General features: G+C 50.8%; 2 protein-coding genes and 1 long non-coding RNA gene across 5 annotated transcripts; 2 read left to right on the top strand and 1 right to left on the bottom strand.

The window, feature by feature from the left end:
- The first annotated feature begins 22,692 nt into the window (after window positions 1–22,692).
- PDZK1IP1 (PDZK1 interacting protein 1) lies at window positions 22,693–28,471 on the top strand. Its single transcript, XM_032614218.1, has 5 exons — window positions 22,693–22,790; window positions 22,983–23,158; window positions 25,577–25,685; window positions 27,411–27,506; window positions 28,134–28,471. The coding sequence occupies exons 2-5, from the start codon at window positions 23,092–23,094 to the stop codon at window positions 28,210–28,212; spliced, it is 351 nt and encodes a 116-aa protein (XP_032470109.1). The 5' UTR covers window positions 22,693–22,790; window positions 22,983–23,091; the 3' UTR covers window positions 28,213–28,471.
- A 2,850-nt stretch (window positions 28,472–31,321) lies between these two features.
- LOC116752376 lies at window positions 31,322–45,693 on the top strand. Its single transcript, XR_004349463.1, has 3 exons — window positions 31,322–31,377; window positions 36,915–37,106; window positions 45,222–45,693. It is a non-coding gene; the product is annotated as an uncharacterized LOC116752376 (long non-coding RNA).
- A 10,472-nt stretch (window positions 45,694–56,165) lies between these two features.
- LOC116752331 (cytochrome P450 4A11-like) lies at window positions 56,166–68,402 on the bottom strand. 3 transcript variants are annotated; one of them, XM_032629218.1, is made up of 12 exons: window positions 68,189–68,402; window positions 64,717–64,858; window positions 64,033–64,077; window positions 63,426–63,553; window positions 62,325–62,449; window positions 61,792–61,946; window positions 61,247–61,353; window positions 60,974–61,164; window positions 60,755–60,888; window positions 59,792–59,856; window positions 59,579–59,655; window positions 56,166–57,189 (listed from the first exon to the last, which is right to left on the bottom strand). In XM_032629218.1, exons 1-12 carry the CDS (start codon window positions 68,381–68,383, stop codon window positions 57,021–57,023), a joined length of 1,533 nt encoding a protein of 510 aa, XP_032485109.1. In that variant the 5' UTR covers window positions 68,384–68,402; the 3' UTR covers window positions 56,166–57,020. The 3 variants fall into 3 exon arrangements, with proteins under 3 accessions (XP_032485109.1, XP_032485116.1, XP_032485126.1); XM_032629225.1 differs by having other exon boundaries at window positions 64,717–64,862; window positions 68,189–68,294; XM_032629235.1 differs by lacking the exon at window positions 68,189–68,402 and having other exon boundaries at window positions 64,033–64,052; window positions 64,717–64,785.
- Window positions 68,403–69,403: the final 1,001 nt, after the last annotated feature.

Below are 69,403 nucleotides of genomic sequence, written 5' to 3'. Positions count from 1 at the left end.
GGGGCGGCCACGGGCCTCACCCACATGGTCTCTCCAGCCTCATTTCTCACCACTCCACCCTTCGTTCTCTCTGCTCCTATTTCACTAGCCTTTCTGCTCCTGCTACTATTTTTTTTAACTGTCCAGTTTTTGCACTTTTGGTTTCTATCCATCGTCTGTTCCCACCCTCCTTTCATCTAGGTAAGTTGCCTTCAGCATCAGGAGACTGTCCTGACTCACTGGGGTCAGCTGCCTCCTTTGTGTCCCCACAGGCCTTCCTTCACTCTCTGTCTCCTCGTCCACTTATCTGCTTTCCCACTAAAACACGAGCTCCTTGAAGGTGAGGCCGTACCTGATTTGTCTGTTCGCCTCCAGCGCCCTGTGTCAGACCCGGTATGGGGCCCTTTCAACATTTGCTGAATGAAGAGGTTCCCCTGCATGGAATCTCTCAGCTCGGTGTTGAGGCCAGCGTGGAATGAAAGGGTAGAGGGGTGGATGGGTGGGAGGCTGGGTCATTACTGCAAAGATGCCCTCCGCCTAAAACCGTGGTCCTGGGCTGGTCAGGGGCAGACGGACAGCTCCGCCCCTTTGGGCTGGTAGAGGACCTTGGGCTGCTTTGGTTGGTGGATAGGAAGGTGGGGTATGTATTTTCTCGGGTTGGGCCCCCCTAGCCTGGTTCTCGTACTGGATCCGGGTTGGGGTGAGGTGGGTATAATGAAGATCGGGAGGCTGGTGATCTGGTCTATAGCAGCCTTACCTCCCCATGCTGCCCACTCCCCTTTCCCCAGCTTGCAAAACAACTTAGTGTTCCCCAGCAACCAGCTCTCCCCCTCTGGCTGTGTGACCAGACTGCTGGGGACGGGCCCTGGTGCTGGGCACAGTGTCCAGCAGTAGAGGCTCAGCCATCATGACTGTAAGGACAGGAGTCAGTCAAGATCACCCAGGCACCCTCTCTATCGTCCAGAGGAGGAAATGAGGCCCAGAGAGGGTATGGGCTTCACCAAGGTTACACAGGATTTGAATTCAGGTCTGATCCAGAGCCAGTGCTCAGGGCCCCTCAGGAGAGGAAGAAGAAATGGCCAACAGGTAGTGCTCTTAGAGCAGGTGGGCCTATGCTAGGCTGGGGGCAGATAGCAGCTCGGTGTGTCCAGCAATCTGCCCAGGACCATGAGCAATCAGTGTGGGCGCTGGAGAGCTTGCCGATAGCTACAGGCTCGCGGGCAGTGAGGACAGCTGATGTGGTGTCAGCTTAGGGAGGGGGAGAGGCCAGGACAGGAATGGGACTGAGCAGGAAAGGCAGCAGGGCCACAGAAAGAGCCTGGCCTTTGGGGTTAAGTTCCAGGGCTGCCGCTTCTTGTGCCTGCTGTGTGACTTTAGGTAAATCACTTAATCTCTCTTAGTCTCAGTTTCCTCATCTGTTAAATGAAGTTATTAACATGTATCTTACAGGACTGTCATGGGACTTCAATAATATATGTAAGTGCTTGTGTCTTGTAGAAAGAACCATTACTGTCGCTGGAAATGGGTTTGGGATAGGGCTGTATTTGGAATGGCAGAAGAGAGAAAGAGCACAGAGAGAAAGAGGACAGAGAGAAAGAGGGGAAGTGGGGGCATTAGTCATTCACAGCAGCAGGAATTCCTCTGGACCTGCCCCATGCTGGGCAAGGCTGGGGAGCCAGCAAGGGATCTTCCTTGTCCCTGTCCTCAGGGGGCTTGCAGGCGGGTGGAAGTGAGATGTAGGGGAAGAGATCCAGAGCATGACAACCCTGGCGGCAAGTGCTGTGAGAGAGAGGCCCAGTGGGTGTGGGAGACCTGGCTCTGGCAGTGGAGGCCCAGAGTAAATGTTTGCTGAATTGGAGGAGCCTGGGAGGAGGCTGGGGAAGGCTTCCTAGAGACAGTGTCATTTCCATTCTTCTAGGTGCCTCTGCAGGTTCGCACAGCCTGTCCCGAGCCCCAGCATCTTCTCTCAATGGCAGAGGCAAGCTGCTCCAGGGATGCTGGTCCTCCGTCCTGGAGGCCCTACTCTTGTCCAAGCCACCTGAGGCAGGGCTGGGCTGCTGGAGCTATCCATGCCCACCAGGACATTCCCTCTGGCTCCTTCTTTCTCTCCCCACTCACTTGGTCCGAGCCCTGCCTCCCTCCCCAGCTCCTGGCCTTCTCTGTCCACACAATAACAGGATGTGATCCGTTCGAAGAGAGGAAGTGGGGAGGACGGGCAGTGCTGATAGCGAGGTTCTGACTCTCTGCTCTCCGTGCCTCCCCTCCCCTCCCCTTTGGACCAGCCCCTGAGGCCGCCTCCCGTCCAAGGCCCTGCCTGCCTGGGCCTCTCTCCGCGTTGGGAGGGATGAGTTTGGGGTCTTGAGGCTTGACTCAGGCCTGTGTAAGCCCACGGAGACATACACACTGGCCCTCTGCACGGCCTGCCTCCTGGCTCTGGCTTTGCTGGCCTGTCTGAGATGCTGAGACTCAGGGAGCCTGGCCTGACAAGCTCGGGACTCCAGGGTGTTTTCTGGAGTTGCCAGAGCCTGTGGGTGGGCAGGTGGTTCCCTCAGCATCCATGAGCAGGGCTTCACCCACCGCCTGTTTCCACGTGGGCCTGATCCAAGGCAGCAAGGCGATAGGGTCAACCAAGAGGTCCTCATCAAGCACTGACTCTGCTCTGCCTTGCACAGAGTGTGGGATAGGCTGCCATACGGGGAAACTGAGGCTCCGAGAGGCAAGCGGAATGTCTAAACTCAGCATGAACTAGGAGCTAAGCTGGAGCTAGAACCCAGCTGTCCTGACCCGCAACCTGGAGCTGCCTCAGCCCCTTAGGCCAGTGCGGTCCAACAGAACTCCGTGGTGATGAGCACGTTCTATCTGCCCTGTCCAGTATGGAGGCCTCTCGATCAGAGCGTGCAGCTCTCCGGCACTTGAAATGTGGCTTGTGCGTAACTGAATTTTTAATTTTGTTTAATTTGAATTAACCTTGATGTAGACCTGTTAAACTACCATCCCCTCAGGGAAGAGCCGGTTTTGGTAGAGCGAGGCCAAGGGTCCTGGCCCCAGACCTGGGGAGCTTGGGAAGAAGATGTTGGTCACCAAGGTTAGCCTCACCTGTGCTCAGCTCAGCAGTTCATACCGAAGGGCTGTGCTTTCAGCTCTGCCATCTCACTGACTCCTCCCAAGAACCCGGTGTGAGGGGACAGTCACTCCCATTTCCCAGATGAGGAAATTCCGAGGTCAGAGAGGTTAAGCTACTTGGCCAAGGTCGAGTGGCTGAGAGAGAAGCCCAGCTGGGATTCTGATCCGGGCTGTTTGGGGAACCTGTTCCCTCACCCCAATGCAGATGAGCCCCTGAATACTGCCGGGATTACTGAGAGGGGCACCACCCAGTCCCTGGCTGTTAGTGTAAGCCTACTCAGAGGAGCCATCAGAGGAGGGCTGCCCCCCATACGTTGTTGGGGGGAGGTTTTGTTATATGTTATTTTGTGAGTCCCTGTTATGGGGGAGACACAATCTCTCCTGACTCAGTCTCAGTTCTGCAGATGGTGATCTGAAGATAACACCCCCTCCCCCAATTGCCCCCCACCCCCTTCTTATCCCATAACTGCCACCACCCCCTGCCCCCTGCAAGACCCTTGAGTTTCTGAGACCCAGTGGAGTTACGGGACCAGGGTAGAAAACCCTTTCCCACCCCATGTCTGGTGACAGCCCAGCCAGCTGAGACCCGGGAGCCCAGGGTCCTTAGCCCTCCCCAGCTCACCCCCAGCAGCCTGGGACCTGTGGTGCTCCCGGGTCCCAGGCTCTGTGGGATCTTGGCAGGGGGCGGGGGGCGGGGGCCAGGCCTTCTGCCCTCTGGCCGTTCCCACACCGGCAGCCCCAGTTCCTTCTCTCAGCGCTCCGCCCCTTCTCCATCAGTCCCCCGCGAGCTGCCGCCTTCAATGGGCTATCAGGCTTCCTCATCACTCTCACGCCCCTTCCCCACTACCCCTGAATAGGTGGGATCCAGACAGACACTGGCACTCCCAGCCCCAAGCCCCCAGGCAATCTCTCCCAGGACCTCCTGGGACCTCGCAGCTACGATGCCTGCTACCTGCCTTCCATGCTCAAGACTCTAGGTCCTGAGGCTGCAATTCTGTTGTGGAGCAATGACGCATTCTAGAGCAGCGGTCCAAACAAGGGGCAACATGCTGTGATGACCCTGAACTGAGCTAAGATTCGACTCCATGAGTCTAATGACAGGTAGACGTTGATGTCTCTACGATCCTCAGGTTCCATCGCCCTAGGAGTTGTCATTCAGGGATCATACGCTTACTGGACTCCCTTTGGCTTTTTGGCGGCCGCAGCAGGTTCCGTGGGGCAATGCAAGGAGAGGCTTATGGGGTGGGCAGAGCCGGGTGGGGATCGCCTGGCTTGGTTATATTTTGAGGAGGGGGGCCAGGGTTGGCCACAGGCCCCTTCAGGGTTCACATCTGCTCGGTTGGGGCTCGGCCAAAGCTGGGCTGCCGGTCCAGTTGCCTGGCTGCGGCTAAGCGGGGAGCCTGGCTGGCAGGCTTTCTGTCTGATGCTAATGAAGGCAGTGGCAGGCGAGGAGGGGGAGGCACCGCTTTTGTCTTGCACTTGTCCCTGCTGGGGTCCTCAGAGAGAGACAAGGGACCCTCCTCACACCCAAGTGGCCGTGATTAGCCTGCCGTCACTCACTTTGATGGCTCCCCATGCTCTGGGGGTGTGGACAGAGTTTCGGGGAGGGAAGTGGGAGCAGGTATGGTCCTGTGCCCACCCCCTGCTGTGTTTTCCAGGGAGTATCCTAAAAAATAGGCTAGTTTAAGAGCTGAGCGAAAAATGTGGCCCCATTCTCTCTCCTCCAAACTCTCTTAAGGGCCTGTTGAGCTCCCCAAGTGTTCCACATCCATCCTTACTTTCCCTCCTCTAAGCCTTTGTATAAACCCAAGATGCCTTCTCTGTAGACTCCCACCACCAGTAACACTTCTGTGTGTTAAACTTTATCTGAGGCTGCATCTGCTTGTCCACCCCCCGCCCCGCCCCGGACCGGGGTCTCTCCTATTTCTGAACTCACAGAGACCCTTGAACCAGATCTGGGTGCTGCTTGCCATCTGCCCATGTTTGAATCCTGGCCTCATCTCCCTATTTGTCTGTGAGCTGGTCATTGCTGGGACAGTGTGTCACTGGTGCCTCCGTCAGGCCCAGTGTGTGTGGGGGGTACACAGGTGCTCAGTAAATGTTTACTGAGTTATTTCATCAGATCCTTGGGGTGAGTGGGCACAAATGGATCATTACCGTCATTTTATTGTGGGCATTTTCAAATATACATGAAAATAGAGAGGATCATATAGTAAATGACAGGAATCCATCACCAACTTCAACAATTGTCCACATGGGTAATCTTCTCTCATTTATACCTTCATCCCTCCCCACACTCCCTGTCCTTGAAAAGGATTATGATGAATCAAATCCCAGACATCATGTTATTTCATCTGTAAATTCAGTTAAAATCTCTATTAGTTGATTCAATTAATATCTACTGAACATCCATTCTGTCTGGTTGTGTGCTACGCCATTCTGGTAAATTCCTATTCATCTTTCAAAGCCCAAGTCAAATGTCACCTCTTCTTGGAAGTCTTCCCTGATTCTTCCTTTTCCCAGGGGTGTTTAATGGCTCCTTCTTTGGGGTTCTAATTGTATACCTTCTTCACAGAACTCATTGCTTTTTAGTATTGTTTGGTTTTGTTTTGTTTATGTGAGGAGACATTGTAATGTATACTTAAGAGCTTTAGAATCAAATAGATGTGGATTCAAGTTCTGGATCCATTTACTTAACGAGTTTAACTTCTCTGAACCTCAGTGTTCTTGTCAGTAAAATGGAGATATAGCACTCCCCTCATACTGTTGTGAGGATTAGATGAGCAACGGATCTGAGGCGCCTGGTACAGAGCCTGGCCCACAGTAAGCATTCCTTCCAGAAGTGGCAGCATCACTGATGGGACATGCCTCTCTGTCACCACGGACTGAGCTGGATGGCAGGACCCAGGCGCTTCCTGTGTGTGTCCTGGCACCTGAGCGGCCCCTGTAGAAGAGTATGGTGGGGGAAACCTCCAGTTAGCCATACGGACTGGGCTCTCCCACAGAACTCTAGTGGCCCTGCCTGGCCAGGGATGGCAAAGAAAGACTCTGGGTTAACTTTTGGGCTATTTAAGGGCATCAGTAAAAATTTGGAAAAGTAACTTGATTTTGCCTTTTTAATGCACATTTTATTTTATTTTTAAACTACAAGACCTCTCGCCACTGCCCCCTACCCTCCACCCCAAACAAACATTCCTTGTTATAGAAAATCTGGAAGGAACAAGAAGACAGGGACTTCCCTGGTGGTGCAGTGGTTAAACTGCAAGCTCCCAATGCAGGGGGCCTGGGTTTGATCCCTGGTCAGGGAACTAGATCCCACATGCATGCCGCAACTAAGAGTTTTCATGCCACAACTAAGGAGCCCACCTGCCACAAACAAGACCCGGTGCAACCAAATTAAATAAATAAAAAAAAATTAAAAAAAAAAACCAAACCAACACAAACTCAGCCCAGGTCACCAATGAATGTTTTCATGTATTTCCTCCCTTAAACCACATCCACCCCCCCAAAAAAACCCCATGTTTTTCTTTTCCCAACTGTGAAATTGCAATTGCATTTTGTTTAACTTTTGCGTGCAACCTTTGAAAGTTATTTTCATATTGAAGGTCAAAGTCTGACCTTTCAGATAAAAGCTCCAAGCGTGAAGTGGCCCGATGGTTTGGGTGTGGTTCCTTCTAGACCAAGTTAGAGGTGGTGAATATGTGGCCAGCAGAATGTACCCCTCTCCACCCTGCTGGTGCTTCCGTTCTGAAAAAGGAGCGGTTTGGGACAGAGCAGTACAGCTCAAACACTTGACACCTTGTTCAAATCTGGGGGCTCCTAACATTGATCAAGTATCTAAAGCTACAGGGTATTCAGATGCATTGCCCTCCAACCAATCTGGGCAGCACTGCTGGGAGACGAAGGCTCAGAGAAATGAAGAGCCTCGTTCAGATCACACAACTACTGGTGGGTGATAGCCTTGACCCTCAGCTCACACTTCCTGGTCCCCAGGGACTAGGCATTGAGTCTATTCATCCCTCCCCTGCCCCTTGCTGTGCTCTACCTCCCCCCTGCAAGCTCACAGCTCCTGCTTGCACACCTCTAGTGACGGGGAGCTGAGCACCTTTCAGAGTCATCTCTGCTATCACTAGACAGCTCTGTTAGACAAGCCTTCCTCTCACTGAACCAAACCCAGCCTCTGTGTGACTCCTCTCACCATCCCCAGCTTGGCGCTCAGAGGGCACAGAGCACAATTTCGCTCTCTGATCTGGAGACACAGCCCTCTGAGGCTGCTCCTTTTCAGGCTGGGAGCTCGGCTTCTCCAAATATTTAATAGACCAATGGCAAAATTAGTAACAAGGGAAGAAAACGGTTTTAGCTAGGATGAAATAAAATCAGTTACATGACTCCAAAGGCCCTGAAATGTGAGGCATGCCTGATGCTTGTAGATCGTACGGGCATAAAGGCCGTATGTGCGGCTTACCTTCCCTTCAGTTCAGATGGAGACCCACGGTCCATCCATTTAAGTAGGGCATTTCTTTCCTTTTTTAAAAATTAATTAATTAGTTAGTTAGTTTGTTTAATCGGTCTTGATTGGAGTATAATTGCTTCACGATATCGTGTTAGTTTCTGTTGCATAACAAAGCGAATCAGCCCCACGCACACGCGTGTCCCCATATTAATTAGGGCATTTCTTAAGGCTGGGTCCCAGCCTGATGGCTCATCCTTCCCTATCGTGGCCATATCATCTCTGCCTAAGGCCTCAGCCACCACTCATGAGCTGCTAAATTCTAAACCTCTAATTCCAGCTCAGATCTCTCTCAGGAACGCCAGACCGACACCCCTAGCTGCATCCTGAGATGTCCCCCAGGCCCTGCGAACTCAGCCTGTCTGCACTAGAAGCCCGGATATGCTTCATTGCTCATTGCTTGTCTTATCCACTAACGTGTGGGTTCCCCCGGGGCAGGGCTGCGTAGCTGTAGTGCCTAGAACAGTGCTTGGCACAGAACAGACACTTTGAGTGTTTTGTTAAATGAAGGGATACATGCTCTCTCCTCACTCCTAAACTGCTGCTCTTCCAGTATTCTCTGGTTAAAAAACCAGCACCAACATCCAAGCATTGTCCAAGGTGGGGACACGGGTGCCGCCTTGACTCTTCTCTTTGGAGGCCCTTCCTCCCTGCATCCATGCGGTCACCGCAGCCTGCCAGTTGTACCCCTTCAACTGATCTTTGATCCTCCCACTTTTCTCCACGCACTGCTCTAAGCCTTGCCACACCACCTCTCTCCTGGATTCCCGCCCCCCTTCTCCCCTACCCCCATACACAGCCTGCTTACAGCTTCCTGCCTTATCTAACCCATTCTTCAAGCTGTGGTTGGAGAGATCTTGCTGAAATGCAAGACTGCCTATGGCACTTCCTCGCCTAAAACCCCATAATGGCTCAGTATCCTCTGTAAGGTAGAGACCAAACCTCTTAACAGGTCCTGCAAGGCCCTCAAGACCCCTTTCCCAACCACCCTCTGCTCTCCGGCCAAGCCCATCCCCCATCAGTTCCTCCTGCTGGGGCTCCTTTCCATAGGCTTTTACCCAGCCTGGAAGGGCTCCTCCCTACCACTGCCCAAGCCCAGCACTTCAGATCTTCTCTCGCTGGGACCCAGGGGAGCCTGACATCGCTGCCCCACATCTCCCAAGTGTACATGTCCAGCCTGGACCTTGCCTCTTAACTCCAGATGCACGTACCCGTCTCCAAACCAAACTCGCAAATCCTGCCCCTTCTGAGCAAGAATGGCCGGTGTTCCTGAACCTTCCGCATCGCAACCCAGCGCACTGAGCAGACTCAAAACCTTGATGCCATCCTCTTTCCCTCACATTCCAAGTCATGTCGCTTTATCCTCAAAAGACGCCTAGATTCAGATCGCGTTATCCCCAGCTCGTGGCTGCCCTTGACCTAAGCCACTGGCACCTCTTGCCTGGAGTGTTCAGTAGCCTCCTAACTGGCCTCCCTGCTTCTGGTCCTCTTGCTCCCGTGGCCTTTTCTCAACACAGCAGCCAGATCACGTCTTCTGTGCTCAGAGTCCTCAAAGAGCTTCTCGTCTCAGTCTGACTAAAAGCTGAAGTCCTTCTGGCGCCCACAGGCCCCAGAGGAGTGGCCTCTTGCAGCCTTTCAACCCTCCTCTCCTGCCCTGTCCCTGCGCTCACTTCCCTCAGCCACAAGGACACCTCCCTCCGTGCTCCTTCCCAGGGCCTTTGTACGTGCTATTTGCTCTCCTTGCCTGCAATCCTCTCCCCTCTGACAGCTGAATACCTTGTTTCCCCACTTTCAGCTCTCCTCAAATGTCACCTCTAGAGGAGCCTTCCCTCAAGTGTCTGTGTAAAGCAGCACACCCCTCCCTGCCAGGACCCCATCTTCCTGATCCCATCTGGCCTTTCCCCTACTGCCATGTGACCTATTTTATCTGTTTATTTGTGTGCTTCCTGGCTAACCTCTCTAGAATATAAGCTCTGTGACGGCAGGGACTTTGTTTTGTTCACTGCTGTATCCCTGGCATCTCGAAGAGTGCCTGGTCCACAGAAGGCATTCAGTAAACATTTGCGGAATGAAGAAGTGAATTTTAGACTTAATACTACCTTCTCTTGATTTCGTAAACTAGAGGGCATACCCATCTATATACTCTTCGTGCCCTTCCATCTCCTTTGAAATATTAGGTGCGACGGTCGTTAGATAATAGTATAATGGAAGCTCTACCTTGTTCACTACTGTGTCTCCAGTCCCGTGGGAGACAGTACATGTGTGCTGAGTGAATGAATGAAAGCAAGCCGATTGCTGTTTGGGAAACTGACCAACAAGTAGGTGCTTCACAGTGGGACTGGGCTAGACATAGGGATGCTTGGGGTTTAGCCCTATCTTGCCTACTATTGATAACTTACAGTGTGACCTCCAGTTAGTGACTATGTGTTTCTGGGTCACGATTTCCCCAGCTGAAAAATGAGGGGCAAGATCACGCTACTCAGGAGGAGACTTTAAGCCAGGAGAGACCGTGATTCTAGAAACTACACCCACCATGTGGTTCCACTGCTGACCTACAGCCTGGGGCAGGGGAGCAGGGCCGTGCTGGAACCACTGGGCAAAAATTTGGTCTTGGGACCTCTGCTGGCAGGCTGGGCTCTTGGCCCAGGGCCAGCCCTTTAGTTTCTTGGCACAGTGAGTGGGCAGCAGGAGGTGATTGATTTTCCCCGATTGGGGGGTCCTGGCCCTAAATCTCACCAGCCCAGTGGGGTCGCCTAGGACCCAGGAGTCCAGCCAGTACATTCCTTTCTGCTTTCTGCTCCTTCCAACCCCCCCGGGGCACTGGGGCCCTCTATGGGCAATCTGACTGTAGCCCCCAGCTCTGAGCCCCAGAAAGCCTCCGTCCAGAAAGTGCCAATTTTTCTTCAGGTCTGACCTTGAGATCGTGTGGCTTTGCTTTGAGCAGACCTGCCCCAGACTCCCTGTGTCAGGACTTCCTAACTCTTCGTGCCGTGGAAACCTTGGGCAGTCTATGGACCCCTTCTCAGAGTAATGCTTTTATTTAGCTAGTTTTGAATAGATTTTATTTATTTAGTTTTGAGATTTTATTTAATTAATTAATTAATTAATTAATTTATTTTTGTCTGCGTTGGGTCTTCGTTGCTGTGCACGGGCTTTCTCTAGTTGCGGTGAGCGGGGGCTACACTTCGTTGTGGTGCACGGGCTTCTCATTGCAATGGCTTCTCTTGTGGAGCATGGGCTCTAGGTGCACGGGCTTCGGTAGTTGTGGCATGTGGGCTTCAGTAGTTGTGGCTCGCAGACTCTAGAGCGCAGGCTCAGTAGTTGTGATGCACGGGCTTAGTTGCTCCGCGGCATGTGGGATCTTCCTGGATCAGGGCTCGAACCCGTGTCCCCTGCATTGGCAGGCGGATTCTTTTTTTTTAAATAAATTTATTTATTTAATTTTGGTTGCGTTGGGTCTTTGTTGCTGTACGTGGGCTTTCACTAGCTGTGGCGAGCAGGGGCCACTCCTCGTTGCGGTGCGTGGGCCTCTCACTACGGTGGCCTCTCCTGTTGTGCAGCACGGGCTCCAAGCATGTGGGCTCAGTAGTTGTGGCACTCAGGCTCAGTAGTTGTGGTGCACGAGCCTAGTTGCTCCGTGGCATGTGGGATCCTCCCGGACCAGGGCTTGAACCTGTATCCCCAGCATTGGCAGGCGGAGTCTTAACCACTGTGCCACCATGGAAGTCCCTGGCAGGTGGATTCTTAACCACTGAGCCACCAGGGAAGCCCAGTAACGTTCTAAAATGCATAAAATAAAATGCGTGGCATTGCAAGGAAACCAATTACATTGAAATACAGTTATTAAAATATTAAAAATACAAGTTTGCAATATAGTAACTATATGTACTTTATGATAAGACCTAGTGGAAGTCTAGTCCCAATGACTGTTATATTTCCATACTGATGAGCAGAAATAATCCATCCAGATATCTGCAACAATTGTATGGTGACAGGAAAAGGTCGCAGAGGGACTGTGGTTTGATGCCTTCATTCCCAATGGCAGAATATGGTGAATTTCAGTTAGAGGTTAGTGAGATACAGATGTAATGTTTTTCCCATGCAAGTTCGTGAACCGAGTACTGCCCATGGGCTCTTGTGGAGGGAGTGCTAAGTGAAGTGAGTTGGGGGAACCAAATGCTGAGTCTGAGAGGAGAGAGACTCACCCCTAACCAGCCCACTTCCTCAGAACCTGACTAAAATACAAAAATCTACCATAGTCTTTTAACAGAGTCACAGAATCACAGGCTTCCAGAGATGGAAGGGCCAGAACCCCTTCTGTAGTTGCCCCCACTGGGGGACCTGGTTCCCAGCCTTGGCTTGTGCACCTCTAGGGATGGGAACTCATGCTCATCCCGGGCTGGCCAGGTCCAGCTTCTCTGAACAGCCGTGACCCTGTCTCCTCTCACCCAGAGATGAAGCAGATCCATGCTCTGTGCCCACAGCTAGAGGACAGAGAAAGATGAGGTCCTGACTAGAGCTAAAATACCTTACTCATTCAACAATCATTCTCTGAGCTGCTCTCTGCTGGGCCAGAGGTAGGCGCTGGATATACTGAGACTTACATGTGTTGCGTGTGTGTGCTCAGTGCTAGTGTGCTGGGGCTGAAATGGACACGATGCCTTCTCTCCAGGGAGACAGAGACTAAATGAGTAAACACACATATCAACATGTCATTGCAATTTGTGATAACGGCTGTGAAGAGATGAGCAGGGGACTCACAGAAGGAGTGACTTCAGATGGGGGAGAAGGGAGATCAAAGAAAGCCCTTTGGAGAAAGTGACACCTAATGCAAGACTTGGAGGAATGGTTAGAATCCGCCAGGCAAACACAGGGGAAGAGCGATTGTGGAGGAGGCCCTGATGCAGGAGAGAGCTTGGCTGTTGCTAGGAAGTGACAAAGGCTCTGGGGCCAGATGAAGCTGGAGAGAAGGATAAGGGCAGGTGGTGGGGTCTTCAAGCCGATGCTAAGAAGACTGCGTATCATCTGAAGAGTAGCTGGCAGCCCTGAAGGGGTTTAAGTAGGATCTGTTTGAATAAATAAAACAAGGTCTCCAGGAGCTCTCGGGCTTGCAGCAAAGACATTAGCAAGATGAATTATAAGAATGAATTAAAAAACATTTTACTTCTGTGCTCTAAGCCCCAACGAGAACGTGCCTCCGTGCTTTTCCTCAGGCTGAGCTCTCTGCCTGGATGCCTTCCCCCAAGCTGTCTCTCTGCTAGTTCCAACAATTCAGCTAAACTTTTCCTAGCATCAGCCCCGCCAGGACGCCATCCCTAACGATTTAGCTGTAGTGCTTCCCTAGAGCATAGCCCTGAGCATGCCAGGTGCGCTGTTCACAGCATCACTGACTGTTTAGTTGTCAGCGCCCACCCTCCCTTCCTTCAAACTACCCCTGGAAGGGGTCGGAAGTGGGGCGCTGGAGAGAGGAAGTTGCAGAACCTTCCGCTGCAAACTGGCTCCCCTCTATCCCCTCCCCAACTAGTCTGGGATCGGGGCTAGACTCTGCCACCTGCTGGCAACAAGTGGAATGGCAGGCTGGATGGGGTGCGGAGAAAGGGGACCCCTACCTAGAAGCAGTGAGGCCCACTTTGGCTTTTCTGAAGGGTAATCACACAAGACCTAGCTCTGTGGAGGGCATAAGGGGGCCTGATGACACGGGGTGGCAGAGCTGGGCTGGGAACAGGAGGGAGGAACTGAGCGTTGATGGAACAGTGACTCAGAGATGAGGACACGGGGTCCAGCCCTGTGGGGCTGCTGAGGCCTGAGTCCAGATCTTGGACCCAAGCCAGACCAGCAGGGGCTCCAACTTGTTACCATGGGGACCCAGGGCTGTGTCCATATAGCTGGGGAGATGACCCCCCCTCCCCTCAGCTGGATGAGGACACCTAGAGAGAAGGGATCAGCCTCAAAGCCAAGTGTCCACCCACACCCCCCTTTTCCGGAACAACTTGTTTTCCTCTAAAGCTTGGGACTTTGACCTGGGAGGTGTGTTTTCCTCCTCTTGGTCACCTGATGTCCTTCCTGCTCACCCCCCTCCCGCAGGGTCCCCAAGCATGGCCCAGGGAGTTCTTGTCCTTCCCTGGGTTCTATAGGGAAGGGGGGTGCTTGGATGAGAGAGGCAGGCGCTGGGACTTGGGGACTGATGGGAGAGGCTGGGCTGCTCTGGGGGGGCACTGGCTGGATGGGGGTCCCTGCCTGTCATCTCTTCTTGGATCTCACCTTCCACACTTTCTGGGACATCCACTCTCTTGGAGTTTCCCCTCCTGCTACACCCTGACTCCTCTTCCTCTGAAAGACCCTATGCATTCGACTGCGTCTGGGTCTCTCACTGCTTCCCTCCTTGCCCTGGCTCTCTCCTTGCTGCATGTGCGTGCACACACCCACACAGACACACCTGGGAGACTACGTGCTCCCGTGCCTCAGCTACGAACGCCATGCCGAAGGCGGCTCCCAAAATGCGCCTCTCTACTCCAGACCCAGGGATCCCACTGCCTTCTTGGTGCTTCCCTCTGGAGCATCCACAAGCACAGTACATCTAAACCTGTAGATCATCATCCCGCCCTACCTCCTGAAACTTGGTCTGGCCCCTTCGGAGGCACCACCAAGCCTGAAACTGGGAATGACCCTCAGCTCCCTCCGTCCCTCACTCCCCACACCCAGCTCGTCAGTGTTCTAGTGACCATGTCCCGTCCATTTAATCCTCCTAAATATGGCTCAAGCCCATCCCCTCTGCCCTGCCCTGCTGCAGCCCGCGTCTCCAGCTGTTATAGCAGCTTCCCCATGACCTCCCTTTCTCCAGTCTTTGTGCTCCCCTTTCATTCTCCACGCTGTCCAGAGGTGTTTTCTTGAATGCAAATCTGACCCTGTGACTCCCCTGCTTAGAAGAAGGCGTCAGTGGTTGTTTGTTACATTCAACCCAGTTCCCTGCATTCTAATCAGTGATTCCCTGGCTGTTCATTAACACACAGGGTGCCTACTCTAGCCAAACGTTGTGCCGTAACACTCTGAAGACACCAAGTTGGGGTAGGACAGACAACAACTGTCTAGGTATAGGAGGCATCACTCACCTCTAAGCCACGTTCCCTTACGTCACCTTGAGACCCCGTTATTGCATGGCTGTGTGTACCACCCATGGTAGTGGGCACACACATACACACACAGGAAGCAGGGACGAGGCATGATGTCTGGGTGCTACCACTGGCAGTAGAAAGGGCTGCCCAGGAGGTCTTGTGAGCAGCCGTCTGGTGGCTTCTGGGCAGGGACGCTGTGGAGGGGCTTCCAGCTCACGCCCTGGCTTCTGGGGACCCTCCATCTCTGAGACTTTGCCCCAGTCTTCTGCCTCCTTCTTTCTTGACATCTGTGAAGCCAAACTCCAGCATCCCTGGCTTCCTGTACTCCTGGGGGAGGGGAGGGGGTGGGGAGAAAGGAAACCCAGTATGGCCCTTGGGCCCAGGGCCTCGACAGGTACTTGGGTCATTCTCAGTTCCTGAGCTGGAGGGTCTCATGGGCTCCATGGGATCTTAGGAGTTGAGGGCCCAGGGGTTCAGGGCCCCAGACTTGGACCTTCCACCTGGGGTGTCCTTCTTTTGTCCTCTAGAGCAGGGCTGTGTTCACTTACTTCTCTCCCTGTGATGGGTGGAGAGGGATCAGAAGGTGTGTGCAGAGGCCTCTGACCAAGCCCAGATCCTGTCCCAGCTTCCAGGGACCACCTCTGGGGCCAGGAGGAGGAGCTGAACTGGGTCAGGTCAGCTGGGCTGGGTGGGGAAGGCTGGGACTGGGACCCTCAGGCCCTCTGTTGTGATCCCCATGGGAGAGGCTGCATTTAGAGAGTTGTTGAGCTGGGCAGGGAGTGCAGGTGTTAGACCCAAACGGTCTACGAGGGATTCCAACTCGCCCAAGAACCGCCAAGAGTCGAGAGCCGCTGCAACACGCAAGAGGTTTATTAGGAGCCGATGCACCGGGGTGCCCTGAACCTCACGCAGGAGGCCGATGGGGAACCCCTAAAAGCGGAATCACATACTTTTTATAGGTTTATTTATTCATAGGGCGGGTATATTCTCACAATGATTGGGTAAATGTGGTGACTTTTGAATTCATTGGCTTAGGAACTTTTGTCCCACCTTCTGGCCGTTATAGTTGTCTGTTCATTGTGGCGGTTAGGGCGTATACCTGTTACGGGCAACTGGAAAATTACCCGCTGTCTGGCAAGTCCCCGTCAACTGAAAAACTCCAAGAATTGGTTTCGATAGGGAGAAGGAGTGGCGCACGATAGGGAGAAGAATTGGTTTCGATAGGGAGAAGGAGTGGCGCACGATAGGGAGAAGAATTGGTTTACGGGAACAAGTGAGGGGGTGGAAAGTCCCTAAAGGCCCCACATTCCCCCCTTTTTTTTTTGTAACTAATTTCAATCATGGAATTTCAGTTTCTTTTTGCGAGTTTTGGTATTGTTGCCTTAGCATTAAAACTTGTACCGTACTAATGCGTTCTCTAATAAAGGCTATCAGGCGATTCAGAATGCATGGTCCAAAAGTTAAGAGCAACAATAAAATAATGAGGGGCCCTAACAAGGTGGAAACTAAAGTAGTAAGCCAGGGAGATTTATCAAACCACGATTGAAACCATACTTTTTGATTTTTCCTTTCCTGTTGTCTTTTGTCCAGGCGCTCCCTAAGTTTGTCCATAGTTTTGGTAATAGCCCCAGAATGATCAATATAAAAACAGCATTCTTCATTTAGTGCAGCACATAGTTCGCTCTCCTTAAGGAACAGCAGATCTAATCCCCTCCTGTTTTGCATTACCACCTCTGAAAGCGAGGTGAGGGATTCTTTTAACTGAGTTATGGAACTTTCTAATGCCCGGAGGTCAACATCTACAGCTTGCCTTAAGGCATCATAATAGTGGGGTTGTTGGATGAGGGCTGTTGTACCTGTTCCTACCCCGGCTGCCATTCCTAGTCCTAGGAGTACAGCCAGGGTGAGTGTTATGGGTTCCCTCTTAAACCTTCCTCTGCCCTCATATTCATCTAGAAAGGATGAATCTGAATGATAAATGAGTCTGGGGACCAGCTGAACTAACACACAAAAATAGGTTGAAGCTTTAAGGACCTCTAAAGAAATGCAGGGGGTCAATCCTGTGTTACATGCCCACCATCCATCCGGAGGAGGGAGGAGATACCCTGAGCCCTGTGGGAGGCTTAAATTGGTACAAAGATGTCGGTGGGACGAGGGGGGCGTTCCTACACATGTACCGTTTCCTAATACTGAGGCCAGGGTCAATTTACTATTTCCTTCTTGTTTCCATCGACATTGATCTGGAGTGTTAACATTATTATAATTAGAATTATATCCTATAGCATCATAATAAGGGGGAGGAGCAGCATAGCAAAGCCAACATGATTTGGTAGCCTCCGGGTTTGTGGCATTTAAAACCTCAAAAGCCGCCTGGACCAATGAGAGCATTCGGTCCCGGGGGGTCTTGGGCTTGATTGTTATTCCTTTTGGCTCAGAAGTTTGGTTTCTTATCTCTGGTAACGCTGTGGGAGGGGCCAAAGGTAGCAAAGAGTGCCCTATCTCAGGGTTGGGGCCTATAGGAACTGGAGTAGGGGTTTCAATTTTTAGTTTGATGGTCATTAGTAATCCATCATCATATCCTTCTTTATAAAACCTGATTCCCCATGAATGGCCATTTATCCAGTTTTTTATCTTTTTTTCCTGGTTCACTAAAAGAAATCTTAAGGGGATGGCACCATTTAGTACATTCAGGCCTATAAGTTAAGGGGTTGGTTGGGTGTGTATAATTGGCTGTCATCTTAATAAAGTCCCAGCCAGAGGTGGGCTTCCAATAGGTGTCTCCTGTGGTTTCATATCCCCAGCTTTTGCAATAAAAGTTTTCAGTTCCTCCATATTTATAATTAAGGGACCTGTGGCGATGGAACCCGGGGCATATGTAGAAAGCAGGAGCTCTGAGCCCAGTCCTCCGAATCCCGTTTTTGCAACCCTTTCCGGAGGAATCAGCTCTAGTTGATAAAATTTTTGGAACATTATGTTGATCATAATAGTCTTCTAAATCCCAACCGGGAGCCCCTATGGCCAGTTTACAAACATCAGGAAAAAGGTTTGGCCACCAGGTCCATGGGGGAGCGATATTGCTAACAGACCATATTACATCTCCAGTCTGGGAAATTACCTGCCAGGTTAAACGCTGGGGCAGGTGAGGACTAAAATTACTCACAGTCAGTAGGGGTAACAAAGTTAAAGTTATAAATCTGATGATCGCAGAAGCTTGAGCTTGAGCGGGTTGCTGGTCTTTTGGGCTCGCCATTCCGATGTTGCAGATGCTGGTGCGGCCTTCACGTGTGAAGCGTGGATCCACGCAGCGATGCCGTCTACCTTTATAGCCGTGGGGGTGGTGAGCAGGACGATGTATGGTCCTTTCCACCGAGGCTCTAGAGTCTGGGTTCGGTGCCGACGGACGTACACGGAATCTCCGACTTGGAAGGGATGAGCCTCTGCTGGTGTTCCTGGTCGGTAAGCCTCTGCCAGCTGGGACCACACCTCCTTTTGGACCAACTGGAGTCCCAACAGCCTAGCATATAAGTCAGTGTTATTCTGACAGTCAGGACTTAATATTTTCCTTAGCGTAAAAAGAGGAGGTGGGGCCCCGTATAGTATTTCAAATGGAGTAAGATAATAGCGGGAGGGGGTATTTCTAGCCCGGAACAGGGCTAAGGGAAGGAGCACCGTCCAATCTGTACCGCCAGTCTCTATGGACAATTTAGTTAGGGTCTCTTTTAGAGTTCTATTCATTCTCTCTACCTGTCCTGAACTCTGGGGTCTATAGGCACAATGTAATTTCCAATCAGTCCCCAGGTATTTGGCCACACCCTGACTTACCTGGGCGACGAAGGCGGGACCATTATCTGATCCTATTACCTTTGGTGCCCCGAACCGGGGGAAAATTTCTTCTAAGATCTTTTTGGCCACCACAGTAGCTGTCTCCTTCTTCGTCGGGAAAGCTTCTACCCATCCTGAGAAGGTATCTATAAAAACTAGAAGATACCTGTTACCGTACCTTCCAGGGCGTATTTCAGTGTCCCAATAGGCTCCTGGGCAGTCTCCTCTGAGCCTTTTTCCGACCTCAAGTTTTCCTTTATGGGAGTTTACCTGTTGGCATGGAATGCACTCTCGTGCAATCTGCTCAGCTAATTTAGTTAGTCCAGGGGTATCATAACCTGTCTTGTGTAGTAGGGACACCATCTTTTTGGTTCCCAAGTGTGTCCATCTGTGAATCTGTTGTAGCATGGATTTTGCTTGTTGAGGAGATAATGTTCCTTTAGTTATGGCTGGGGTAATTGTTCCCCTATCATTTGGTTTCCCAGGACTCTCATCTGATAGTTCTAGTATGATTTCCCGTAGAGCCACTTCTCGTGCCACCCTATCTGCCAATTTGTTGCCTCTTGTCACCGGGGTATTGTCCTTCTGGTGTCCGGGGCAATGAATGATGCTGACTTTAGTGGGGAGCATGAGGGCAGCTAGCAGTGCCACTATTTCTTCTTTGTTTTTAATTTCTTTGCCCGCCGAGGTGAGCAACCCTCTTTGTTGGTAAATGGCCCCATGGACCTGGGCGGTAGCAAATGCGTATCTACTGTCCGTATAGATGTTTACCTTTTTGTTTTCTGCTAGTTCCAATGCTCTAGTCATGGCGATTAGTTCAGCCCGTTGGGCCGATGTCCCTTGCGGTAATGTGGCTGCCCAGATGACCTCTTTCCCGTCTACCACGGCTGCTCCCGCCCGACGCTTACCTTCCTCTAGGAAACTGCTTCTGTCAGTAAACCAGGTAACGTCGGCGTTGGGGAGGGGCTGATCCATCAAGTCTGGTCTGCTACGGTGTGCTGCAGCCAGTACTTCCTGACAATCATGGATGACGGTAGTGCTTTCCAGGTCAGGGTCGGGTAGCAAGGTGGCCGGGTTGAGTCCTGTGGCTGAGGTAAACTTAATACGATCTGAGTTTAACAGCAGGGCTTGGTAATGAGTCATCCTGGCATTTGTTAGCCATCTGTCGGGTGGCTGGCGAATTACACTTTCTAATGCATGGGGGGCTGTTATCGTTAGGTTCTGCCCCAAAGTCAGTTTGTCAGCATCTTTGACCAAAGCGGCCACCGCGGCGATTATTTTTAAACAGGCGGGCCATCCTGCTGCCACAGGATCCAATTTCTTTGATAGGTACGCAACCGGGCGATTCCAGGGGCCCAGTTTCTGAGTTAGTACTCCCTTTGCAATACCTTTATTCTCGGCCACGTACAGATGAAAAGGCTTAGTGATCCTTCCCCCGTTCCTTTTTTTAGGGCATTCTCTTGCCCAATGACCTTTTTCTTTACAGTAGGCACATTGGTCCTTGTCTAATGGCCGCCTTCTATCCGTTGTTCGCCCTTCCTGTCTATTTCTGTCTCTACTGTTTCCTCCTCTGACTACAGTGGCCAGTATCTTACTCAAATGTCTTTCTTGCCTCTTATCTCATCTTACCTCACGAGCCTCTTGTTCCTTCTGCTTTCTTTCTTCTCTTTCTTCTTCTGTCTCCCTCTTATTATATACCTTATCTGCCTCTTTTACTAAGTCCTGAAGGGAGAAACCTTGTAGGCCATCCAGCCTTTGTAACTTCTTTCTAATATCAGGGGCCGCCTGGTCAATAAAGGCCATTGCTATGGTGGCCTTATGTTCCTCAGAGGTTGGATCATAAGGAGTGAATCGTCTAAAAGCCTCCATTAAGCGTTCTAGGAACACGGTTGGCGATTCCTGGGGCCCCTGAGTTACCTCTCTTACCTTAGCCAAATTCGTGGGGCGCCTGGCCGTTCCATGGAGACCCGCCACCAGAGCCTGGCGATACATTTTCAGGTGCTCCTTACCTTCCGGGGTATTAAAGTCCCAATTCGGCCTGACGAGTGGAAACCCGGCATCAATCTCGTTAGGCAACTGGGTAGGTTGTCCATTGGCGGCTAACACATTCTTTTTAGCCTCCAGGAGAACCCGTTGCCTCTCCTCAGTTGTGAGGAGAGTCTGGAGGAGCTGTTGACAATCATCCCAGGTGGGTTGGTGGGAGAAGACAAGAGACTCTATTAAAGCAGTAAGAGCCTGTGGGTTTTTAGAGAAAGTAGGGTTATGCATCTTCCAATTATAAAGATCTGCAGAGGAAAAGGGCCAGTATTGAAGGGGTCTATTCCCGTGGTTATCGGGGGGGCCATATTCTCTAAGGGGTAAAGCAGTAGAATCTGGGGAAACAGCCCTCTGGCTTCTGGTGCCCGCCGAGGGACCCCCCCTTTCCGCCATAACAGGTGGCCCTACTGGTGCGGAGGGTTGTGAAGCTGGGGGTCCTAGGGGCGACATGGGATTTAGGGCCGGAGGATAAGGAGGTGGGGAATCTAGAAGAAGCAAATCAGACTGCAGGTCAGGATATATCGCCTTTGGCGGGTCCGGGGCAGCAGATGACTTTTCCGTGTCTGGGGTTTTCTTCAGGGCCAATATCTCCGATTGTGCTGGAGCGCATGCAGACGTGCCTGTTGAGGAAACAAAGGGCCGGACCCATGGAGGCGGGGAGAGAACTAGATCTTCCCAGACCAAGATATATGGTATCTGGTCTGGGTGTCCGTGGGGTCCTGTGTTAAAGACCCTAGACTTGACTAGCCCAACCTTATATAACAAAAAAGATCCTTCGGGTGGCCACCCTGTCTGAAATGTAGGCCACTCAGAGGTACACAGCGTTTGCCATTTTCCTTTCTTTACTTCTACCGAAAGGTTGTGGGCCCTAGCCCTAACTTCGGTCCAGTGGCTTAGGGTAAGAGAAAGAGGAGTCGTCATAGTTTGTCCCATTGTCGTCCGTCAAAAGAAAGATAATAGTACAGAAAAACAATAAAATTTCAAAAGACACACATTGATATTGCCGCCGCGAACTTAAACCCGAAACCAACTCAAATTCAGATGGCAGCTTATATAACCTGCCAGAACCAGCCGCCGCGAACTTAAACCCGAAACCAACTCAAATTCAGATGGCAGCTTATATAACCTGCCAGAACCAGATGAAGGGGAGACAAAATTTGTTTCTCCTTCCAGATGGACCACCAGGGCGTCCCCCGGGGCCCGTGGACACCAGCTTTCGGCACGTCTGCCTAGCCAGGAGTCCAATACAGATTCCACAGCAAGCCGGTTCGCACGGCTTTTTCCTAATGGCGGCTAGCAACAAACAAACGACAAACAAACAGACAATTGGGCTCGAGCCTACCTGATACCTCCGACTCCCGATGTTCTTGTGACCCGGGGGCGAGTGGGGATCCCGGACGAGCCCCCAAATGTTAGACCCAAACGGTCTACGAGGGATTCCAACTCGCCCAAGAACCGCCAAGAGTCGAGAGCCGCTGCAACACGCAAGAGGTTTATTAGGAGCCGATGCACCGGGGTTCCCTGAACCTCACGCAGGAGGCCGATGGGGAACCCCTAAAAGCGGAATCACATACTTTTTATAGGTTTATTTATTCATAGGGCGGGTATATTCTCACAATGATTGGGTAAATGTGGTGACTTTTGAATTCATTGGCTTAGGAACTTTTGTCCCACCTTCTGGCCGTTATAGTTGTCTGTTCATTGTGGCGGTTAGGGCGTATACCTGTTACGGGCAACTGGAAAATTACCCGCTGTCTGGCAAGTCCCCGTCAACTGAAAAACTCCAAGAATTGGTTTCGATAGGGAGAAGGAGTGGCGCACGATAGGGAGAAGAATTGGTTTACGGGAACAAGTGAGGGGGTGGAAAGTCCCTAAAGGCCCCACACAGGGACAGAAGCCAGGGCTGTGCCCCAGGACTGGGGCCCCGGGGTCTGGCTTGGCTGAGTGGGGACAGGTGAGGGGAAGAACAGGAAATAGGCCAGGCTCTCGGGGAGGGGGAGCTTTGACCTTTCCCTAGCCTCCGGGATTTTCCCCGTGTCCCAGAGCCAGCCAGCAAATTAGTTAACCCCACCTTCAGCCTTCCCAGAGACCCCACCCACTGGGCTCATTCAAGGCAGGAGAAGAATGTGTCACTCTATCCCCAGAGCCCAGCCCCGCTGCCGGGAAGGGGAGCTGACGCAAGACTCCAGGAGGCCTGAGGCCTGGAGGTGAGGCCCCGATTCCCCCCACATCTCCCAGGACCTCAGACCCATGGTCTCTAGAAGATGACCTCGAAAGCCAGCCTGAGTGGGCTGGGCTCCAGCCAGGGGAGGCCAGGCCTGGCACATTACCATGGGAGGGAGGGCAGGTTCGCTCCACCTTCCCGCCTCCGTCCTCCCTTACTAGCACCTCTCCTCCAGGGTCAGACGGAGACCAGGCTGATCTCAGCAGACACCGATAGGCCCCAGGGCAGCTCCAGGAGTCCAGATTCCAGCAGCCGGAGAGAAGGCCCGGGAGCTGCCTGCAGCCATGTCAGCCCTCGGCCTGGTCATCCTGGGCCTGCTTACGGCAGTGCCACCCGCCAGCAGTCAGCAAGGTAGCACAGGCCTGGGCCAGCCTGGGGTGGGGATAGGGGCTGCAGTACGGAGAGGGCCGGCCTGGGTGCTGGGAGCCCCGGGGTGGAAGGGGTGGCCTTCTGGCCCGTCTCATCACCCTTGGCACCTACGCTTTGGAGGGGGAGCAGGGACAGGCTTAGCCAGAGGAATCTCCAAAGGCAGACACAGGCTTCTGTCTGTGACTTGTTTCCCATGAGTGAGAAATGGGGGCAGCAGGGGAAATATTGGATCTAGGGTCTAGGGTCGGGGAGGGGAGTTGAGACCCACGTTCCAGGAGCAGGAATTGCCCTAGAGGTGGCTGTTTGCTGAGGACAGAGCGTTGGGGGCTATAAGGGGGGTGGGAATAGTGTGTGAGCCACTCTCAACGGCAGGATTGTTTCAGGGGTGGGCAGTGCTGTCAGGCATTTGCCCATGGCTTTGGCCTAAGTTGTTTCCGCTTCCTGCCCAGAAGACAAGTGTCCCAATGTGGCCCCCACCATGTGCCTGAGCTCTTTGTCCAGCCTCTGTCTTGCTGTGTGGCCTTGAGCAAATCACTGTCCCTCTCTGAGACTCAGTTTTCTCATCCATAAAATGAGGACAATAAACCTGCCCCACCCACCTCCCAGGGCAGCTACCACTAAGGGGTGGGGAAGGGCTTCACATTGGTAAAGCACCACACCCACCATCCGGTGTCAGCCCTGAGCTGTGGGGAGTCTGCCGGTGGGATTTGGGTCCAGGGCAGGTTGGCAGAGATGCTCCCAATGCACCCCTTCTTTGCAGATGCTCTGAGCTCTCACGCATGTCTGCTTCAACTCTGTCTCTCAGGTCTTAGAAGCCCTCTGTGGGAATCGAAGATCAGAGGGGTGGAGTAACTTGTGTGGGTCACACAGCAGAGCAAGAAGGGACAGGGCTCAGTTCACCTCTCTCCTGCCCCAGGCTCTGCCCCTTATGCTATATGTTCATCCCAGAGCCACCTGGAAGGAGGAGCAGTGTCCCTGGTGTGTCTGGAAGGAATTGGATGCAGGGTCTGGAAGAAGCAAGGACAAGCCTCCCAGGGCTTAAGCCCTAACTCCCAGTCCTTGAGTAACCACTGACCTGAGGAGACAACGGGTCTGAACCATTGTTTTTTGGGGAAACAATGAGTCCAAAATACAGCTTTTTGGCAAGTATGGAACTTACAGTAAGCACACTGCGTATCTTTTGTTATCCAAGGAGATAAGCAAGGGCTGACCTGGCCGCAGGACAGAGTTCCCAGAGCCCTCCCTCCTTCCCAACACCTGCCAGGCTCAGAGAGCGCTTGGAGAAGAGGCAGGGCCTCCCTGCAGCAGGAGAGCTTTCGGGTAGACTCAAGGAAGGACTTCTGAGCAGGAGTGAGGCAGAATGAGATTTTTGATGTTCAGCCTGGGCCCCTCAAGATACAGGATGGCACTAGGGAGGCAGGTGTTTTGGCCTGGAGGCAGGATTCTTCAAAAGTCTCCTGTTGGCCTCTCTCCCCTCCTGAGACCTCTAACTGCTACTGTGTGTCTGTCCTCTGTGGGGCTAGGCCCCCTCGGGCTCACAGAGCACAGTGATTTCCGGGGAGAGGAAAGCCCTTTGGGGCTGCCAGTGGCTGAGGGCAGAGACTTCTGGGAAACCTGAGGGTTAGAGGTGGTGTCTAGGGGCAAGGGGCAAAAGGCAGAGAAAGTGCCTGGAAGGGACCTCAAATTGGTCTCTGGCCCAGTCAGTCCCCGGGGCGCTGAGCCAGAGAAGACAAAAGGGGCTCAGGCTTGAAGCTCCCCTCCCGGCCCCCAAGACCCAGAGGAGAGCTTGTCCCTCTGTCTTGACTTTCCAAAGACGTTCTGTCCCACCCCTTTCTCTGGGCACTCCTGGCACCCCGAGCCAAGCAGCCCCGTCCGCCTGCACTCCCACGCCTCCCCAACCCCACAGAAACCTCTGTTACAAAACAGGACCTTCCAGATGCCAGCCTAGTCCTATTAGTTCCGGGCTGCCTCAGCCTGGGAGCCAGGGAGGAGGGAGCCACCCTCACTGGAAAGGCCAAGGCCATCTGTTCAGGGGGCTGCCCTTTGGTCCCTGGGGCCTAGGCACTCCCCGGGGGCCCTGCACTGACCCACTGCAGCGGGGGAGGGGTGGGGGGGGTGAAGGGATGCTCTGGGCTCCCTGGACCTCAGATGCTGCTCTCTCAGGCTTGTTCCCTCCTCAGCTACTTTCCTTCTTCCCAATCCTGTCTTCCTCCAAACCACGGTCCCTTTTATAAGCCCAGGGGTCAGATGGGTCCTCGTTCCCCAGAAGGTCTCCACTAGTCCCGGCAGCAGGCTGGTAGCCTCTAACCAGCCCCGGGGGGCCTGAGGCCCCACCTGCACTGGCAGCCCCACTGTGCCCAGCCCGCTGCAGCACCCGCCCCCCCACTCCTCCCTTTCCAGGCCTGGGGAACCTGCAGCCCTGGATGCAGGGCCTTATTGCCGTGGCTGTGTTCCTGGTCCTCGTTGCAATCGCCTTTGCCGTGAACCACTTCTGGTGCCAGGAAGAACAGTGAGTGCTGTGCGGGGGCCCTGGGAGCTGTACCGGCGCAAGCCGGGAGGTCCCAGGACCACGGCCACTGCTCTGGTAGCAGTGAGAAGGGCCGCAGAAACCCTGAGCCCATTCCTCTCACTGTGTGGAAGGGGCACTGAGGCCCCAGGTCTCAGGGACCAGAGCTGAGGCTTGCTGGAGCCCTGCGAGCGCACTTGCTGCGCTTCGGGGAGCCGTCTTCTCTTCTTGGAGTCTCAGTGTTTCTATCTGTATAGTTGGGACAGTGGCCCGGCTGTGATGGACGCTGTGAAAACCCCTGGACAGGAATGTTCTGCCCTTCTTCAGGGTCTGCTGCTCTGTCACATGCAGGGGCTACAGGGGGGCAATGGGATGGACACTACTCTTGTGCTCACAGACTCCCAGACCAGAAGGGAAGGCAAACATGGAAGGGGTGATCGCAGTGTGAGTGCTGACGCTAAAGGAGCAGGCAGAATGCAGTGTGGGCCTGAGCCGGGGGGCCAGAGAAGTCTTCCTACTGTATGTTTATCCTGAAGCCCAGGCAGGAGCTAAGTGGGGTGGGAGAGCACTGCCACTGAGGGAAGAGTCACTGGGGGCCCTGAGTTCGGAGCAGAGCACAAAGGGAGAAGGGGTTGTGCTGAAATCCAGCTCACTCCGCACCTGCTGACGCTGGGGCAAGGCTGCATCTGCCCCCAGCTCTCACACCGGCGACCTGGTGCCTGGGTACCAGCAGCAGTGTAGGACCCACTGAGGGAACAGAAGCGGCTCATGGATGGAGAGGCCCGAGATAGACTGCTGACGTCGGCAGGGCCCAGGCCAAGCAGACCCTTGGGCACCAAAGCCCCGAACTTTGGGCTTTATCCTTAGTGCAGTAGGAGTCCAGTGCAAGTTTGTAAGCCAGTCTTGGGATGAGACGTGGCCGGAACAGAATCACTGGCTGCCCCGTGGCGGATGCTTCGGGCCAGTCTGCAGGCGAGGTGAGCAATGAGGGTGAGGTCAGGAGAGAGTCTGAGCTGTGGAGGCAGCAGAGGGGATGGAGAGAGAGTACAGGTCTAAGAGCTTTCTAGGAGGGGGTGGGGACACTGAGGACAGGAGGGAGGAAGGACAGGGATAACATCCAGGCTTCTGATGGGACCACCCACTGAGACACAGACCACAAGAGGCAGATCTGGGGCAGTTTGGGACACATTAAGTCTGAGGTGCCCATGGGATGTCCGAGGAAAGATGAGCAGTGGTTAGGGTCCCTGTAACCCTCATAAGAGTGGTGTCTGGGGAGTTGGGGACAGAGGACACACTTGAGTAAGAGGCGAGGAGATTTTTGTCGGGAATATTTCTTTTCTCCACTGGCCCCAGCTCTGCCGTCAGTGACCGCTCCTACCGCATAGGAGAACCTTGCGGAAATCTAGGGCAGACACTGAGTCCTGCTGGGTCTGCCCTGGAGCTGAGCTGAGGCCAGAGGAAAACAGCAGAGGGAGGCCAGGAGGTGGCCGGTGCAAGGCCTGGGGTACATCTTCAGTAGATCTCAGGCTGGGACCTGAGGGCCCCACAGTGGTGCAGGGAGAAAGGTGTGCGGCCCCACGGCCAGAATCAGACTGTTGACAGGGCCCTGCTGGAGAGAGGAGCTTCTGCCTTAGGGCCTATAGAACAGGGCCTGACTGGACTAGAGGGAGGAGGGGGGACCGAGGGAGAGGGGACCCAGAGAGCCCTGATGATGAGCTCTTTCCCCAGGGAGCCTGTGAACATGGTCATGACCGTCGGAAACAAAGCAGATGGGATCCTGGTAGGAACGGACGGCAAGTACTCCTCGATCGAGGCCAGTTTCAGGTGAGGTGCTAGTATAGGGCTGGCCACCCTGTGATCCAGGGTCCCCTGGGGACCTCAGGACCAGGTGCTTCTGAAGGGGAGAGGGCTCAGAGGATGGGGGCTCATATGGGGAAGGGCTCAGTGAAGAGAGGGGGTTCCGTGTGGGGAGATGGTGAGCGATGGGGGCTTTGAGAGCACTGCAGGGCTCCATGGGGACATGCAGCCTCAGTTTGGGAAGAGGGTTCAGTAAGGGGATGGGGACTTGGTGGGGGGAGGGCCTCAAGGGGTAGATTGGGACTCATACGGGTGCAGTGGGGAAAAGAGGCTCAGCGCGGGAAGGGGACTCTGAAGGGATGAGTTGGGGGACTCAGTGCGTGGGGGGAGGATCTGTAGGGGAGGGAGCTCAGTGGGGAGGTGGGTTCAATGGGGGCCCAGTGGGGGAAGGGCTAGGTGGAAGAGAGAGAAGGGGTTCAGGGGTGGTGGTGAGAGGCCTCAGGTCTCAGGTGCAGAAGACCAGATGTGGTCAGGGGCACCCCCTTCTGGGGCTCAGACATTTATTCTGGAAGACACTGCCCTCACAAATGCAGGATGGGTCAGGGAGAAGGGGATGGGACAGAAGGGGCAATGACCCCTGTCATCCTCTTTCAGGTCCAGTGAACATGAGAATGCCTATGAGAACAACGTGGAGGAGGAGGAGGGGGGCAAGGTCCGCAGCACCCCAGTGTGACCCCTGCTTCCTGGTGCCCGATGTCCAGGCCCCCACACCTGCCCCGCCCTCCAGCCAAGCTCGGAGCTCAGACTATGTCCAGGTTGGGGCTCAGCCGTGGCTCTGGGGTCCTAGGGGGCCTCCCACTCAATTCAGTTCAGAAGACCCTTCTGAAAAGGACAATCAACTCAGCACCTCCCATCCTGCCTCACATCTCCCTCCCTCCAACCGTGGAAATGGCTCTCATTTCCGTGAAATAAAGACGTTTTGTACTTCTGTGTCTGAGGCTCCCAGGGCTCAGAAATAGCTCCTCAGGCTACCAGTGAGGCCTGAGCTTGCTTTCTGGAATCATCTCCAAAGCCTCTGTCATGGTGATTCTGGAGGATTTCCCAGGAAGCCCTCTCTGGGAGAACCCCTGGGGCCAGGGAGCACACCCCTCACTCCAGGCAGAGACCTCCTACGAGTGCCCCCTCTCCTGACCTGCCTTTCACAGCCACAGTTCTGGGCGATTCTGAGGTCTTCATGCAGCACCAACATCCTGACCCCCTGTCTCCATGCTGCCGGGCACTGAGCGGGCTCACTCATCTCCCGTCCATCCAGCTCTGTCCTCCTGCCCGTAGCTCTTCTGGGCTGGGCTTTGGGCATAGGAAGCCCCAGGAAAGAGTCTTGGGCTAGGACTCAGGAGGCCCAGATTGCAGTCTGCGGTCCTCTGCTGACTTGCTGTGTGACTTTGGAGAGTTACTGTCCCCTCTGAGCTCGGCTAACCCTCTGTGGAGGATTTGGCCAGTCCCACCACAGAGCTCGCGTAGAATCATCCTCCCTAATGCCACTGACTCCCAGTCCTGGGGGGGCCGGGGCCAAGTAACTGGGCCCCCGGGGGAATGAAGCAGTTGGGAGAGGACACGGGAGGCTTGACTCAGCTGGGCTGGCTGACCGTGGAGGACCCTCACCTCTGTGATTGTCATTCTTATGGGAACAGCCTCTGTCTCTCTGTCTGGGGTGACAACTGGAGGCTGGCTTCCCCAGGAGCACTCGCAGATCCAGAGGAGAGGGGCTGGAAGGCAGGAGGCAGCCAGCCCACCTTGTCCCAACGGTCTCCCTCTGTCACCTGTCCCAACCTGTCACAGCCCCTCGTTTCTCCGTTAGAGCCGCTCCTCTGCTGTTCCAGGGTTTCACCCAAACATCCCTGGGGAGACCCATCTGAAATCCGAACTAGCCTTCTCACCTCACTGGGGTCTAGTCTGCAGCCTGCAGCAGAGGGAAGATCCCCGAGCAGAGGGCTGGCTGGGTCTTTGCCCTGCTGTGTGACTTGCCTCCCCTCTCTGGGCTTCAGCTCAGTGAATTGTGGCTGGAGCTCTTGTGATTCCCACTCTAGGCTTGTGTGCACATGGCTGGATGCCTTTTCACCCATCTCTACCAGTTGAAACTGCATATTCCTTTTCCTTGGCCCTGCGTGGGTTCCTCTTCCTCTAGGAAGTCTTCCTTGGTTAGACCAGAGGGCGGAGTCAGCTGACCAGCCTTTGGCTGCCTTGGATCTGATCCTCCTTGCATGAAGCTACATCCCTCCCACCTCTGCCCCCTGTTGTCCCAGGGGGGTTCCAGTCTGACCCCTCACTGGCCTGCCAGGGCCTGAAGACAGAGATACCATCCCTCTGTTTTCCCTCCAGCCCCTCACACTCGTGAGGTTTCACCAGCAGGGGCTATGGCAGCTGCTGTCCTGCCCCGGCGCTGAGGGTGGGGGAGTGGGGAGCTGGGGTCGGGTCGGGGAGGCAGAATCCCCAGCAGGCTGCCTGGGCCTCTCCAGGACCCTCCTCAGCCCCTCCCCACGAGCAGGACCAGGATGGTGGGAACTCCATCCTGGGGTCCTTGCCGTGCTGGGCTAGCACTGACCTTCCCTCCAACCCCATGTTCCTGCCCTGACAGGGGGCAGGGGGCATGGAGCTGCCGACTCCAGAGCTGCCCGAGCCCCCAGTCCTTATCGCCAGTTCCCACCTGCCAGCCTGGCCAGAGGAGGGAGGGAAAGGAGGCTGGGCCCGGGCCAGGGCGGTGCTTAATGACCCTCCGGGGGCCTAATCGCAGACTGGCAGCCGCTGAGTGGCTCGGGCTGGCTCCTGGAGAAGGCTGATAACACACCAGCTGGGCCCCCCACCATCTATCGGGGCTGCACAGCCAGTCCCTAGGGGGCGGCGCTGGGAGGGGGAGCCTCTGGGCTCAGGCGGGGCGGCAGGGGAGGTGGGAGAAGCTTTCCGCCCCCCGCCCTGGGGGAAGCGGAGCTCCTTGATTGGCAGACAAGGGGGAGGATGCTCCTTCAACGCTTTCCTGCTCCCTCCCCACCCCTTCTCCCCAAGCGGGACCTCCCCCACTCAGGCCCGGTCTCCTCTTCGGCTCTCCCAGCCTTTACTCATCTCCGTCTCTGTGCTTCTGTCTTTTTCTGAGCGTATCTCTCGTCCTGTTTTTACCTCCATCTTCTTGTATCTGTCGCGTCTCTCCGTTCTCCTCCCTCCACCTGAACTCAGTGCTCACCGGCCTCTCTCTCCCTTCGCATCCGTCCTCTCTTTCCAGCTGGCTCTCCCTGTGGGCCCCTCCCTAGCTCTCCCCGACGAGCCCGCGCTTCCCTGATGCCTCCTCTTGGCGGGCGGACTCGGGTGCCCTCACTGGTCTCACTCTTTGGGCCCTGTGTGATGTCACATGACCTCCAGCTGAGCCCGCCACCTGCTCTCTGGGCAGAATGCACAGGCTGCCCAGGCCCTGGCTGTAGGAAGCCGAGGTTCTCTTACCCACACAGGGCGTTCTGGCTCTTCCAGCTTCCTGGAACAGGGCTTGCACCTTTCTTATTCTTCCCCTACCTAAAACATGTGGATTTCACAGGGTTACATTATAGGTGACACACAAACTCATGCACTAAAAGCTCCACGCAGGAAATGAAGATAGATTGCAACACGGCTTACTTCAGTTAGACTTGAAGAGGAAATTCCAGCCTGGAGATGGTTTTGAAAAAAGGCTGCGGAGTTCTAGCTTGAGTGTCACCTGTTGTTAAGACAGAGTTGGCAGGGCGTTGGGCTGATTTTCAAGATGACTTCCCTTATGCTCAGAGTGACATGAGCAGGAATACTGCTTGCTTATTGCGTTTCAGGGAGCCATCAGATGGGAGCTACTGCTGGCCAGAGTCTCCTCCCCCAGTCCAAGGTAAAGGAGTGGGTGTGGGGAGAGGTGCGGAGTGTGTGTGACTTTCTCCTTATCCTACCGTATCCCCTTGGACCAACCTCGCAGATGAGTCAGATGGCTGGAGCCGGCAGAACTTGCTCTGGGATGCGGGTGGGAGGCATCTGCCTCCCCTCCAGATCTGGCCCGGGGCGTGGAGCCCCCAGCTCAGCTCTCCTCCCTCCCTAGCAGTACACACAGTGGCCAGGAGCTTGAGCTTAAGAGTCATGAGGTCAAATTCCAGCTCTTCTCCTCACTGCCTGTGGGACCACCTGGCCTTTCAGATGCCCCTTTCACTTGCCAGGAAAATTGCTTCTGTCATGGCTTCCCTGCGGGGCTGCTGGGAGGACACAGAGATAACGTATGTGTTATCATCACACCTGAGACTTGCCAGAAGTCTGCCTAGGCTTGGCTTAGAAATTACTTCTTCTGGGAAGCTTGTCCCCAACCCCTGGGTTAGGGGCTTCCTCTGAGCCACACCAGCCATCTCTACACTCACTGCCCCGTGTTGTCTGTTTCCTTGTCTGTGTCCAGCTTCAGCCCCAGTTCTGGGAGCTCCTCAAGGGCAGGAAGGGGGTGACTTTCCTCTCTGAGTCACCAGCACCCAGGACAGGGCTGGGTCCAGGGAAGGGAAGCCCAAGGGATGGTGAAAAGACCCAGAAGATGGACTAAACCCCAGTCGTCTGTCCAGCTGTATGTCTGTCCGTGCCCCTCAGCCTCAAGCAGGCACAGACACACACCTGCACGTGCTCTCTCAAGCTCTCTCTGGTCTGAAGGTCCTGGGGTCAGCGAATACTGTTACTCCATCTGGTCTGCAGCTGGCAGGGAAGGGCTGCTCTCCCCCATCTGCCTGTAGCCTCGGCTGCCACCTGGTGGCTGTACACTCAATGGGACAGGCAGATTCAGCAGAACCTTTGAACTTGGCCTTCAGGGGGCTCTTCCCCCTTAAGCACCGGGACCAAAGGCCTTCCCATGGCACGGCCCCGGGGACCCCATAGGTTGTGCCAGCACCTTGCCCTGCAGGCTTCAAGGGCAGCCGGGCCTCCAGTGTCCCCTCCTTGTGTGGCTAGAGGCCAACTCCGTGAAAACCTCAGGTTCCGTGCACTGCTGGTGGGGCCAGGCTCTGGGGCACTTAGCCTCCAGTCCTGATGACACACCTCCCTTTCTTTCAGAAATGGTCTGAGAGCCCTACGACATCTGTCCTGAGTCGCTATTCCAGAGAGTAAGGAATGACAGTGTTTGTGGTGCCCTGTTCCCTAGAGACCCTGGCCCCCTGGAGAAGCAGAATAGAGAGAGTTTGATGAGAGAGAGTACGAGAAAGTTCAAGGACGAGTCTCAGTACTTTCCTGAGCAAGCTGGAAGATGCTGGAGCTGGGGGGACACCGCACTGGGTTGTGTGGACTGCACCTCTACCTGCAACCTGGTGGGCCTCCATCCGCCTGCAGGGAGGGGTGCCTATTTCTGCTTCTTGCAAAGGTACTGCGCAGGCTAGCCGATGGCCCTGAGAATGGCAGGTGCCAGGGGACAGGCAGGAGCATGTGGGATGGGGATGCGTTTGGACACGTGGAGTTTAGGAGCTGGTGGGACGTCTACAGGGAGTGGACCGGGGGCGGCGCTGTTGGATGCACAGGGCATGTCTGAAGCACAGTTGAGCAGTTTGTAGTTGAGCCAGAGACTTTGCCTTCTAGTTGGATGCCCACTACGAGGCTAAGAGGCCAGGTCTGGGCCAGGCAGCCTAGACACAGCACCGCTCTGACACTAATGCCGTGTGACCTTGGGTAAATCAACTCAACCAAGCTCCAGGTTACTCATCTGTAAATTGGGGGCAGTACGTGGGGCCTATTTATTTATTTATTTTAATGAGAAAATGCACTCATAATTTTATTTATTTATTAATTTTGCAGTTCTAACGCATCAGCACAGTGTTATCCACTGTTTTCTTTTTTTTAATTTTATAATTTTTATTGGGGTATAGTTGATTTACAATGTTGTGTTAGTTTCAGATGTACAACAAAAGGAATCTGTTATACATATATCCACTCTTTTTAATTTTTTATTTTAAAATTAGTTTATTATTCTTATTGTTATTTTTATTTTTTGGCCAGACCGCGTGGCATGTGGGATCTTAGTTCCCTGACCAGGGATTGAACCCACGCCCCCTGCATTGGTAGCATGGAGTCTTAACCACTGGACCACCAGGGAAGTCCCCTACCCACTCTCTTTTTAGATTCTTTTCCCATAGAGGCCATTACAGAGAATTGAGTAGAGTTCCCTGTGCTATACGGTAAGTCCTTATTCATGGTGTCTATTTAAGAAGAGGTGTTGTGAAGATTCAAATAAATGGTGCACACAAAACATATAGAATAGTGCCAGATATACAGTTAGAGCACACAATAAATGTTAGCTTTTGTTTTTTTATTACTATTGTTATTACAGGATGAACTCGGTTGGATTCAAGACTACTGTGTCAGAGCTAGCAAAAACCTTAGAATCATTTAGCCCAGTTTACTAATATTGCACTGTGGAATCTGAAGCCCAAGGAAGGGATGGCACCTGCCCAAGGTCATGTAACAAGTCCAGGTGAGAGGCAGGCTAGAGGCTCTTCATGGCTGGTGGGTACAGAACATGCTGAGCACAGCTGCTCCCCTGGACCTCTGGAGGCACCAACGTAATGGGGTTAGTTCGTTCTGCACTGCTGAGGCTGGCACAGTTCTGTACATGGACTTTGCAAATGAATAACCGGGCTCCTGACTGGTTCTGGCTGTGAGCTGGGGGTATGGGATGGGGGTGGTGGTGAGGATGGGTGTGGGCAAAGTGGGGGAGTGGTGAGGGAGGAGAGGGAGCTCCGGGGAGCAGAGGGGAAAGGGAGAGAGAGGGATGGGAAGAAGCCAATGGAAGAATCTTCCAGGTGCCAAGAGCTAAGAAGTTGGAACAAGAGACCGGGAAGGGCCTTCCCTCAAACCAAATGCAGTATGGTTGTGGTAATGGTGGTGGTGGTTTGCACGTTGAAGCTGACGGCCACTATATGGTGTGTAGGATGTCTTCTGTTTGGAGACTCATTCTGACCCTATTTTCTTGAGGAAAAAATGCAGACTCAGAAAGGGAGGTGACTTGCCCAAGGTCACACAGTCCGGTAGTGGCACTGGACCTGGTCTAATTCTACCCCAGCATAGGGTTCTGCGTGTGTGTGTTTATGAGAGGGAGAGAGAGAAAGAGAGACAGAGAGAGAGAAACGGAGAGCTGAAGAGGAAAATAGTGTTTGCCACTGCAGCGCTCACAGTCCCTTTGGAAAGAAGCATCTGGGAAAGTGTCTGAGAGCGGTCCTCGCAGCACCTAAGTGGAGTGGTCTGCATCGTCTTCTTCTGCCTCCATCCTTTCCACTAGCTCGTCCAAGTCTTCCACCCCCAACACGCTGCCGAGACTGCTCTCACCAGGAGCACCAGAGTCCCGTCTTCTTGTTGCAAGATACAGTGGCCTGTCTGGTTCTTCTGCCCTCAGCATAATAGGATGGTGGCCGTTTTCTCTGGGGAGCTCTTCCTGACGAACCGCCCTCAGCTCACCAGGCTCCCAGAGGCCCCTGGACTCACAGCCTCGAGTTGGTCAGGGCGTTGCTCTCTGACAAGGTTGTGAACGCTGATCTCCATGAGGCAGAGACCACAACTGTCTTGTTTGTCGTGATGTCTGAGTATCCAGCACAGGTCCAGAATACAGGCGGTCCCCGGTCAATGGTGGTTGAATGAATGACACAGGGACCTTATCCACTCCATTCAGTTACATCACTTCCCATGAAATATCAGCTTCTGAATCAGCACCTTCAGCCCCGTCCCCTCCAGGACCCAGTTTCCTCCTGCACAGCTCCACGGGCACCTCAGGCCAAGGTGGAATTCCCGATCTCTGACCCACTTGAGTCCCCTGTGCTGTTAGTGGCACCACCACTCATCCACCCAGGCCAGAGGTGGGACGCACCCTGAATTCCCCTCCCTCACGCCACCCCACCTCCCCTGCTTCAGGTCTGCGGCTTGCCTGGATGTTTGCAGCTACCCTCCGCTCTACTCCTTGTTTTCACTCTCGTGGCATGCTCAAACTGTCCTCCACATGGTCACTAGAGAGACCTTTCCCAAACACAGAGTCAACCAGGACCCATCCCTTCACACCTGGGAGGTGAGCTTCCCTCCTCCAGGCAGGTGTAGCTTAGTGGCTGCAGGCCTGGGCTTGAAGCCAGACCTCCCTGGGCAAATCCTGCCCTGCCAATTTTATATTAGTGTGACATTGGGCAAGTTAGTAATAAATGCGCCTCAGCGCCTGAATCCGAAAATTAGGGGTAAAATGATGTGCATATTATTGGGCTGCAATGAAGAGTAAATGAGTTAATGCATGTACAGGAAGCATAGAGTAAATAAATGCTCAATAAGTGTTAGCAACAGACATCTGAATTTTCCTTCCCGTTTTGCCTGCAATGTCTTAAGCAGCCACTAGATGGCCACACTGCAGGCTCTCTGTGATTTCCCACGCCAAGCTCTCCTTCCTCCCCTCCCACAATGTTTCACATCTCAGTGCCTATTTGTTCATGTTCCGGGCTCACGTTTTCCCTTCTGCCAGCCTCACCTCCTTCAAGACAGCTTTCTGATACATCTTTCCCACTCCATGCTCACCAAATGGGCTATGTTCTATGTCTGAGAGCTCCTGGAGGACAGGACATCTCCAGGACACCTGGCAGAGTCCCTGCATAGAACAAGTGCTCAGTGTTTGTCGGATGAATGGATATGTGTCAGCCAGTCCCAGCTCAACGACTTAAATAATTTGCATGATCTTGGGAAAAATCACGTAACCTCTCAGTTTTCTTTTCCTTAAATGGACATCAAAAAGAGGCTCTATGTTGTATTTGTGGAGAGTCCGGTGTAAAGCCCTAGCGTTAGATCTGGCATGCTGTAGCCCCAGGGCCAACATGCACAGACACCTACCAACCATGGCTCATTCTCATCGCCGACCAGCTATTGCCCACTTGTGCTCACACCTTTCCCCTGTCCCAGTTGAGGGTATTAAAAATGGTTTTACCGGGACTTCCCTGGTGGTCCAGTGGTTAAGAATCCACCTTCCAGTGCAGGGGACACGGGTTCGATCCCTGGTCGGGGAACTAAGATCCTACATGCCGCAGGGCAGCTAAGCCTGTGTGCCACAACTACTGAGGTGGCGTGCTCTAGAGGACCACACGCCGCAATGAAAGATCCCGCGTGCTGCAACGAAGATCCTGTGTGTTGCAACTAAGACCCGACACAGCCAACTTAATTAATTAATTAATTTAAAAAATGGTTTTACCTCTTCCCAAAGGTCCTTCTTTACCAAGTATGGTCTGGAATTATCTGCAAGCTGGCTGGGCTTGGTGGGCCTAGGCTTAGTTGATGGTTCAGCAGAGCCAGTGGGCTCCCATTTGCCTGGAAAGCACAGGCTCAGCCTCCCTGCCCCTGAAAGCCCTACTGTCCTCCTGAATGAGGCCCTCCTGGGCCTCCTTTTCTTTACTCCAGTTCTTGATGTCCCAACACTGGCTGGCATTCGGCAGAAGGTCTGGTTCCTGGATCTCTGCACTCTTATACTGCCTCTCTCTGGATGACCCTAGTCATTGTGCCTCTCCCATCAAACCACTGAAGCAATGGACAAACTCCCAGGAGTGGGATGTCTCCATCAAAGAATATGAGCATTTCCGAGGCTCTTGTAAGGTACGTGCTCACTAGTGGTTTCCTTAAGAGCTGAATCCAGTTTACATTTAATCAGTTCATTGTAGACAGTGGGGGTGGGGGTGGGGGAAGATTTCAGTTTGCTTTGAGGCCAAACACTTTCTAAAGGGCTGTTCATGTAGTACAGCACTTTCTTTTTGCCGGATGTCTCTTCTGTCCTTTTATCTTTGCTCCCTATTCCTTGCAATATCCTGAACAGCCACCAGATGGCAGAGCTCACACAGTTCCTGGGATGCTCCCTCCTGTACCAGCAAACCCCTTTTCCTGTGTGTATAGGGGAGTGTGCCCAGCCTGGGGGACTGAGTGTAGTGGCCATTGATAGGATCCCTGGGGAGATGTGGAGATGGCCCAAATGGAGAGATCCCTGGCTGGAAGTCAGGGCGTTGTGTGTAAGGGCAGTTCTTTAGCCCCAATCCATCAGGAGCTCAACAGATTGACCTGAAGCGAAGAAAGTTACCCACAGTAGTAAAAAGAAAGTGACAAGAAAGTAAAAGGAAAATGAAAGAGAAAGCGCCTGGATGGGAAAAATTAAAAGACATGTTGATTCCCGTATTTTGTACATGTAGCTTTTGTGTGAGCAAAGGGATGGTAAAATTGCATGGATTATGGGCCTTAGGGGATCTGGAACAGAGGTAGAGAAAAGAATTTTCTCCAGTTGGAAGGCAGCAATAAATCATTTTATGATGCTGGAAAAGCTAAAACACTGACCAGATGTAGGTATAATTGAAATAGAAAGATAGGGAAAAAGAGAGTAAAAGTTGACTCTGAGTTGTCTAGTTTGAGCAGCTAGGCACATGGAATATTATGTAGGTAGCAAACGTTACAATGCATAGTGTGTGAAAATACCATTGCGCTGAACTAAAAAGAGGAAACTTCTATATACTAGGTAATAGCGCAGATCCTCACGAACAAGTAATGGGAGAGATCTCAGAGGAACTAGAGTTATTGCTTCAATATAGTGGTTAAGAGCACAGACCCTGGAGTTTAACTACTTGGGTTCAAATCCTGGCTCCAACATTTACCGGTGGTAAAATTTCACCTCTTTGTGCCTCAGTTTCTCTAAAATGTACATAATACTATGACCTTCATGGCAGAACTGTTGAGAGGATTAAATGAGTTAATACATGAAACACATATAGAACAATGCTTACCACCTAGAAAGTGCTATATAACTGTTTGCTTTTTTATTACAGAAGTAAAGCTGATTTTGTAGGAAACAATTAATTGCTGCTGGGCAACTATAGTAGCACAGCTGCAATAAAATACTGCTACAGTTTAATTGGACTACTACAGCTGCCCAAATCAAAGCCAGCACTTGAAAGAGGGTTAAGATTATAGGAAGCTGTAGAAAAACACCCAACATAGTCAAAGATAAATTTTGGCCTATTCCTTTATTTGTCTGCATACGGTATTTGTCTTTCTCTTTCTGACTTACTTCACTCTGTATGACAGACTCTAGGTCCATCCACCTCACTACAAATAACTCAATTTCACTCCTTTTTATGGCTGATTAATATTCCATTGTATATATGTGCCACATCTTCTTTATCCATTCTTCTGTCGATGGACACTTAGGTTGCTTCCATGTCCTGGCTATTTTAAATAGTGCTGCAATGAACATTGGGGTACATGTGTCCTTTTGACTTATGGTTTTCTCAGGGTATACGCCCAGTAGTGGGATTGCTGGGTCATATGGTAGTTCTATTTGTAGCTTTTTAAGGAACCTCCATACTGTTCTCCATAGTGGTTGTACCAATTTACATTCCCTCCAACAGTGCAAAAGGGTTCCCTTTTCTCCACACCCTCTCCAGCATTTATTGTTTGTAGATTTTTTGATGAAGAATGGCCATCATTAAAAAGTCTACAAATAATAAATGATGAACCACACATGCATGCCCAGGACTTATCCAGAGGTCCTGCTTTGTCTTCCTACAGAAATTTGCTTCCCTTCACGTCAGTAGTTCTTCACAGCTGAAGCTGGTGCATAACAAATGAAGCAAAATATAGGGATGTTTGCTTATTAGTCCTAACTCTAAATATTACGATGCAGTTACATACTCAATAATACAATCTCTCTACCTACAATTTATGTAGCAGGTTCATTCAAAGGGTACAAGTAAGGCTTTTCTGAAAGATGACCCTGCCATATGTCCACGGCAGACACAGAGGCTGTGTCTCAGACAATGGAATGTCTCACAGAGGACTCAGGCGATGCAAAGCCCAGGACTAACCTGTGTACTGATGGACCACTTGGCTAGATTTAGAAAAGATGTGGCCTTGAGAGCTGAATTTGAAAATCAGTTCGTTGTGATACAAAAGGCTGTACCTGTGTTGGTGGGTGAGTTTGGTAAGGTTGAACACTGCTTCCAGGTAGAATTGGAGGGTCCTGGAAGAGGCAAGATGGGACAACATGTTAGTGGGTGACAAGTACTTTCCTTTGGCCACTGACTTGTCAGTCTGTATGTTGCCCCGCTGGCTGAAGGCACACTTCACAGTGGTGTCCAGGGCCTTCAGGGAGACTTGTTCAAAGATCTCCAGGTGTGGGTCCTGGGCAATGATCCCTCCCATTTGTCCTGGGGCTGGAGATGAAGGTCATGATTATACACATGTCCCTCTGCTCCTAATTTCTAAGTTCTTTTGTGTCCCTTGGTTCAGGATGTGCTCTTCCAAGTTATGGAGGCTTGAGTTTGAACCCAGCTCTGCTTCTAATCTGTCTTATAATCGTAAACAAACTGCTTAATCTCTAAATCTCAATGTCCTTACCAGTAAAATGGGGATAACAGTACCAAAGTCGTAAGGCTGTAGTATTGGGTGGGCCAAAATGTTCGTTCGTTTTCTTGCGCAAGACGGCTCTAGTAGCACTTAGTCGTCTTTAACGTCATTCGAAACTATTTTGTTAGATTGTATGTGACAGCTGTCTTTTCAGCGTGCATTTAAAAAAAGACTTATCAAAATCGGCGAATTTTTGTGTAGCCATTTTAATACTGAAAGTGGAAGAAAAAAAGCAACATTTTTGGCATGTTATGCTTTATTATTTCAAGAAAGGTAAAAATGCAAAAAGATTTGTGCAGTGTATGGAGAGGGTGCTGTGACTGATCGAACGTGTCAAAAGTGGTTTGCGAAATTTGGTGCTGGAGATTCCTCGCTGGACGCTGCTCCATGTTCCGGTAGACCAGTTGAAGTCGATAGTGATCAAATCGAAACAATAATTGAGAACAATCAATGTTATATCACGCGGGAGATAGCCGACATACTCAAAATATCCAAATCAAGCGTTGAAAGTCATTTGCACCAGCTGGGTTATGTTCATTGCTTTGATGTTTGGGTTCCACCTAAGTTAAGCAAGAAAAACCTTCTTGACCATATTTCCGCATGTGATTCTCTACTGAAACGTAATGAAAACGTTCCATTTTTAAAACAAATTGTGAGAGGCGAAGAAAAGTGGATACTGTACAGCAATGCACAACAGAAGAGATCATGGCGCAAGTGAAATGAACCACCACCAACCACACCAAAGGCCGGTCTTCATCCAAACAAGCTGATGCTGTGTATATGGTGGGCTTGGAAGGGTGTCCTCTATTATGAGCTCCTTCCGGAAAACCAAACGGTTAATTCCACCAAGTACTGCTCCCAATTAGACCAACTGAAAGCAGCACTTGACAAAAAGCATCCAGAATTAGTCAACAGAAAACACATAATCTTCCATCAGGATAACGCAAGACCGCATGTTTCTTTGGTGACCAGGCAAAAACTGTTACAGCTTGGCTGGGAAGTTCTGATTCATCTGCTGTATGCACCAGACATTGCACCTTCCCATTTCCTTTTATTTCGGTCTTTACAAAAAATTCTCTTAGTGGAAAAAATTTCAGTTCCCTGGAAGACTGTAAAAGGCACCTAGAACAGTTCTTTGCTCACAAAGACAAAAAGTTTTGGGAAGATGGAATTATGAAGTTGCCTGAAAAATGGCAGAAGGCAGTGGAACAAAAGGGTGAATACATTGTTCAATAAAGTTCTTGGTGAAAATGAAAAATGTGGCTTTTATTTTTACTTAAAAAACCAAAGGCACTTTTTTGCCAACCCAATAGTATGAAAGGATAAAATGAGCCTGACATGTAGTAAGTGCTTAGTAAAGTATGTGCAATCACTGTATCTGTATGTGTATCTGTATTTTGCTTTGATTTTAATTTTAGAATAGGAGGTGGGCATGGTGACAAGTGTCAGAAATGATGGCGCTGTGGTGCACTGGAAAGCACGGGGCCAGTCAGAACTGGCTTAAATCCAAGTTTTGTCATATACTGAAATGAGACATACTTAGGTGATCTCATGCCTCTGAGTCCCTGCCTCATTAATACGTCTTTGAGACTACAGCTGAGGTCCTGTGTGTGGAATTACCTCACCCAGTGCCTGGCATCTAGTGGGTGACCAGTAAGGACAAACAACTATTGTTGTTTCCTCAGTGTTTGAACTCTGTAAGTTGGTGGCAAACCGCATGAAAGCTTGGAAGCTTCTGTCTCCTTCAGTGCTTCACCGGACCCAGCCTACAGTACACAGAATTCAGCCTTCTGAAATCACAAGATCTTTCCTGGGAGTGAATGAGTTTTGTTGCTTCTCTGGGCTACCTGAGACATTAACAATTTGTAAATCACTTAGGCTTTAAGTTCTCACAGTCACCTCATTCAGGACGGCTAAACAGATCGAAACTCCGAGAGGAGGGGCTTGGAGACTCAAAACTGTCTTCTCTATGGGTCCTCCTGAAAGCCTGTGAATCGTCTCCTGCCTCAGCTGAAGCTAAAGCTCCCCTTTTGCCCAACCACAGGGCTGTCCTCTGTCTGACATGCCATATCTATAAATCCTTTCCATTCTCCAAGCCCTAGCTCCAGTTGCTTATGGAGTCTTTCCTGATTGCTCCTGAGCAACGACTCCCTGCCATGTGGGCATTCCTACTCCTATTTTGTCTGAGCCATAGATGTGATGCTTTGCTCTTCTGCCTTGTTTTCTCCCAATGTGGTGAGTCTGCTGGACTCCGTCACTCCTTCATTCAAGTAACTCTCACTGAGCACCTACCCCAAAGGCATCCCTGGAATAGGTGCTGGGTATATAAACGTGGTAAGACAAGGGCCTTGCCTTCGTGATGCTAATGGCCCAAGAATCATATAACCCCATACAAATAGCTGTGAGCATAGCTCTGAGGGAGCCCAGAGTCTCTTGTACCATGTGCTTGGTAGAACCTCAGTCCAGAGGCCTGGTAGAAATGCTCTCTCCTCCTCTTACCAGCTTCATCTGTATTTTCTCAGATATCATGGTGATGAAAATTTTCAGAATGTGATGTTGAAGCCAGGTCTTACAATCTGGCGGTACTGTAGCCACTTAGAACTATGCAGGGTCACCAGTCCTCGACCTTATGAAATGAGAAGGGCAAATACTGAGATTGCAGCCCAGGGAAATGAGGAGAGACTGGTGCCCAGGCAACAATCCTCTGTCTATGGCCCTGGAGGGGAGAAGTCAGAGTGAACAGAGCTCGAAAGAGTGAATGAGGGTGAGTAGACATTACATTTCGGGAGTTAGGTCCAAACCATGTTCAATTAACTAGTAATTTCACATCTTAGTCATTTCATTCAGCTTGACCCTGAGCTGCTGCTCAAAACCAGGGTGGCATCTCCTTCTCTAAATGCACTGTGGTACCTGGAACAGTGGCGCCTCTCTTCAGACCCTTGTTCTTTTTTTTTTCTTTTTTTTTTTTTTGCGGCACGCGGGCCTCTCACTGCTGTGGCCTCTCCCATTGCGGAGCACAGGCTCCGGACGCGCAGGCTCAGCGGCCACGGCTCACGGGCCCAGCCGCTCCGCGGCATGTGGGATCTTCCCGGACCGGGGCACGAACCCGTGTCCCCTGCATCGGCAGGCGGACTGTCAACCGCTGCGCCACCAGGGAAGCCCTCGACCCTTGTTCTTTGAACAACCTGATTTTATTGCAGCAAGTGACAGTGGCTCCTGAGGCTGGTGCACAACCTCTCCCTTCCCACGGTTTGACTGTTCCGTAGATTCCATAAGAAGCCAATAAATTATCTTTTTGCCTAGTTTAAGTTGTGTTTTTTTCACTTATAATTGAAATAGTCATGATTAAAACAAAACTTACGAGAGTTGCACTTTTAAAAGATCACACTGTACAGTTTCCCCTTCTTTGCCCCTTTAGCTCCAGCCACTGCTGTGGTATCAACTCCGTGTGGGCCAGTTTCACTTGGGCACAACTTCACAGCCCTCTGCTGGTGCCCACACTACTGGTGAGCTGTGTTGTTGTTGATGCCGGGGTGTGAGATGCTTGAGACCTGTTCAGTGTCCATGCAGGTATAACCGGGTACAAGGAAATTAACTCATTAAGACACAAACCCTTGAGCAATCAGAACTGAGAGTTGGTGAATAAATTCATCCCTTCCTTGCCTACATAGGTTGCCCTAAGAAGCTTTAAAACTTATAAGTCCTCTCCAAAGATGGTCCCATAACATCAAACAATCAGTCGACCTTGATGCTAAGCACTGATCAGATCGGTCACACACTCTTGATCGGTTTTCCTTCGTACGCTGTCCCAATCCCTTTCCCCCTTATTCCTGCTACCTTGGATTTTGCTCTCTAAATGAAACAGCAGCACATGTGGCTTGCCTCAGTCTCTGCTTTCAGGGGAACCTAGGGGAAGATGTTTTGGTGGTCAAGCAAAGCACAGATTGGATCATGGTGAGAGTGGATGCAGAAGACCAGTTAGGAAGAGACCAGGAAGGAAGAGGCTTGAACTTACTTAGGTGGTTGCAATAGGATGGAGAAAAGTAATATAATATAATATATTATAACTATATATTATATTTTATTATAAAATTATATTTTATTATAATATATATTATATTATATATATAATATATAATATTATATATTTATATATATAAATATATTATATATATTATATATAATATATATAATATATATAATATATAATATATTATATATATAATATAATATACATATTATATAATATATATAATATAATATTATATTATATATAATATAATATAATATATATAATATATATAATATAATATAATATAATAAGGTAAAGGAGAGGGGGGAATCAAAGATGATACTATCTCAGGCCTAAGCAAATGCATGGCTGGTTCTTTTTTTTTTTTTTTTTAACATCTTTATTGGGGTATAATTGCTTTACAATAGTGTGTTAGTTTCTGCTTTATAACAAAGTGAATCAGCTATACATATACATATGCTCCCATGTGTCTTCCCTCTTGCGTCTCCCTCCCTCCCACTCTCCCCATCCCACCCCTCCAGGCTGTCCCAAAGCCCCGAGCTAATATCCCTGTGCCTTGCGGCTGCTTCCCCCTAGCTATCTACCTTACTACATTTGTTAGTGTGTATATGTCCATGACTCTCTCTCGCCCTGTCAAAACTCACCCTTCCCCCTCCCCATATCCTTAAGTCCGTTCTCCAGTAGGTCTGCGCCTCTATTCCTGTCTTATCCCTAGGTTCTTCATGACATTTTTTTTCCTTAAATTCCATATATATGTGTTAGCATACGGTATTTGTCTTTTTCTTTCTGACTTACTTCACTCTGTATGACAGACTCTAGGTCTATCCATCTCATTACAAATAACTCAATTTCATTTCTTTTTAAGGCTGAGTAATATTCCATTGTGTATATGTGCCACATCTTCTTTATCCATTCGTCCGATGATGGGCGCTTAGGTTCTTTCCATCTCCGGGCTATTGTAAATAGAGCTGCAATGAACATTTTGGTACATGACTCTTTTTGAATTATGGTTTTCTCAGGGTATATGCCCAGTAGTGGGATTGCTGGGTCATATGGTAATTCTATTTGTAGTTTTTTAAGGAACCTCCATACTGTTCTCCATAGTGGCTGAACATGGCTGGTTCTTAATCTTTGGCCTCTGATCTCCAATTTCACTCTTGTGTATATTCTGCTCTCTAATGCTGGGGCTGGGTCTCTGCCTACCATGTTTTAATACTCCTTTTCCACCTGGCTTCCTGATGGGTCCTGACAATAAGGAGGAAGAGAGAAGAGACTTCCTATCTGTTTTTCAGGTTCTCTCAGCATCACCCCAGCCTCCAGCTTCTTTGAGCACTCCTTGCACCAGCCATGCAATGTCGTCTCCTGAGACATCTGAACACAGCTGCACAGAGCTTCCCTGCTGGAGGTCTGAGCACCAGCCCTGCGGGCCCCTCCCCTGAGCTCTTACCTTCTGAAATCCCATCTCTGCCCTTTGTTACCTCAGCCCTAAGGGTGGTAAGTGCTTCCCCTGGGTTACCTCACTGTACTCTTTTTTTCCCTCTTTCAGTCTTGCAAAACCTATATTAACTATTGCCTGTATTTCTTTTTTCTGTCTGAAATACCTAGTGTGATTTCTGTTATACTGACTGGTCCTTAAACGTTACAGTTTCATTCTTGTAAGCTAAATGCACAACTGATGAGACGCTACTGTGTGCATCATGTAACTAAAAGAAAATTCATTTTCTCTTTTTAAAAAATACATTAAACAACATGTTTCTAACAGTCACAAGCAGCTCTCCCTATTTCCTTCCCGCATTCAGCCCTGAACTTCTGAAATGCACACAAATGGAATCTTTGCAAATTAAATATTGCTTTCCCACTGACTGACACACTCTTTCCAGAATGACTTTCTTTCCCTATTGAAGTATTTTCATAGAAAATAGTTTTATGATATTATACTAAGCATAAAAATACATGCTAATCTAGAGGCTTAAAAAACTCCTTTCCGGAATTGGAAAAATAGAGAAAAAGAGTACATTAAGGGGAAAACCTTCTGGCAAGGGATACCATCTTGTTCCCATGAATGGAGAAAGGGTACAATTGTCAACTATTCCTACTGCACAGGCAGAAAGGTACTTTCTTCCCTGTTTCCAAAACAGGTCAGAATAGGCAATGCAGCAATAAAAATGCTATTTTCAAGGAGAAAAAAATCACAGGCGACAACAAATTCTGAAAATAAAGCCAGTAAACGTCTCAGGCTCCCGTAGGAAATGAAACAATTGATTGCCCACTCTATGGCTGGCACTGTGATATGTTTTTGCCTGCATTCTGTCATTTCTTCTTCTCAACAACCTTCTGAAGGAAGTTTTGTTATGCTCAGTTCGACAGGAAAAAACTGAAGCTGAGGGAGGAATTCACTCAGCTATTAGGAAAGGGAGCCAGGATTTGAAATCAAACCTGATTCTGATTCTAAAGCCAGTGACGTGTTCGTCTGTTGTGACCTGGGAGGTTTCTGGAGGTAAAAGCTTTAGTCTGGACAGATGTACCCAACTAGATATCCCTTGCCGTTTGACAGCAGTAGGGGTGGCTAAAATTACTTTATAGAGGCCCTTCCATTTTGGCAATAGTTGGTCTTGGCAGGACCCCCTCTTTCCAGGTTTTAAGAAGAACTTGGTCCCCAGGGTTTATTTGTAAAGGAACTGCTCCTTCCTCTGCAGTTTTAGTGGGAGTTGGCTGTGTCTTGTGGGCCTAGTCCTGGCTTGCTTTCTGAACCTGTCCTAGTTTAATAATATATCTCAGGGCCTGGTTCACTTCCACATCCAGTAGAATGTCAGTAGTTAGAAAAGGCCTCCCGTAGGTCATTTCAAATGCGCTAAGTCTCAGACCACCCCTGGGGGCTACACGGACCCTGAGGAGTGCAATAGGGAGCAAGTTGGTCTAAGCTCATGAGTGTCTTGGCAGAGCTTTGCTAAGGTTTTCTTTAAAGGATGGTTCATTTTCTCTACCTTCCCTGAAGACTGGGGATGCCAAGAGGTGTGTAGCTTGCAGTCTATCCCTAGGGCTGTTGTGAACCCCTGTGTGATTTTGGCTATAAAAGAGGACACATTAATTGCTCTGGAGGGACTTTGGAAGTCCAAACCGAGGAATTATTTCTTTTAAAAGGGACTTACAGACTTCCATAGCCTTTTCAGATAGGTTGGGGAAGGCTTCAACCCATCCTGTGAAAGTATCAACGAATACCAGATGGTATTTATATCCTGATCATGGGGGCATTTGGGTGAAATCTAACTGCCAGTCTTCCCCCAGATATGTCCCTCTGTGTTGAACTGGCCTGAGTAATGAAGGGGGGATTGGATGGGCCTGTGGGTTATTACAGGCACATAAATCACAGGCAAGTGTTACTTGTTTTATTGTTCTTTTAAGCCCCTTCCCTGAAAAGCCTTTTGCATCAAGTTCCATAGCGCATCCCTCCCATAGTGGGTGGCATCATGTAAGCTCTTGGTGAGTTTCCATTGTTGGGCTTCAGGGATTAGAACCTTATCCTCCTTTATATACCAGCCTGTGCTTCCCTTCTCATAGCCCCGTTTCTCAGCATTTTCTTGTTCCTGTGGAGAATACTGGGGAAGGCTAGGGAGTTTGGAGGAGCCAATCACTAGAGCCATAACTTGCTCAGGTTCCTGCAGTCGAGCTGCCTGTTTTGGAATTTGCAATTTGCAATTTGATCAGCTTTGCTGTTTCCTTGGCCCCTAGAGTGGATTACTGCCACCTGGGTGGGAAGCTGCACTGCTTCTAAAAGAGCCAGGATCAAATCTTTATTATGTTTTTTGTTAGTTAGTTAGTTTGTTTTTGTTTGTTTTGTTGTTTTTTTGGCTGCGTTGAGTCTTCAATGCTGCGTGCGGGCTTTCTCTAGTTGTGGCGAGCAGGGGCTACTCTTCGTTGTGGTGTGCGGGCTTCTCATTGCGATGGCTTCTCTTGTTACGGAGCACGGGCTCTAGGCGCGTGGGCTTCAGTAGTTGTGGCACGTGGGCTCAGTAGTTGTGGCTCGCGGACTCTAGAGCGCAGGCTCAGTAGTTGTGGCGCACGGGTTTAGTTGCTCTGCAGCATGTGGGATCTTCCCTGACCAGGGATCAAACCCTTGTCCCCTGCAGTGGCAGGTGAATGCTTTACCACTGTGCCACCAGGGGAGTCCTTTATTTTGTTTTATGGGGGAATTTCTAGCGGTTAATATTCTTCTTTCTTTCTGAATGGCAGCATTAGCACGTGGAACCCATATTTAGAGTCAGTACAAATATTTCTTTTCCTTCCCTAATTGCAAAGCTCTCATTAATGCAATTAGTTCAGCCTTCTGGGCTGATGTCTGGTGTGGCAGGGTCTTGGTTTCTATGATGTCATCTGGACTAACTATGGCATACCCTGCCTTTCCGGTTCCCATTTCTACAAAACTGCTCCCATCAGTAATCCATTCGACCTCAGGGCTTTCAAGAGGCTCACCTAGAAGATCAGACCTGCTGCAGTAAATTCATTCTCTGGTCTCTATACACTGATGCAGTAAGCCTCCACTCTCGGCCTCTGGAAGCAGAGTTACTGGGTTCAGAGTTAGGCACGCCTTTAAGGTAATGTCGGGGTGTCCATTAGGAGGGCCTGATATCTTGTTAACCTTCCTCCAGTCAACCAATGATGTCCTTTGACTTCCAGCACAGACTGTACCTGATGAGGGGCTGACACATCAAAGTGTTGTCCCAGGGTGAGCTTGGAAGCCTCATTCACCAACAGGGCTGTGGCTGCTACTGCCCGCAGGCAGCTTGGCCATCCCAGGGCCACTGAGTCAAGTTGTTTTGAAAATTAAGCCACTGGTCTCTGATCCGGTCCCAGCTTTTGGGTCAGGACTCCTAGTGCTATCTCTGACCTCTCGTGAACAAATAGGGTAAAGGGCTTGTCCAAACTTGGAAGCCCCAGTGTTACTCAATTCAGTCTTTAAAGTCTCAAAGGCCCGCTGGGGGTCCTTATTCCATTGAAGGAGTTCCCTTTCTCCTCCTTTTAGAGCCTCATATAGGGGTCTTGCTATAAGGCCATAACTTGGAATCCAGATACGACAGAACCCAGCCATCCCGAGAAAGCCTTGGAGTTGCCTCTTTGTGGTTGGAGATGGTGATGCACTAATTGCTGTTTATTGATCTATGGCTAGGGCTCATGCCCCTGGGGTCAAAACAAATCCTAAATATTGAACCCGTTGCTGTGAGATCTGAGCCTTGGTTGGAGAGACTTTATATACCTTTCTTGCCAGAAAATTTAGGACCCTAATAGTATTTTGATCTGAATCTTGTTTGGTCTCACTATTTATCAATAAATCATCAACACCCTTCTCAAGGCTCAGTTCCCTTGCTAACGCATTTTCAAAAAGATGAGGGCTGCCCTGAAAACACTGTGGAAGCACTGTGCATGTATATTGGTTAGCCCCCACGGTGTCAGGGACTCTCCATTCAAAGGCAAAAACATATTGAGGGTCTGGATGTAGGGGAATATAGAAAAATGCATCCTTGAGGTTTAAAACAGAAAAATACTGAGCGCTCCCCGGCACTTGGGTGAGACAGGTCTATGGATTTGGCACCAATGGGTGAATAGGGATGACTGCCTCATTCACTGCTCGTAAGTCTTGCACAAACTGATACTCCCCGTTAGGCTTCTGAACAGGGAGGATAGGGGTGTTACAAGGGGATTCGCAGGGCCTAATGAGTCCGTGTTTTAGGAATTTGCTGAGCAGGGGTGGATTCCCCTCAGGGCCTCAGGCTTTAAAGGATGTTGTCTCTTCCAGGGGTATTTTTTCCCAGGTCTTAACCTTATTTTTATTGGGGGAACACATTTTGCCTGAGATATCCCAAACTGCAGGTACTACTTATTCTCTAATTTCTTTTCCTTTTTTTTTAAACGTCTTTATTGGAGTATAATTGCTTTACAATGGTGTGTTAGTTTCTGCTGTATAACAAAGTGAATCAGCTATACATATACATATGTCCCCGTATCTCTTCCCTCTTGCGTCTCCCTCCCTCCCACCCTCCCTATCCCACCCCTCTAGGTGGTCACAAAGCACCGAGCTGATCTCCCTGTGCTATGCGACTGCTTCCCACTAGCTATCTTTTTTACATTTGGTAGTGTATATATGTCCATGCCACTCTAATTTCTTGGTGGATGTCTTGGGGAATATTTTGATGCCCAAGAGGTGGGTCATTTGGGGCTACTAATAGATGCATTCTCTGTTTGAATTCTTTACCTCCTTGGACTTCACCGTGTCCTAAGAAGATACTAGCTCCTAACTTATTTAGCAAGTCTCTCCTGAGGAGAGGGACAGGGCATTCTGGCATATACAAAAATGAGTGAGCAATAATAATGGACCCAATTCCGCAGGCAAGGGGAAACATAAATCGCCTTACCTTTGGCTGCCCATCAACTCCCATCACTCTACAGTCACGCCTGGAGGGGGGGCCGGCTGGCCAAGTCAGAACAGAGCAGGTGGATCCAGTGTCTACAAGAAATTCAGTGCCCCTGCCTGCCATGTCAAGGGTGACCCGAGGCTCCGCTGGAGTGATGAGGATGGATTGAGTGGGATCTGGAGCCCAGCAGGCGCTTGGGCCCTGTCAGTCGGTGTGCAGGAATCTATCATCCAAGAGATTTGCAAGGAAATGGGGCTGGTCGGGGTTGCCCCTCGGGCGTCCCGCAGGACAGTGCTCAGGACGTTCCCTCTTCCAGTACCCCCCTTTCTGACAAAGGCACGCTGGTTTGGGCCCAGGCGGCTTCTTAGTGGTCTGTCCAGCCTTCTTGGCCCTCCAGAGTCTCCTCGACGTGGTGGGTGGATCAGAGCAGCCAAAAGCTGCCTTTTGTTAATTAGCCTCTCGTCCTTATTGGCCTCCTCCATTAAGTCTCCGTAGTTATAGACCTTGAAGGCTTCCTCTACCAAGTTTGACACTGGGGTTTGGGGCCCAGCCTCAAGCTTTTGTAATTTTCTCCAGATATTAGGAGTAGGCTGGGTGATAAAGTGCACGGCCAATAGTGTCCTCCCTTCTGTGGACTCAGGGTCTGTATTGGTGGACTTCATGAATGCTTCTGTCACCCGGCTCAGGAAGACTGCCGGGTTCTCATCTTTTTCCTGTGTAACCTCTTGGACCTTATCATCATTTACAGGCTTCACCATACACCTTTTCATTCCTTCTGATAGACAAGTAATATAATTTCTCATCCTAGCCTGGCCTACACGATCTTCACAGCCCCAGTGTGGGTCATGATCTGGGATTGCATCCCCACCCACCTGATAAATTTGGTGGTATGGACTGGCCACCAGTAAGCCATCTGCATGTTCCCTGGCCTTTCTCAGTATATGCTCCTTGTCATCTGGGGTGCAACAGCGGGCCAGAATAACCATGATGGCCTGCCAGGTGAGAGATCACTTAAAGGCACAGAAACTCACACAAGCTGTTATCAAAAGCAGCGTTCCAGGACAACTCTGTTCTTTTATGAGAGAGAAACCAAATCCAGTCTTGCATCAGCCTACTCTTAATAAAATCCATTTACCTGATTAAATTTAATCGAACCTTAGAAAATCCTGACCACATACAAAATTGTTTCCTCAGTGCAGTGTTCGTCTTCCGCAAACCTTCTGTAAATTTCTGTAGCCATAATTTGTCCCTCATTCTTTCCCCATGGAGAAATATCCAGCTCTAGCACACGATCACCCTTTTTCCTTTCGACAAAATACATTTCCATTCCTCATACCTTCTTTTCTGAAAACACGCATCCTACTTTCCTTAAGCCACCACGAACTATCCTACTTATTTATTTATTCATTTATGGCTGCGTTGGGTCTTCATTACTGTGCGTGGCTTTCTCTAGTTGTGATGAATGTGGGTTACTCTTCATTGCGGTGTGCGGGCTTCTCATTGCTGTCGCCTCTCTTGTTGCGGAGCATGGGCTCTAGGTGCACGAGCTTCTGTAGCTGTGGCTCACGGGCTTAGTTGCATGTGGGATCTTCCTGGACCAGGGCTTGAACCTGTGTCCCCTACGTCCCATTGGCAGGAGGATTCTTAACCACTGCGTCACCAGGGAAGTCCCCCATGAACTTTTACATAAGCATTCCGTATATTGGTAGAGAACATTTCAAGGCAGTACCAAATAGCTTAATTTCTCTCTCACAAGAAGACAAAAGTAGGTAAATTTAGACCTGTTTAGCAATTAATGTTCCAATATTTTACCTTATTTGAAATGGCCTGACTATTCAATTAGTTCCTATGATTTAACTTAATTTAGTTTCAAATTTACCAAAATTTGGAGCGACTTGTTTTAGATGGATGTTTCCAAGACATAATTATTCCTGTAGAGGTTACCAAAAACTTCTTATCCCAGTACTTTCACTTAAAAATTTAATGATATCAGGTTACTTCCCCTGTTGACACATTTTATAACAGAAACAATATGCACTTATTGACTTCCAGGAACCTTAGGTGCAATGAAAGTATTGTACTTAATGTTGATGACTCTAAAGACAGGTCTGTATTAATTAAACCCACAAGCTTAAGTTAGACAAGTTAATTTCTGCAGAACCAGAGATTTCATAGTTTTCCTGCTTGAATTTAAAATGGCCCTCTTTTTCTTTTTTCCCTCGGTGTGGGGGACTACAGATGGATCAGGTACTTCCTGAGAGCCCAGGCAGAATAATTACATTGCAACGGCAGAGGCGGAGATGCAAGCCCCTTGATCCCAGGAAAGAACAGTTATGCCGATCACAAAACTTAAAGACACAAACAAGAAGTTTCAGGATAAAGTGGACGGAGGGTAGGGGTGAGGACCAAGGGAGAGGTAAAGGGAGGAGGGACAGAAAAGAATGTCAGAAAAAGAGAAAGAGACAGAAAGAGAGAGATTGCCCTTTCAACCTGCCCCCGCGGGGGTGTCCATTCAGGCACCAAACAGCACTCTTCCAGAAAGGGCCAATGAAGAAGGGAGCCCACGGGGGTGATTAAGCCTGGAAACCAGCCAGTTGTATGTTGTCTGTGGGACTCTCACCCACATGTACACCAGTATATAGAAATCTGCCCCTTCAGCCCGTTCCCAGTGGGACTCTCCTTGGCGGCAGGAAAATAAAGGTGAGAATATTGGGATGATAGGGCTTCCAGCCATTCCACGATATGAGGTTTGAACATCTATTGCTCTCATAATCTCTGGTCAGGGAGAGCCCTCTGGACCACGGTCTGCACGGCATGAGGGGAGCCTCTTCCACCTCTGCCTGTCACCCGTCAAGGTGAGCCGTTGCCGGCCAGAGGGAGCAGGTCTCACAAGCTGAGAGGATTGATGCTGTAGCTGCCTGACGTCCACTCTCTTGGAAGGACAGGACAGAAGGAGGAGAGGACGGAGGGAGGAGAGGATGGAGAAAGGAGAGGACTGAAAGAGAAGTAGAGAGATTTCAGGAGAGGGAAAGGGACTAAGGGGAAAGGGAAAATGGTGAGGGAAAAAGGACGAAGGGAAGGGGAAAGTGTTGTCTGAATGAGGGTACTGAAGCCCCCAGGGGCCAGGAAGTCAGACTTACCAAACGTGGTGACACTGAAACAAGAGGTTCAGGTGGCTGCTTGTCACCCGCTGTGAAGCTGTGTTCGGTGGTCCCAGAGGTGCCCAGATCCTCTTCCCAGACAGGCACAAGGAAGGGCCCAACGTTGGGCGCCACAAAATATGTAACTGACCAGGGCTCTTGGCCTTCCCCAATCAATAGAAATCGACTAGAGGCCAGACAAGAAATGCAGACAAGGCTTTACTGGGGCCCCTGCTGCAGTGGGGGAGCGGGAACAAACAACAGGTTCCCTTGCTTTCTCGATCCCCGAAGGGGGTCAAGCTTGTTTCTTACGTGGGGTGAGGGTAGGAGTGTGTCCAGGGGTTGGGCCAGAGGGTGGCTTAGGTGGTCTGCCCACGGCTTAGGTGGTGTCGTGTGCAGGGGGCATGCGCAGTGCCCTGCTTTTCCTCCTGACACTCTGTTTTTAATCTAGGCTCTTCAAAAGTGGCAGTTGGGGGTCAGAAGCAAAAGCAGGGTGCTGCCCATGCCCCCTGCACACAGCACCACCTAAGGGGTGGGCAATAAGTGGTGCTGGGAGAACTGGACGGCTACATGTAAAAGAATGAAGTTAGCACACTCCCTAACACCATACACAAAAATAAACTCCAAACGGATTAGAGACCTAAATGTAAGACCAGACACTATCAGACTCTTAGAGGAAAACATAGGAAGAACACTCTTTGACATAAACCACAGCAAGATCTTTCTTGACCCACCTCCTAGAGTAAGGGAAATAAAAACAAAAATAAACAAATGGGACTTAATTAAACTTAAAAACTTATGCACAGCAAAGGAAACCATAAACAAGACAAAAAGACAACCCTCAGAATGGGAGAAAATATTTGCAAATGAAACAACAGACAAACGATTAATCTCCAAAGTATACAAACAGCTCACGGGGCTCAATATCAAAAAAACAAACAATCCAGTTAAAAAATGGGCAGAAGACCTAAACAGACATTTCACCAAGGAAGACATACAGATGGCCAAGAGACACATGAAAAGATGCTCAAATCACTAATTATTAGAGAAATGCAAATCAAAACTACAATGAGGTATCACCTCACACTGGTCAGAATGGCCATTATCAAAAAATCTAGAAACAATAAATGTTGGAAAGGGTGTGGTGGAAAGGGAACCCTCCTGCATTGTTGATGGGAATGTAAATTGATACAGCCACTATGGAAAACAGTATGGAGGTTCCTTAAAAAACTAAAAATAGAACTATCATATGACCCAGCAATCCCACTACTGGGCATATACCCTGAGAAAACCATAATTCAAAAAGAGTCATGTACCAAAATGTTCATTGCAGCTCTATTTACAATAACCAGGACATGGAGGCAACCTAAGTGTACATTGACAGATGAATGGATAAAGAAGATGTGGCACATATATACAATGGACTATTACTCAGCCATAAAAAGGAATGAAACTGAGTTATTTGTAGTGAGGTGGATGGACCTAGAGTCTGTCATACAGAGTGAAATAAGTCAGAAAGGGAAAAATAAATACCATATGCTAACACATATATAGGGAACCTAAAAAAAAAACAATGGTACCGATGAACATAGTTGCAGGGCAGGAATAAAGAGATAGGCCTAGAGAATGGACTTGAGGACATGGGGTGGGAGGGCGAAGCTGGGGCGAAGTGAGAGTAGCATCAACATATATACACTACTGAATGTGTAATGTATAAAATAGTTGGCTGGTGGGAAGAAGCAGCATAACACAGGGAGATTGGCTCAGTGCTTTGCGATGACTTAGAGGGCTGGGATAGGGAGGATGGGAGGGAGGGAGACGCAAGAGGGAGGGGATAGGGGGACACGTGTGTGCACGGGGCTGATTCGCTTTGTTGGGCAACAGAAACTAACACAGTACCGCAAAGCAATTATACTCCAAAAAACATCTATTAAAGAACCCACAAACATTAGAAACTATCAAAACTGCTTTATCAAGGGATTTTGCCCTCTCTTTTTAAGAGTCTGTGTACAACTACCTTCAGTGGGATAGGGACAGTGGGAGGGAGGCTCAAGAAGGAGGGGATATGGGGATATATGTATACATATAACTGATTCACTTTGTTGTACAGAGAAACTAACACAACATTGTAAAGCAATTATACTCCAATAAAGATGAAAAAAGAAAAAAAAGTGACAGTTGGGTTTTTTGGTCTCTTGGTATATTTTGCTCAGAATTTGCCCCAACTGTGCATGGACATAGTTATTTTTAGTCCCATACACTTTCTTTGTATTTTGTTGCTCGAAGAGAGGTGTGACCAGGTGCAAGCATTGCAGCGCTACAGCAAAGGGTCCCAGGCCCAGCCTGTCTCAGTTGGGCCCCTCTAAAGATGTAACGAGGAAGCTACCACACAATAGCTGGGAGGCTCCTTCCCTGACAGGTGCCTGGGGTGAGCTTCTTCCCTCTGAGCCTTTGGAGACGAGCCCTTTCTCCTGACTCAGCTGCCATGGGAGCCTCAGGTGACAGGCGGGTTGTGGGGTATGAGGGACCCCAGAGTTTGAGGCGGCAGGGGCGCTGGGACACGCTTGTTCTGCTGGGGTTCTGGGCCCACAGACCAGGGGTCATGTCCTCTCCTCGTCGCCTCTGCCTTCCCTCCCCTTCTCTCTCTCTTTCATTCCATCCAGTTCCTTGCAAGGGAAGACACACACGCTCCATATGACATCGTGAATTTATCCAGGGAGTGGGAAAGAGGGGAAGCCAGGTGAGTGACAAATGAGCAGACCCATAACACACGGGAGTGATCGGGGGCCCAAGGCGATGGTAGTCATGCAGGACTTAGCAGTTACAGTAACGGCTGCCCAGGGTGTCCATGTCCTAATACCCAGAGCCAGAGAACAAGCCTGTTTTATCTGAGTGGGCCTGTGTAATCACAGAGGGCCTTATGAAAGAGAAGGCGATGTGAAGACTGAAGCAGGGGGACATTTGAAGAAGCTGATGGATTTGAATATGGAGGAGGGCCCAGGAGCCAAGGAACGCAAGGATTGCAGTTCTAGATATGGGAAAAGGCAAAGGGAGGGATCCTCTCCTACATCCCTGCACCGGGGGCCCTGCCAACACCTTGGCTGTGTCCAGGGAAACCCACTTCCGGCTTCTGACTCCAGAGCTGTCAGAAAATAACTCTGTGTTGTTCGAAGTCCTTAAGGCTGTGGCCAATTATTTTATCAGCAAAAGGAAGTGAATTCAGGGACAGACAGGCAGGCAGAAGGGGAGAAAGACAGGGAGAGAGTAGACAGACTGAAGGAGGGCAGGTGATCAGGGTTTAGGCGGACAGTCAGAGACACAGGTGGGTCAGAGACAGATGGAGAGATAAGCAGATAGGGAGCCTGGAGAAAGTTGAGAGGAGGAGGGCAGAACGTCTGATGGGCAGGAGGCAGGAGACGAGGTAGGCCAGCAGGTGGGCAGATAGAAGCAGGAAGTGAGCACAGAGGCAAGGACGGGAGAGAGTGACAGCGAGACAGGATGGCAGGCAGGGACCCTCAGAACTCATCCTTGTCTCCAACAAGCATTACAGGAGCTTCCTGAGCTGCAAGTGGATCCCATTCTTGGACTTCAACACAACTCTTGGAATGGGAACAGGGACCCTGGAGGGATCCGGTGCCAGCTCAAAGCGAAGCAAGGTCAGGGCCACGGCCACCTTCATCTCATTCATGGCAAACTGCTTCCCGATGCAGTTCCTGGGTCAGGGAGGGAAAAGGAAGTGAGCAGAGGCTTCTAACCCCTGTCGGGCACAGGGCATACAGGGCTCTCCTCCACGTGGCCCAGCCCAGATCCCTTCCTTACGGGTCACACTGAACGTGCCGCCCAAGCCTCGGTCCACCCTCTCCCCCTGACCTTCACAAAGGCCACCTCTCTCCAGGACTAGCTCCTAACTCCTACTTCTGCTCTCAGCAGTCCCAAGTCCTGTTGGGGAGCGTCGGTGCTCCAAGCCACAGGGTCAAGTCACGTGAATCAGTAAATGTGAATTAGTACTTTGTTCACTCGTCCACAGGCAGCTTCTGGTTTTAGGCCAGGCCAGGGCACTGTAGGGGGATGTGGGCAACTCTCGGGCCCTCACCACCCATGGCAGACAAGCAGGGGCCCCAGTCCCCAGACAGGACAGGACAGAGTTGTGTCAGGAAGTCAGGATGGCAACCGGGAGGCTTCTTGGAGGGGCCACGGGTTAGCGCCCCTCGACCTGCTGGACCACTTGCCTCCCAGTTAATGCTCCGGCCTCCTGTCTCCCCGCAGCCCCTCAGTCAACCCGCCCCTGGAGCCTTCCCATTCTACTCCAGCAAGGCCCCTCCTCCCATCCCGTGGGCTCCTCACTGGCCTTTCCAGTCTCCTTGCCTCCCCTCCCTCTACTGCAGCCATGGCGGCTCGGGGCCTGCTGCGCCCTCCATCACAGGGAGGACACGTCGCGGGGCTCAGCTGGCGTCACAGCGCTCTCTGGGCTGCTCCTCACTCACCTCGCACCTGTCCAGCCCCTCTCCCTTGCTCCGCTCCTGTTGAGGTCCCCTCCCCCCGCCTCTGCTGGCTACATGCTCAAGACTCAGTCTAGTGACCGCCTGGTCTCCCGCCTCTGCCGCCTGCGCCTCTTTCTCCCACATCCCCAAGCAGCTTTAGCGTTCACTCAAGAACACATCACTGTCCCGTGACCAGACAGTGCCAGAAACATGGAACACTCCACAACCTGCTCAGTGAATGAATGAACGAGTGAAAGAGTGGATGAGTGCACGATGTCTGTCTTGTACGGCAAACGTACTGACCACTACACTATGGAAACGTCGCATGTCTGTCTTGAATAGCGGTAGTGGTTTCTTGACTGTGAACTCTCGGAGCAAGGAAAGTTCCTTTCGTCTCTGTGTTCCCATCTTGTAATATATGGTTTGGCACACGGAAGCAGGCTTAATAAATAGCTTTCTATTTGAACAAAGTTAATTGAATTGATAAAAAAAAGGAATGGATTAAAATTAAACATTAATTCTGACCTCGGAATTGAGTTGCCAGGTACCCCCTGTCCTCTGGTGGCAGCCGCATGACCTGCAGCCAATGTCTACAAGGAAGAACAGGACCCTGGCACAGATCAAATACTAGACAAATTCCGGGAACGTGTTGCGTCAAGCCTGTTCTGTGAAGGTTGATTCACCGACTGAAAATTTCACAGAATTATAGGCTCAGAAAAAACTTGGATTACTAAGTAGTTCCAAAGTTATGGAAGTTACTATTTCGGGGGGGATCTGTAGCCGTTGAAGATTTTCACAGGAGTCATTTTGGAGTGTGTCATCCTGCTTAACAGCTATTTCATGTGTGCTGTATATTTTACACGGCAGGAACTTCTCAAATGCACGTGTCCAACACAAAATAGTGAGTTTTCTCTCAAAAGCACTTGATTGCCTTCAATGTCATCCTTTTTTGCCAGAATTAGACTCTGTAGATTTTTGGACTATGGTATATAATCCCTGCTACATGTATAGATTTTTGGCAACTAGAAAAGGTGTCATGTGTATATTAATATGCTGTTACAACTTTGTTGGGTTCGACTACAGAAATAGAGAAGACACACAAGACTTTCTTCAAATGGCAGCTGTAACTGATCACATACATAGCTTGAAGCCTCAGGACAAGGAATGCAGCTGGAAATCGAAACCCATGCAAACACGATGGCTGATACAGTGAGAGGTGGAATGGTGAATTAAGTAAAAAAGACAGTGGGCTGGACTAGAAATGTGCCAAGAGAAAAAACCACCTTCTAAGGTGACTGATACTTGGGAAAAGCAAACATCTGAAGTTTACCTTTCATGAAAAATTCTAAAGCTGAAAAGTCATACACCGAAAGTGAGGAAAACCCTGGAATACATTGGAGGGCCACGGCCATGGCAATGTGGCTGGTCGTTGCGGAAGTCAGGAGGTCAAGGTCACCGTGGCGTGCCCTGAAGGTCTTCTTGTACATGGGGACACACGCCTCCTTCTCAAAACGTCAACATACAGGGACATAACTACATACACCACATATGAATGTAGACAGTCACACACATCAGGTAGCACCCAGTGACACCTGGCTGCCCCAGGTACAGAAGGCCTCACCTGGATCCTCCTGAGAAGGGCAGGAAAGCATGGCTGTGTCGATCAGAACCTGGTGCAAACCGGGATGGGTCAAACACCTGCAGAGAGAGCACCGGGGCCAGGACAGGTGGGGTCAAGCTCCTTGCACCAATCCACCAGGGGACAAGAATCCCCAAGGGGGATCAGGGGAGGTGCTGGTCTGGAGGGAGCATCCCATCCCCTCCTCCATCATACCTCTGGGTTCGGCCACACCTTTGGGTTGTGATGAAGCCCATAAAAGGAGAGGGAGAGTGGGATTCCTGTGGGGCAGGTACGAGAGAGAGAAGACCGATGGTACCCATGGCAACAGGGGCAATGTGCACAAAAGGCCCAGGAGCCACCATGAGAGCTACCCTCCATCACTCTGAATGAAATGGTGCTCTTGCAAGACAGGTGGGCTGGAGGTGACAAAGCACATGAGCACAGATTAGGAGCAGGTAACCATGGCCAGGACTGAGAAGGAAGAGAATTGGAGGCTTAGTATGAGGATCGCCTCACATGAAAACTCACAGTTATCAGGCGCCATCATGAGTCCTCGGGGCTGTGCATTAACTCATCTAATCCTCACAGCAGCCCTCAAGGAAGGCACTCCTATCCCCATGTGTAGATGACTCACCTGAGCCTCCAAGAGGTTGAGGGACGTGTCTGTGATCCCACAGAGAGGAGGTGGCAGGGCTGGGATTCAGACCCACTGGGAGGTGAGCCAATGGGTGGCCTCCAACCATGGCAGGGCTCTCAGACCTGATCATCAGCTGCTCTCGGCCATCCACCTGAGGGCTCCCCAGAGACTGGACCAACTGACCCATGACAGTGCATTCCTTGAGCTCCCTCCTTTACTTAGACCCCACATGGAAAGAACCACATCTCCCCTTGCTTATTTCTGCTTTTCTCTTAAGCCTTCACGTCTCAAGGAATTAGAATTTTAGGGCTTCATTACAAGACCACATTCAAGGGCTAGCATTTGCTTATTGAGCTCTCATTGGTTCAAGTTCTGTGTCAGGCATTTTACAAAACGTCTAGACTGCAGAGTAAATATTAATTATCTTGAGGCGGAAACATCAGACAGAGCATCCCGGGGCTGGAAAGCACATGTGGATTTCTGATCTCCCACGTGGTCATGCAGAGTGCTTAGTTCAGTGGGTGTGGTGAAGCTCATACCTGCAGGTAAGGAGCGTCCATCAGGGAAGGTGATGGGCTTGGTCATAACTCTGCCAATGAATGGCACTGGTGGATAGAGTCGCAGTGCCTCCTTGATGCACATGGTGGTGTAGGGCATCTTGTCCAGGTGGTCCCTGAAAGGAAGCCCATCTAAGGGCAGGCAACCAGGGGTCCTCCACTCGCGGAGGGACAAGGTTCTCCCACCTGTTGGGCACTCACCAGGTGATGGATGCGCCATCCCCCAGGAGGCTCTGGATCTCTTCCCGGCACCTCTGCTGATGCTCAGGGTGGGAGGCCAGAGCATAGAGGATCCAGGAGATGCCACTGGCTGTGGTGTCGTGACCCTCGAACATGAACGTATCTACTTCGGCACGGAGCTCCCTGTCAGACAAGCTGCTCCCGTTCTCCATCTGCGGAGGCAGGGGGAGTGCAGGGTCTGCCCTTCCTCTGTGCTTCTGGGCAAAGCCTCAGGCCTCTCCTGCCCACACTCACTCTGGCGAAGAGGAGGATGTCCAGGAAATCCAGGTGCCTCTTGCTCCTCACCTTCTCCAGCTCTCGCTCCTTCTGCAGGTGAGCCTTCCTCAGCTGGATCACTCCATCTGTCCCAGAACAGTGGTTCCCAGGCAGAGCTGAGGGCTCCTGGGGGCCCAGATGCAGCACCCACTGTAGCCCTATCTGCCCCTCAGGCCCAATCTGGGTACCAGGTGGATGAGGACGAGGGTGGGAATGGGCACACATGTCAGGGCAGAGAGCTCCAGCATCGTCGGATCCAGGTCGGGAATCCCCTCAATAGCACAGCCCACGGAAGCTCTGCCTGAATGATGCTGGGAGGGGGTCTCATTCCACCGTCAGCAACGTGGTGACACATGTATCTCCCCTGCACCTCACCTGACACCCTGACGTCTCAGTTCCCAACCCCTGCACCAGGGAAGTACCCAGTGTGGGTGTGTGCCAGCCCCTGAAGAGGAAGCAGGAGTCTGGGCTGTGCCTGCGGGGTCAAGGCCAGGGGAGGTGCCGCCCAGAAGGAGAAGCAGAACCTGTGTGTTGATGGGCCAGCTGGCAGGCGCGGTGGCTCCAGCGGCCTTCAGGAGTTAGCCTGTAGATGATGTCGTTCTGGTGTAAAGCATTTCTTAATCGGGAAAAAGTCAGATTGCCAAGGTCTCTGATGGCCTGGATGTAGGACTGGATGTTCCTGAAGGGAGAGGATGCAGAAGAGACTGGAGTGGAGGGAGCCTCTGACCTGGAGATGGAGTGGGGCTCCGGGTGGGGATTCCTCAGTCAGTGGGGACAGGCAGCTCTGAGCCTTTGTCATTTCTGCCTCACAGCCCAGGAGACCCTCAGTCCTTTACAAGTGGCCTGAGCAGCCAGGCTTCTCCCTGTGCAGGAATCAGGGACCTGTGACTGAGTCAAGGTTGGTCTGGGTGAAATTTGACTGTGGTCCATGGCTCTGTGCAGAATGTTGCTTTCTGTGTTGATAAGCGTCCACACTGCCCTAACTGCCTCTCAGGTAAGTCCTCCCCAGCTGGTGAGAACAAGGACCCTGCCCTGCCGTTGAAGGGTTGTCACTGACCTGTCTGTCTGGATGCTGCCCTGGTGGCTGAAGGCGCACTTCATGATGGTGTCCAGGGTCATCAAGGAGACGTGTCCAAGGACCTCCAGATGCGAGTCCAGGCTGACGAGCTCCTCCCACTTGTCCTGTGGTGGGAGGGGGACATTGACCCCGCTCTGCTCCCCCAGAAGGCCTGTGCTGACAAGGCCAGGCTCTCTCTCTGTCTCTCTAAATCTTCTGATGAGATTTTCTCACTTTCAAAGCAGATGTGTTTTAGCAGTTTGAAGCTGTAACACATGTGTGTAATGTGATGTCTATTTTCTCGGAATCATTTATTATGTAATTAATTATACTCTCTCCTAATATTCTGAATCAATTCTGAATTCTAGGAGCAATTTATGATGATAATCACCTTGTGGCAGACAAGAAAACATTGTTTCTCATGGGACAAAGGGGTAATCTTTTGTGTCCTGAGATCGGAACTGGACAGGCGATGGCCAACTCTTATAAGCAAATATTTCAAGGCAAGGAAAAGGTTAAGGGACTCTATTTGGGCTCCTATGAAGGGGCGCTTCCTTTCATTTATCCATTGTTAACTGAGATGAGTAGGTGCTCAGTCTGGATCAGAGGTGATGTTTGTCAAAACCTGGCTCTGTGACTGTAGACGTGGCCTCATTTCCTCCAGTGAGTGGCTCAATTCCATGCAGAGGCCTTGGGCCCCAGGCCAGAGCCTACCTGAGTGACATCCTGGGATGTCCACTCTGCCACTGAAGCTGCCATTGTCCAGGGCATCCGGGGGCAGCTTGCACAGCTGTCCAGTGGAATGACCCTTGCTCTAATTCTCTGTGTTGAAGATGTGGAGATGAGAGGAGAGTGGACCCTGAATACACTATGTCCCTGCTTTCCCTTGCCTCAGAGCAAATTGTGGATCCAAGCTGCTGCCAGGGCACCCCTCTGTCCCATCCAGTTGTAGTGAGCTCTGTCTCAGAGTACATTCTGAATGCATCATTCTGGAGGCTGTGTCCGATGGACGCCTGAGGGACACAAGGGTCTGAGAGTGGACTTTGTCAGCAGTGCTGACAAATGATATGACTGTGTCCAGGTGACGAGGGATAGACTCACCAGCATCACTCGGACAGAGTCGGCCATGAGACCCACGTAGGGCTTCAGGATGTCATAGTGGAAGGCTGGGGTCAGCATCCGCCGGTGCTGGAACCACGTCTGCCCCTCCAACACGAGCAAACCTTTCCCTGGGCCACAGATGGGTGTGTGTGTGGGTCGGGGAGCCTGGATCAGGGGGACGACTAGGGACAACTTGGGAGGAACCAAAGGTGTCAGGAGAGAGCACACCGTCGGCAAAGGTAGGAAAGGGCAGTACAGTTCAGGAATGTGAAATTCCAAAATGGCTGGTCCATAGGATGTGATTATGACAGCTGTGAGACAGAGGTTGAAGAAGAGTAGGCGGGCAGGTGATAGAAGGAATTAGTTAATAGTCAGGCTGAGAATGTCGCAGAGGACTGAGAAGTGATGAAGAGAGGCTGAGCTTCAGGAGGGCTCTCAGCACCATTACAAAGGGTGAGAGTTTCAATGGAAGGAGAGAAATGAGGCTTGACTGAGAGATGAGGTGGTGACAGGGTACCTGGTACCCGTTGTTCTCCATTAACCAAAGAGGTAGCTCTTGGTAAACCTAACTGGTGGGTGGACTGCAGTTGTATTTAAATGTACTTACCAATCCAGGGGATCAGCATTCTGTAGGAATCGTGAGACTTTGGGTCTGAAAGGGAAGGAAGGGAAGTGGAGGGCACCGAACAAGGCAGGCAGCCCCCAGAGCAGCTGTGGCACCTTCCATTCCTGATGCTGGTCAGCCGGCAGTCTGTCTCAAGCCACCTCCCTCTTGCCTCCCATCCCTGACTCTCTCTGTCCTCATGGTCACTGTGGGCCCAGGAAGGCAGACTCAGTGTCCCAGCAGCAGAACACCCACAGGACTAAGACGGTGAATCGGCAAGAAAGATAGGCTCTGCTCAGCGCCACAGAGTAAGAAAGGAGCCTGTGGTTTTCCTACAGTTTGTGGTGGTTTGGCCATTTCATGACCCAGGACAGGCAACAGTGAGAGGTGCCAAACCTACATCAGTGTGGACAGGGAATTGTCTTCCAGACCTGGGATCATCTCAGTTGGGTTAAAACAAGAAAGAAAGTAAGACAGAAAAGAGAAGCCAGCCCCACCCAGGTGTTTAAGCATTCACTGTAAGTGAGTAATGTTGGCCTTAGTCTGGCTTGTGGGCTGCAAGGATGGCTGGTAGGGAGCCAGGTATTGATGGCTGAAGTGCCAATTTCTTCTGGAATTTCACAGATCCAGGGTCATGTACCCCAGAGGGAAGATTTTCTCCTGCTGGGATGTGGGTTTCCCTCTCACCTGATCTCCCCAGGACCACCTTTATGTAGTCAGGGTCATAGATCAACACCAGGGCTTTCGTCCCCCACAGCCAGCGAGCACAGGCGCTTGGGTATTTCTCTACCCTCTTCAGTAGGGGTCGCAGCTCAGTCTCGTCTTGGAACTGTCTCCAAGGGAAAGATAAATCAATAAAACCCTTCTCTGAGTTCCAGTGCTGGAGTGGGGGTGAAGGGCAGGATGGGTACAGGGAGATCGTTCTGGATTGATCAGCAGAGGTAGGAGTTTGGAACTATTTCTTCTGACCTGGGCTCTGCCCCAGACCTGCTGGCTGTCCACCTTTGTCCTAAGACCACATTCTGTCCCCTTGTCGGGTAGAGCCCTGGGCCACCACTACAAACTGCCTACAGAAACTTACATCAGGGATTCACTCCCTGGTGTACAAAACTTTTGGAAGTTATTCTTGCAACATTTGCGTGAGCAGTTTATGATAATTCATATCACTTGATGAGCAGTTTTGTCATAGAATTTTAGTTAGAGAATAAAATAGATTATATTAAAAAATAATTTTATATATTAATTTCCTTTTGCTTACTGATTGCTATATATCATCAATATTTTCCCACCATACATGTAAATGTTTGCTAATATGAAAGTGTTAGGATGTATATGGCTAAGTGAAAAAAACTAAGTCCTAAATTGTATGTGTATATATTATTATTTTTTTTATTATTCTTGTGCTACGCGGGCCTCTCACTGTTGTGGCCTCTCCCGTTTCGGAGCACAGGCTCCGGACGCTCAGGCTTAGTGGCCCTGGCTCACGGGCCCAGCTGCTTCGCGGCATGTGGGATCTTCCCGGACTGGGGCACGAACCCGTGTCCCCTGCATCGGCAGGGGGACTCTCAACCACTGTGCCACCAGGGAAGCCCTTGTATATATTGTTTTACATATTGAGTGTATACACAGTGATAGGATAGATTCTAGATGTATACATGAAAATGGTATTGAACTAAGGTTCTTATATGTGTATTTTAAATCTTATTTTTTTTTTTTTTTTTTGCGGTACGCGGGCCTCTAGCTGTAGTGGCCTCTCTCCCATTGCGGAGCACGGGCTCCGGACGCGCAGGCTCAGCGGCCATGGCTCACGGGCCCAGCCGCTCCGCGGCACGTGGGACCTTCCCGGACGGGGGCACGAACCCGTGTCCCCTCCATCGGCAGGCGGACTCTCATCCACTGCGCCACCAGGGAAGCCCTAAATCTTATTTTCACTTACCAATAACCAGAAACTTTTATGCACTTCCCAACGCACTTCCCACCGCCTAGAGGAATCTCTTGAAACTCCTCACGCTGGACCACAAAAGCCCTTGCTTTCTGGCTTTACCCTCTCTATTCTTGCCTCCTGCTGGGCTGGTGAGTCCACAGGACCCATTGCTCTGCCCCCAAAGATGCTGCTGCCTGTGCGCCTTGCACTGGCCCCACCTGCTCACACTTCTAGGCCTCTGCCCAGGTTCTTTCCTCTACCTGGTGTGCCCCTCCTCTTAGCCACAGAGCAACTGCCTCTCCTTAACCTTGTAGATTCAGCTTCATTTTATCACCTCTAGATTTCTCATCAACATTTGGTCCTAGGCATGTTCCATGCAGTCACCTCGTCTTTAATTCAATGGCTTCTGTGTAACTCAAAGCAACGATCTGCCACTTTGGTATCTAATCCCTGCCTGCATCCTTCTACCATCAGGACTCACCAGCTCTGAGGCAACTTGCCTACTGTGGGATGGGTTCCTTCACTGAGCACATATTTACTGAGCATCTACTATGTGCCAGGCACTGGTTTAAGGCACTGAATTAGGATGCGACTGTAGATGCTTGCCTGTTTGGAGCCTCCAGGAGGAGACAGTGAGATTGAGGACATGACAACCGTAGGGGCTCATGAATGTGTGATGCAGGGAAGACCAAGCCTCTGGGGAAGCTTTTGGGAAGGGGCCCTAACTCGGACCCGGACGTTTGAAAGCTCTTCCTCATGCACTTGCTCATTCATCGAGTCATCGTTTACCAAGATGCTCTCGGGTTACAAAGAAGAACCAGAGGCAGGCTCTCCCAGAAGGAGCTCACAGCTATGACACTGCAGACAAAACTAGCTGAATCCGGTTAGCACTGCCTTAAGAGAAGGACAGCCAAGGGAAGAAGGGTTGTCCCCTCCGCTCCTGGAGACCCAGAAAGACATCTTGGAGGAGGTGGCTTGGGGTTGGGCCTTTGTAGACAGACATATGAGGGACAAGATCATTCCAGGTAGAGGGCACATGGGAGCAGAGTCCCAGAGGCCAGAATGCCCAGGCAGGTGGGGAGGATGCTGAGTAACCTGGGGTGCAGGAGATTAGGAAGGAGAGGGGAGAGAGGTACTGGGCCAGCCCACGTGGGGCTCGGGCTGTTTCTGGTTCCCGTCTTTGGCTCCACTCTACTCTAATCACGCTGCAGAGAAAGGGAGGCCTCAGCTCTCTGCAACCCCTGATTTTCTCCCAGCATTTGCTCAGTCCACAAACCCTTGATGAGCCCCTCTCCATGTGGCCCCTGACTTTGCTCTGAGCCCCCCGCCGCCCAGGCTAGTGCTGCCAGTGCTGGGTGGGTAGGTGCTGCCCCTCCCCAGCCTGCAAGCCGCTCCTTCCCTCCTTCCTGTCCCTCCACACATTGGACTGGCAGCCCTCTGTGCAGGCTCTGTGCAGGGTGCTGGGGGTGAGGGGGATTTCACGCTCGGTTCTGAGAGCACATAGTCCACTGAGGGAGGACACCAGGCGGGCGACCTCACCCTGTGGATGGTGCAACTCAAATGTCGGTTCTCCTTACCTGGCACCGTCCTGGGAACCTCGCTCATGTGTGCCAGCAGCTTGTCAGGGTTTAAGCACTGAAATCAGGAGACTGGAAAATTCCTCAGTCTTAACAAACCGAGCTAGTTTGTCCCTACAGCTGACGTAACCCCCCCACCCAGCAGGTGGGTCTCTTTTCCTGTCACCTGACAACTTCCTAGATTCCTGTCTGTCATCTCCATGGACAGTGAGCCCACAGGGCAGCATCCATCAGACTGATGTCTGTGCTCCCAGGCAAGCTCAGGGCCAGGCAGAGAGGATGCGATTGAGGGATGGGGCAGGGAAGCATCTAGAAGCCTGTTCTACGAGAATAGCTGAAGCTGCTCAGCCTGGAGACGGGGGAGACTCAGGAAGGAAGAGCCACTGTCCTCAAAGTGCAGGGCTGCCAGGACAGCCTGCAGATCTCCCTAAGGAGGAGTGTCTGACAGACCCGAGGACAGCAGCACGGGGTCCTGGGAGGGAGGGAGCTCCCCGGACTGGGATTAGGAGCCAAGACCCGAGAGGTAAGCTGGGTCCTTTTGTGAGGTCACGTGCTCGCCCCACAGCAAGGCTTCGTCCCATGGGCGTGCTGACCAGGACCACGGCCAGAGAGCCCCGCCCTCCCTGTCCTCCCACTTCCCCGTCCCACTCCATCCTACCTCCTGCATGTGCCCATAGAGCCAGTGGGAAGGAGGAGACGGGAACTGCTGGAGGGCTTTGAGCAGCCACTGTCTGCGCAGGTAGAGCTGTGCTGCCTTGAGCAGAAGCAGAACCAGGCCGAGCAGGGAGGCCGCCTGCAGGAGCCCCGAGACACCGCCCAGGGCTCTGGGGGTGCTCAGCGCAGAGACACTCATGGTGCAGCGGCTTCTGGATTGCTGACTGTCCCTGAAGGTGGCTGACCTCCCCTGAGCACCCAGCCTGGTCAGGGAGGCTTGCCCCGCCTACCTGGGGGAGGGTGAAGGTGAGGACAGAGCTCAGACCTGGGCCTCCCGAGTTGTCTTTTGTTTTTTTTTAATTTAAACCAACATCTGTTACAAAATGTAAGTAATATAAAGAGACGATAATGTTCACAAATAGAAATGGGAGTTTGGGCTGTAGCAGGATCCTGCAAACTATCACGTGCTTACTTTTTTAAAAACTTATACAAATGGAAATAAAACAGAAAAATGAATGTTTTTTTAAAACTTCTTTGAATAACATATAACTGTGATATCTTGTTTAACACAGTAATATTGTACAGAACCAGAGTTTAAGTCTGTAGTATCATCTAGCTGTGGACTACCCTGCATGACCACATGAATCATTTTCATTCATCTCATGCAACTGAAAATTCCATCTCCCCCACTTTTTTTTAACTAACCAGTAAGTTAATGAACACGGAGGGTATGGATGCTTAATATTTTCTTAAGTTTGCAGCGATATGTCTGTGTCAATACCCCTGCCTTCCTTCTTAAGAAATGAGAGAATACAAATTTGAAATGTAGTAAAAGATGGCTACTATTGAAATATGATAGTCTTAGTTTTAAAAAAGGTTTAGGATTATGTACTTAATATTTAAATAAATTTAATTCAGATCTCTTGCTTTAGTCACCTTTTGAGGCTTAAAGATTCTTAAAGCAAGATTCCTTTCAGAGTCATTGTTTTCACCTTGCTATTTATTAATTATTGATTTAATCTGTGTTTTTCTGCATCTCCCATTCTTTCTCTCTGTACGATCATGCCTTCATCTCTCAGCAATGTTTCTGGAGGCTCTACCTCATACCAGACACTTTACTAGAAGCTGGAGATACAGTCACAGATAAACAGATACAGTCGCTGTCCTTGTGCAGCTGGGTCCAGGCGATGCAGGAGGGAACGTCTACCCTTCTGGGGTT

This window comes from Phocoena sinus, chromosome 1 (genome assembly GCF_008692025.1).
Source record: "Phocoena sinus isolate mPhoSin1 chromosome 1, mPhoSin1.pri, whole genome shotgun sequence".
Taxonomy (NCBI): domain Eukaryota; kingdom Metazoa; phylum Chordata; class Mammalia; order Artiodactyla; family Phocoenidae; genus Phocoena; species Phocoena sinus.
Note: the sequence above shows the minus strand (reverse complement) of the source record. Positions and strands in the feature narration are given on the sequence as shown.

Bases quoted from the DNA above. Each gene is read 5' to 3' on its own strand.
- LOC116752331 (XM_032629218.1), bottom strand. From the start codon at position 68,383: ATGAGTGTCTCTGCGCTGAGCACCCCCAGAGCCCTGGGCGGTGTCTCG. The intron at 62,450-63,425 runs GTGAGTCTATCC...CTCCCACCACAG, and splicing joins ACTCTGTCCGAGTGATGCTG to GACAAGTGGGAGGAGCTCGT. The intron at 59,857-60,754 runs GTATGAGCTTCA...CCTGCCCCACAG, and splicing joins TGGACGCTCCTTACCTGCAG to GAATCCCACTCTCCCTCTCC.
- PDZK1IP1 (XM_032614218.1), top strand. From the start codon at position 23,092: ATGTCAGCCCTCGGCCTGGTCATCCTGGGCCTGCTTACGGCAGTGCCA. The intron at 23,159-25,576 runs GTAGCACAGGCC...CTCCCTTTCCAG, and splicing joins ACCCGCCAGCAGTCAGCAAG to GCCTGGGGAACCTGCAGCCC. The intron at 25,686-27,410 runs GTGAGTGCTGTG...CTCTTTCCCCAG, and splicing joins TTCTGGTGCCAGGAAGAACA to GGAGCCTGTGAACATGGTCA.